The sequence below is a fragment of the Prosopis cineraria genome, unplaced genomic scaffold (genome assembly GCF_029017545.1).
Source record: "Prosopis cineraria cultivar Desert tree isolate PC_DT_omini unplaced genomic scaffold, ASM2901754v1 PC8, whole genome shotgun sequence".
Lineage (NCBI taxonomy): Eukaryota > Viridiplantae > Streptophyta > Magnoliopsida > Fabales > Fabaceae > Prosopis > Prosopis cineraria.
In genome coordinates, this window is record NW_026555339.1 from 17,714,136 (window position 1) to 17,786,224 (window position 72,089).

The following is a 72,089-nucleotide window of genomic DNA, read 5'->3' on the forward strand; positions in this document are numbered from 1 at the left end:
ATACTTGAATTGAGAGGTGATTAGGTGTAAAGAGATAAATGTGAATAGGGGAAATGATAACGAGTAGGTACGTAAATTGCTGTAATTAACACTTTTAGCTAATAAGGTAATTGACTACAGATGCCTCAATTGTGCAGATTCTCGTGTGAGACGTGTTGAAATCATGAGGAGGAGTTGAGTAAGGTTTTGGTACATGGGTTACCTTTTCTTGCAAACAAAAGGTTGAAGTAACCATAGAGTTTGTTATATTTATTAGCTATTATAACTGTGTAAAAGTGATTGTATGATTGTTAAATCATTGTTTTATTAGTTTCTATACATGATTTTGTTTCATTTGATTTTAGCATTAAATGGTTTTATAAAATGAAAGTTCAATGATTATTGGCTTTGACTAATCTAAATATATGTAAGTGTCTGTGTGTGTGTGTGTGTGTGTGTAGGGTAAATTATGGAAAATAGTGATATGTGTGTGAGAAGCATGATCATAGGAGGTGGGAGTTCACCCAGGAAATGTATGGATGTGCGTGTGTGTGTGGAGATGTGAGTGAATAAATTCATATAATTAGGCTGGCTCCATGGGACATCCAGTATAACATTTTAGGGCTAGTACTATAGGTAATCCAATACAGCATTATATTAAGATTATTACCATGGAACACTTGGAAAGTCTAGCAACTCCCTAGTGCTCGTTAGGGTGTGGTTAGGAGTTAACAACACCTTTATCACAAGTATGTGAGATGTGGGAAACCATAATCCATAGGTAGGATAGATTACTTTTAGTTGAGTGTTTCTACCACTGAAAGTGTGCTCAGGTCAATACACCATTGATCCAGTAAAGCCTATGGTTTCGTGTCGAGGAACATTGGAGGCTCGATGGTTAGATGATCAATCTATTGTGGTAACTGTGTAGAAATGCTTTGGAAAGAGGAAATTCTATATGTTTTTAATATATATATATATATATATATTTATATATATAAGCTATTACTTTAGTTTTGTTACTTTGACATAGTTATTTGTGATAATAGACATTCAATGAGCTATATTGGTTAATGAAATTATTATCTCACCCATGGTTATTTATATTTTTCAGGTTCTGACACTAGTAGTGCAAAAGGAAAGGAAACATGTTGAATAAAGATTCCTTTGAAAAATCCATTGTAAATTGATGTAATAAATTTGGATATAAATATATATATATATATATAGTAGTGTTTATATATGTAAGTTGCCATAGAGATGGTTCTATTGTGCATTTACATGTTTAGTTGTAAATGTGATAAGTTTTGATATCCTATCCCATTATGTATATATGTGTGTATGTAGTGAAAATGGTAGTGCAGGCTAGTGGATGTGTTTATGTGTGTGTGAAAAGGCAATACATGTGTTATGTGAACTTTGGCCTGGTATGGTAATGAAAAAAAAAAGAAATGAATTGTGTCAAAATATATGCAATATAGTAGTTTATAGGCCAAATGTGTATGGGTGTGTTATATTGTTTATAAAATTATTCAATCAGGTGTACAATGTCTATTTAGATGCAGTCAAGAATTTAGAAATAGCCAATGACTTGTGGTTTTAAATGGTGATATTCAAGTGGCAAATTTTGACATAAAACATATCAAAATGTACTTGGGTGTTCAATTTTTAAACAAGAAATTAGATTTAAACAAAACCAATGTCATGGGTTAGATTACAAAACAAGCTTGATACTTCTACTATGTAGGGTTTTACAACTTGAGTATTTATGAAATTATTTTAGAAATGTTTTATATTGGGATTCCAATCCTTCAAAGTAAATGATTTTGAATTGATTAGTAGATTGTGTGGAAGGTTGTGTCAGAACTCACAACAAAGCAACATTGACATCCAAAGTCCAAGGGAAATCCATTCATAATTTCTCCCATCTTTGTTAAGTTATCATTATCATCCAGAGCAACTGAGTAACTGAATGCTTCCAATGCACACATCAAGATCTTGGAAGTATTGTTTTCAAAATCGAATCAGACCAGACAATCCAATCGCTACCTGCTAATCAAAATGGCTTGGTCTAACTACCGATATAGAATTTAGACTAGGTTGACTCGACTAGCTTTAAGAGAACTTGATCTGACCTAGAAATCAGAGTGGGTCAACTCAGGTCAAAGCAACAAAAAAAAATTCAGGCTAAGTCGCTCAAATTTATAATTTTTCTTTTCTAATATCTAGTTTTCTTTTGTGTTCTCTTTTCTAACCTTTGATCTTTCTATCCAAGCTCAACCTCTGACCTTTCCTCAAGTCTTTGCTTCCAGCTCTAACAATCTAGCCTTTAGTATTAAGATTGAAAGATTGTGAGTCATGACATGATGGCATGCCTTCAGCTCTAGCATTTTGCTTCAAGATCATGATCTTGTGCTGACATGCATCTGCCTTCAACTCCAAAGGTTTAGGTGTCTAGCATTTAGCATTGAAATCCCAAGTATCATTGATAAATTAATATTTTATTTATATTTTGTATATATAAATATTAATTTTTATTTTACTAGTTCAATCGCTGTTCTAATTAGTTGAATCATGAAAACTACGACCCATTACTCTTTTCAATTTGACTTTTGATCTGAGTTCCAAAACATTGCTTGGAAGCAGAGGATCCATAAAATCAAAATGCACTAAGTTATCTAATACCCAATTTTTTCAAGGTAACAACATTAGTGTTGGCATGACGTGTCTTTAAAATTTCAGGATAGTTTGGGGGCTAAAGTTCATTTTTGAAATTCTTCTTTTATTGTAAAAGTAAAAAAAATGCCAGGTCGAGTTCTTCCAGCACGCCCTGGTCTCTGGTGTGCACGAGCCTTTGATATTGGAGAGAGACTAATAAAGACTTAACGAACTCTAAACCTTTCGCTTAGAAAACCTAGGGTCAGTATCGTACACTGCACCATCAATTATAAAGGAAGTTTATGCTATATTTATCAATAACACCATCTTCCGTCAAGGGGCCTGTAATATTCAAGATTTTATTTTATGGATAATAAGTTAATTATAGATAATTTTGAGGTATAGAAAGGAAATTTCGTGGGATAGAAAATTATTATAAATTTATTAAGTAGCAAGTAATTTAGAAAATAAGTACTCCCTCTATTAAAAAATGTAAAGTATTTTTTGAGGGTTGTATGTTAAAAAAATATAAGATATTTTTAATTTTTTGAGGTGTAATTATTTTCTTTTTTTTTTCAAAAGTACTTCTATTGGTGAATGACTTTTATATTTATTGTAGAGAGCTTAATAAAGGTAAATATAAAAAGATAGGGTTAATTTAAAAATAGACAACTACTTTATTGAGGGGTGAAATTCGATTAAAAATGTAAAATATTTTTAAATGGAGGGAGTAATACACACACTATTATTGTTGTTGTTGAAATTGAATCCTTATAATTTAATCTGTTCTTGGTAAATTTTGTTTCTTAAATTATTTTACTTATTTTCTAAATTTCTTACTCCTGAATAAATTTATAATAATTTTTCTATGTTTCAAAATTACCTATAACTAACGTATTACTTAGATCCTAACCTAACCCGTAGAGTGAATTAAGAAATTACCATGGCATAAACTGTAATACAGCTCCACCAACGTCTTAGCCAAATATTTGATAGTTCCTACTCCTCTTTCATGCAACGTGGCTAAGTAAATTGACACTTGCAACTCTAAAACAATACCCCAAAAAAAATAAAAAACGATATTGCAACTGATCCACGTAATATTGATTTCAGCACATAGGGGCAATCAAATCAATCCGCATAAATCATTGTTGGTTAACCTAAGCTGATTGCCAAACATATATAAACACACTATCATAAATATTGTAACATTGTTAAAACTGTTAATATGGATAACAAAGTATTAGTGATAGTCATGTAGATTAATAAAAAAAAATAATTATTTAGGTAAGAAAAAATGGATTCTGAAATTTTTAAAAATAAAAGAACAAAATATAACATAAGAGACTAATTTGATAAAAATTAAACTAATTTAAAGATTAATTTATTCTCATTTCATTAAATATACATGTCAAGCCGTCAATATACTTTACATATCAAATTAATTTGAGAATCAATTTGTGTTTTAAAATTTAAAAAAACTAACATTGTAATTTTAAAAATGTAAAGAATAAAATTGACAAAAATTAAATTTAAGCTATTAAATTAATAACCGAGACAAATTTTCAAGACTAAAAATTTCATGATCCCAATATTTTGTCATAAAAAAAGATTGTTGCAAATTGTCCTTCTTGTATCCCTTCCTTCATATATTGTCACACCTCAACTTTTAATAATCTATCCTGGCATCGAACTTAATACTTTTTAGCTAGCTGGATCTTATATTGGTCGATTAATTTATACAGGGCATTAAAAATTTTCCTTTGTACTTAATAATGCCTTCTGATGTCCCTTTTAGGCGTATTATGAAAATTTGAGTGAACCTGTCCAGTTAAATCAGAAAACCATTTAATTAACATCTTAATTGGTTTAATAAAATACTTTATTTATAATCAATTTAATCATAATTTGACTACAATTTTAATTGTTAACCCTTAAATCAGTGACTTAATCAGTTCATGACTAGTCTAGTTTTCAACAACTTGCTTCTAAGGTATAGTCTTTTATCTCCCATTAATCAAAAGCTTTTATTTTAAGCATAATCATCAAAGGACTACCCCATTTTCCCGGTAATCCAAATAAGTCTCAAAATAGGCATTAGCTGTAGAGAACTTCAAACCAATATTATCATGGGCATTCATAATAAGAATAAAATATGAATCAAAACTGAATATTCTCAATTACAAAATCAATATCCTATAACAACATAAAAAACAATTTTCTTTTCATACCACATCACTACATTTTCTATCTCATACTTGCTCTATTTAAAAACAAAAAAAAAGACAATTCAACTGTCAAGTCAGGCGGTGGAAGGTAGGTAAAGTTGAACCCAAGCATATTCTTCTTTGTAAGCCACAACGGAGTCACAAGATGCTTCACATGCAAACACGACAATTGAAGCCCAATCCATAGAATCCACCTCATTGTCCACGCCTAAGTAATATAGTAGCTGTGGCAGAACCTAGCGCCAACATTCACAAATTAGTAACCAACAAAGAAACAACCACCCTTATCCCACTGTAGGTGATTATATGAATTGTATGATACTACTATGTTCTATTAGCAACTAAACCTTTGAAAATATTGTTAACCCTAATATTTTGCTCAACTTCCAAAAATGTTTTCTTTAATCTTCTTTTACCTCTCTTAACAGGATTCAATATTATCTATTTCACTCAATCAGAATCTCTCATGATATTTTTTATACATATTCAAACCATCTCAAACGATAGCTTACCATCATCTCAATATGGATTGTATCTTTTCATGTATTCTCATACATCTATCTTAACATTTTTATCTTAGTTATAAATTTTATAACAATATCTCGAACATGAGTAACAAATTGTATATACATTGGGTTTCCATCAACGAATCCTCGAAATCTTACCTGAAACTCACAAGACATAGAACCACCACAGTAACTGCATTTAGGGATGTCAGCTTTAGATGGTCGACCACTTGAAACAGGCCATATGGGTCTTGCATTAGTATTTTTATAATACCTGTTGTTTACAAAATAAGCTATTAAAAATGCAAGAAAAAAAGTATAGTGTACAATGAATAGCGGCAAGACTAGCCAAAATTTCCTCAGACAGGTAAAACTCGTTCATGTTTGTCATCACACCTCTTACTGCCATTAGATCAAAGTATTGGCAAGTGTAGATATTTAAATTGGGTAATCTAAGTTTCTGACATTGTGACTCCAAACATTCACACCAGTTATTGTCAGGTTACATAATGCAGCATAGTCACAACCGTTAATCTGTTCATAATATAAGTATCATAAATGCCATTCTAGACCAGTCGGGAAAAAATCTCTCACTTTCAAGCTTTTTTATCACATCAAGATGCAATGAATTCTGTTCACCAAACATTGCTGGGGTGCTTGAAGCAATTCTCCAACAGAATTTCAGTCAGTTAAGCAATAATCACCTCAATATTTGTTCAGGGGCTGAAGCAATACGCTCCTGGAAGTAGACCCAACTCTTTTTGTCATCATCACCCTGTTCACAGGCCCAAAAAACAAATGACAAAGAATGCAGTTGCATATAAACTATACTATCAATTACAGGTGAATTTGAGGCAATACCTGAAAATTCTCCAATATGGAATTCATTGCGTCATCGATTCTGTTCTTTGAGATCAAAGAACTAGTTAAAGCATTGCTCTCAGAAATGTCTGTGTTATCACTTTCATCTTCAATAATGATCTCAAATTCAGGCCACAGAGTGTTGCTAGCACCTGTATTGCATAAAGAATGACTGTTAAACATGCAAAAATTTAAATATCACAAAATGCCTCTAGACAATAGCTCTCTACAATGAATGTTTCTACGTGACTTTTATTGGACTAATTTATAACGATTTTATGCCTTGGAGTTTAACTAGTTTAACATCATCATTATAACTGGTTTCTTCACATTTGGAGTTTTCAAGGATGTGACCGCAATTTTCATTTCTCAACAACCTTGTATGCCCCTGTAATAGTCTACAAAGCTTTAGACCACCAACCTTTCTTAGACTCGGCTGAAATGGTTCTGCAGTTGTTGGGTCCAGATGTAGCTGTAGGAGAAGAAATTTTCATCTGCGGACAAGCAATTTTATGACCAGAACGCCAATGCCTGACCTGAAAGTTGAATGAGAAAAGGAGTTTTTTACTAATCAAATTTATAATTAGAGAACTAAAACAAATTTAAGAAATAGTTACCTGGTGCTTCTCAGAGCAATACCGCACTTGTCTACAACTACTGCAGAGTTTATCTCCTTTCCATGTACCACACCAATCACATAAAGCAGCTAAAAGTTCAAAGAAGCTGGTCAACACATTGTTCATTTATTCCAATTACTTCTTGAGGCATTAGTAAGAGTTAATCCAATTATAAATATATAGATGAATGTAGGCAATACAGATTGTCATTAAATTTAGTTTAGAAAAATGCAGGTAGAACATGCGTTACAGCACCAAAGAAAGCAAAGTAATGAGCGACTCATTCAGGCTAATAAATTTGACTTAACTGAGGTTGAAATGTAACATTAAGCAGAAAGGCAGATGGCAATTAGCATATGAATCATAAAGTATTTTGAAATCACAATGGATTCTTTGAATGACTCACCCCACTAGCATGCAATCAGGGACAATAATGTTCATAAATCAACATAAACTAAGAAATCCAACAAGTACAGCCCCAAAGCAGCATTCTATCAAACTATACCACAAAACATTATCAATCCAACATAACATGATAGCTCTTCATAGTTAGGAATTCACTCTCTGTCCCCCAAAACATTCATAAATCCATATAAGCACTATCTTGTGTTTTAAAAGGTAGCAAATTTTGCTTCCAAGTGTGCAGAAAAAATAAGTTAAAACTTGCATGAATTCTCGTAATAAAATTTTAAGATTGCTTTGAGAGTTAATGATTCTAGCAAAATGAAATAGATTTTTTGCCCTTCAGGGAGAAAAAAGGAAGCATAATAGAACTGACCTCCACTGCCAACAGGTTTGTCACTCCCATCATATTTAGGACGTTCACTGGAGTAAAAAGGATTATCACGTGGTAACTGGCAACGGAAAACCTTCACACTTCAGAGTGCATAGCATAATTAGAACTATGCAACAGGAAAACGAAGTGAAAGGAAGATTTGTCTCATAGTCATAGCTAATGAAAATTGATCAAAGAACGCAAACAGCAAAGAGATTAAGATTTGTCAGCAATACCTTCTAGATGGCTTCTCTGGATGACGTTTCCATTGCTCATGCTGATCCCTAAGAAGACATTTCATTGAAGGACACACGAAAACAAATAACATCCGGTGAAATGTACTTTCCTCTTCAGTTGGCGCATAAACCTTGTAGTACAAAGGTTAAAGAAAATCATCATCCACCAGCAAAACTCAGCCAAATAGACACGTACTAAAGAAGATGTAACAACAATTTAGAGATAATTTCAAGAGTAAGGATATATTTCATCAAACTTGGTAATAAATATTGGCCATCAAAACTAAAGATTGCTCAAAAAATAAGAAAGTCATAAACTTATAAAAGAGGCATTAGCTTCATAAGGAACCTACCTGGAGAAGAAATTGCAAAGGCTCTCCACATATGTCACATGTACATGACCTTCCAAGCGGTATATTTACTGGGTCAAGCCAAGCCTATTTATAAACAAATAAAACCATCAAGTCATAAATTAGTGTTTCACAAACAAAAAATTTTATTTTTTATTTTTTCAAAATATGCAAGGCTTGAATAGCTTCTTCTTTATCCTTATTCCCATAACACACACACACACACAAATTAACTTCCTCTTCCACCTTCTCACCCTCATTTTCTATTGCAATCAAAAAAGAATTTGATCAAATAATATATTTACCGGGGCACCTCCAGCTTTGCTTGGAAAATATTGCCGTTGAAGAGACCATTTATTTTTAGGTTTCTCAACGAAACCTAAAGTAATAGGGTCTTCCTCCTCCTCATCGTTAGAGTCATATTCTTCATGCTCATCATCAATATGGACCTCTTCATCATCATTATCATCAAGGGATGAGATTTGGACACCCTTAAGCTTCTCTGTGGGATCTGCAATGACATTGACATCCATATTCATCCCAAATAGCAGTTAACTGCCAAGTGTGCTGTGTCTTCCCGATTACTTGATGCAGAGCAAGAGTAGGTAAAAAGCTCAAACTAAATGGTTTGAACCACAACAGCGATCAGAGACCTAAAAGGTTAGGCAGATTAGGGGAAAACAATATAAGGAAAAATTAATCGCACAGTTGTCATCTAGTTAGATTTAAAACCAAATATATGCAGAACTGATCCAGCAAAAAGATCACAGCTGAGCAGCACAAATATATCATCATACCAGTAAAATTGATACGACAGCAAAGAGGGAGGTTGGTTTACTTTCAATTCATTGTCATTTCCTTCTGTAAAGAACACTTTCTTCTCTAACTTATTCAAAGAATGTAAGGACGCTAGGTAATCATCACAAGAGATGACAAAACAGAGGTGAGAACAGAGATAAAAAAATACAGGCAAAACCTGGAAGCACAATAGAGTGTAAGAGTGTGAGCTTTGTGGTGACGGCGAGCTGAGGATGCACAGATAAGTGTGAGACTGAGGGTCAGAGACAAGATGAAAGCATGAAGGGTGAGACGATGAGTGATGTTGAGGCTGGAGACAGGCCCATAGTGGCATGGGAGCACTCAATTAGGTTTTCAAAGTTTACTCAAAGAATGATGACAAAAAGACAAGGTACCTGGTCATTACAATGCGTCAAGGGTCAATGATTCAACCAAGTGTCAACTTACGATTAGACAGGTCATCACTAAAATAATATAATTTAATTAAAATATACAAAAATATTCATATTTGACTATGAAAAAATTAATATTAATATTTAAATAAAAAACCATTAATTCTCAAGTAAATGGAACAATACTACTCACAATAGTATTGGGAGTACGAATGCAAGTATTGGAATTAGGAGTTGGATTATCAGAATTGGGAGTGAGACTCTCATTTCCTTCAAAACTGGGATTACTCGCAATATCCATTTACAGTGACTTGTAGCTGTAACCATAGGCAGACCTATACTACACTCAGTGGGGGCAGTAAAAATCTTTGAAATATTTTTCCCTTTGAATGGAAAACGTGCTATTATAGCTGAAAAACAGATACAAGAGGAAATCAAAAGAGATCTTTCATCAACTACCACCCTAGATGAAGGGTGTTTTTTGATCAAAGATGTGCATGTTGTTTTCTAACTCGTGACATTTTCTAGCTAAGGAGTTGGCTATACAATTAGCCTCCCTAAACATAAAATTAGCGGTTACAGACCAGTCCCTATTCAAAAGTTTTATAATCTCTTCAGTGTTGTCTTGGTAGGGATAAGAGCCATTTTGATCTCTTGTAATTAAATTAAGAGCAGCAGCACAGTCACTGAATAGCTCCACCTTATTTAATCCATGATGCCAGCAGAATTCTAGACCAAGTTTGATTCCAAGAAGTTCAGCAATAGTTGGAGAATAGACACCCAACTTGCAGCAGAAACCAGAGCGCCAATTGTTATGAGAATCTGTAACCACACCTCCACAAGTTGCTAATCCATTTCTCGTAACAATGTCCACTCTCACAAAACCAGGTGAAAGGAGTTGCCAGTATGCTAGTGTTGAAGAATGCCTCTTTTATTACTGTTACCTTTCTCTAGAAGTTGCCTATCTACATAAGCTCTAGTTATACAATTTGTAGCATTTATAACAGGGATATTATCTTCCATTTCAAACAGTCACTTACACCTAAGTATCCTGAGTTCCCAAAAAACATAAGCATATAATTGGAACCAACGAACCTGTTTTGTTGTAGACATCCTGATTTCATGACGGGAAAAATCTTTGAAATATGCAGAGTTGATATAATATCCTTTTAATTTTTGTTCCAAATACATTGACACAATTCCAGCCATGTCATTTACAAGATCATACATCACAAATACCTCGAGAAATTCCAAAATTGATAATATAAAAAGATTAATAAAGAGAATGCCAATACACAACAAATCTAGCATTGCAAAAAAGCAATATCCAAATCATACAAGTCGCTAGTAATCAAAATGAAGAGGGAAGAAGTAATAGCCAATTAGACACCATTCATCCCAAATTCAAAGGCGTCAATATTCAACCATTACACGACCAGATTCGAAGACAAATTAAAATGAAAAATTTAAAACAAAGCAAGAACAGCACGCAGGGAACAGCTGACACGGGGAACAATTTCAAATATAGATTCAAAATCAGATTGAATAAATCATTTTCAGCAGATTTTGGGAGTAGAAAAAGCCCTACGGTTCGAACCTTATTCACTGCTTGCTCGAGAAGAACCACGCAGGGCTGACAACGGTGGACGGGGTCCTACAGGAATGGAGCATGGGATGGTTGTTCGTCGACGAAGAGAACGGTAGCGGCTATCACGAGGAAGGGTTTTATCAGGGGTTATAATTATTAATTTTAGGAAGAATTTGGTGTAGGAACGAAATTAATTATTCAAACTCTTGCCCTTCGTTAAAAAATATAAATTATTTTTTAAAAAATTAAATATTTAAAAATATAAAATATTTTTAACTTTTTAAAATGTAATTATTTTTTTTCTAAAAGTATCCCTATTAATAATAATTTTATATTTATTATAGAGTATTTAATAAAAATAAATATAAAAAAATAAGATTAATTTAAAAGTAGGTAATTACTTTATTGAGGAATAAAATTTAATTAAAAATATCTTATATTTTTAAACGGGAGAGTATTAAATATATTTTAAATTTTAATTTGTTATAGTAACACATAATTTTATATTAACGCAAAATAAATATATGAATAGTGAAGATAATAATTTAAAAATATATAGAAATGTAAAATAATAAAATAATTATTCTCATAAAATAAATAAATAAAATATCTATTATTTTACAAATTTTTTTGCTCAAATTATTTTAAAAATTTCGTTCATACGTAAATATATTAAACATTTACTAGTAATAAAATACAGATTTTGGCAAAACAAATGATAACAAAAATTTTATATTTTACATTGATATTTATTAAACTATATTAAACTAATTTTATATTAAATTAAAATTTATATTACTAGAACCAACTATGTTAGATCTAACGGAAGAAGCTAGTTTCTTATAACATGATAAATTAATATTTAAATCCTCACTTTGAGAGGTGTTCATGCTTAATGCTTAATTGTGTTTCGAATTTCTTTCAACAAGAGGATATATATGAGCAATAAAAAAAATTCATATTAATAGAAATTCTTGATTCTTTTCTATAATTTTTGATGTCATTTTTTTTGTAATTTTCTAGTAAATTATTTGTTAAAGTTAACTTTTATTAATAGTAGATATAACATTATATCGTTTTTAAGAGTTGAAGGGAGATATTATATAAAAAATAAGTTTAAAGTTATAGATATTTTTAGACTTATAATTTAGGAGCTAATTTTCCATTTAACCCTTATTTGTTTATGGACTAATTTGCTATTTAACCTTTATTTTTATTTGATAATTAGTCGGAAAACAATCGCTTACCAACACATGCGCATAATGTAAACTCAAATGTGGTTACCTAAACTCGAGTTTAACACAATAACTCGAGGTTTGATTTCCAAATAGAGCTTCTAAGAACCACCAATCAAACGAAATAGGAGCTCCCTAGTTAGAACTCCTTACAAGTTAGAAGCTACAAAGTTAAATCATGCAATCATGTTAAGATCTAGTTGGGGGAAAAAATCAAGTGGGGGAAAATAACACTAGAACCCTGATTGAATTCCTCTTATTTTCTAAGCCTAATTAACAAGTATTGATAGTGATTTATGAAAGTCTAACTAAATTGTTGTCCCAATCCCTCTCAATAAAGTGCTCAACTAGGCAGAAGTATCTTGAGTATACTTGTAACTGATTATGAAAATGTAAAAACTCAACTATCTTACTTTACTCATCCTAATTAACCTAAATAAATTACCAATTCGCCTCTTCAAGTCTCTACAAAAATGAAATCTTGGTGTTCTAGGAAACCTAACACGACAATTCACTAGTCTAGGTTCAATTAGAGTTTAATCAGCATTAACTATAGTTCCTAGAGTCATAACAACAACCTATTATCAATTCCTAACCAATTTCAACTTCTAAACAATGGAGAATTCAAATTCATAAAGGAGGAACATAAGCAACATGAATTTAGAGGGAAAAGAGAGATTAAAGGTTAGAGAAGGAAGGGAATTGCTTTCAATTCAAAAAACTCACTTAATTTGAACTATGGACACTTAGACAATTATTTTAGGCACTCTCTTAAGCTCTATTTAGTTGGGGGAAAATGGAGGGAAGGGGGGAGGGGCGCCCTTTCCCTTTCCCTCATTTGGTTAAAAAATTTTAGAAGGGAAGGAGCCAAAAATTTCCTTTCGCTGCCCTTATTTTGGCTCCCTTCAAATTAGAGTTTTTTTGAAGGGGAGCTAAATTTGTTGACTAATGTACTCTTATAATTTTTATTATATTCTCGTATTGCCCTTGGAAGAAAATAAGCTCACGGACATAGTTGGAGCAATTTTACATATCCCCGATTTTCCTAAGTAAAGAGAGACTGGAGCATTCTCGTTCTATCACAGATCCTTGTCTTCTTTGATTCTCCAGAGCTCCTACTGTGTGTCTTGTCTAGAGTGTTCAGAGCTCTAGTTGTGAGTCGTCCCATCAAATTCTTCGAAGCTCCCGCCCTATATCATCTCGTTGAATTGTGAGTTCTTCCCTGTTTTGTCGCCCTCTTTCGATCTTTGCTTAGTTATGGATCTGCTATTTCTCCATGCATTTTGTTTGATTTGTTTTGAGATTCATCTTAAGCACATGATCTTTGCTTTTGATTTGTCGCTTCCTCCTGTTCTGATTCACAGCTACTTGCTAATCGAATTCGCAACTTCTCAAGTTCTCTAGGAATTCTGAAGCTTCTACAGCTTTTACTTCCTAGGTGTTCTCCTAGAGTCCTCTTTTTATGCATTTTGCTCTACCAAGGTTTGGCTTCTTCTATTCTTGCTCTTTCTGCTTGATTAATAGGGCATGGGTTGATTCTCCATTTTGATGAATAAAATTTTTGTTCATCAATACATTGAATTAGGCCCTTAATTAAACTGATTTAAGTGTCAAATTTTTGGACTTCCATTTATAGTATCGTGAATATGTGATTATTGTAATCCTGATATTGTTTGAAAGAAATTAATTCAATTGAGCTAAAATCAGAGTGTCTCATTTTCTTTAATCACTTGTTTCCTAGTTTTACTTTGAGGAAAAAGTATAGAAATACTCATAATATGATAAACCAAGGTTTGATTTCACAAGCATGTCTTTAAAATCTCATTCATGAGTGAGTCACATTGAGATCTTACTATTTCTAATTTGAATAATTAAATTCCTACTGTATGTATATATGTATATTTGGATGAGTACATGATAAAGTTTATTCATGTTTTTGTTTTGCTTCATGCCTACTGTTGATCTAGTTTGACTAGTACATTTTTGGTAACCACATTGCCTTTATGATGCTAATAATTTTATTTTGTATGTTTTTGCTAAGGATTTTAACCACAATTATTCATTGTTTTATGTTCATGAAATTGAATCTTCTGCCCTTATTTATGATAATTGTGGCTTGTTTATTGATTTGCATTATGCTTTTGGTTACTTTGTTAGATGAGCAAGGAATCTGAATATCTTTTACTGGCATAACATTGGTTTGAATTGTGTCGAAGAGCACTAGCTCTATTGCTTGTATCCTTGTAAAAGTATATGCAAGTGAGATGTGTTCAAAGAAAATAAGTTACAGTTTAAGTGGTAAGAGAGAAATGATGCGTGATGAAATAATGAGTCGAATTAGTAATTGTCCATCTAGTTGAAATATCATTAGAACGACTCCTAGAACTTTTTTAGAATTGTATGGTATATTAGAAAGAGAGGTTGGCCTGCAACCCACTCAATGGTCAAGTGTGGAAGAAATGGTTGTAAAAACTCTATATATATTGACACACAATGTAAAAAATCATGAAGTGAATTTTTGATTTAGACATTCTGGTGAGACAATTAGTCGCCATTTTCATCAAGTTTTGACAGCTATCAATTAGAAGAAAAATTTCTTGCTTAACCTAATGGCTCAACCATCCCTCTTGAAATTGAAAAAGGTAAGAAATTATTCCCATATTTTAAGGATTGTGTTGGTGCTATTAATAGAACACATATACGAGTTAAAGTGCCTTCTTTAGATGCTCCTAGATACTGTGGTAGGAAGGAACTCTAGACATAGAACATGTTAGTAGCATGTACATTTGATCTAAAGTTCACTCATGTGCTCCCTAGATGGGAAGATACTGCATCTGACTCAAGAATCATTAAAAATACATTAACACGAGAAGATAGGCTTATAATTTTTGAAGGTAAATATTTTACCAATTTTGATAAAGTTTACATTTGTGATTGTAAAATTATTATAGTAATTATTTTCCTTTATGATAGGTAAATATTACCTTATTGATGGTAGATTCATGTTAACAAGAGGACTTATAACACCTTACCGAGAAGTCCACTATCATTTGAAAGAATATTCAAAAGGAAATCTACCCTTGAATTATAAAGAGTTATTTAACCTTTGACATGTAGAGTTATGCAATGCCATTGAACGTGCTTTTGGTGTTTTGAAAAAAAAATTTGCCATTCTATCCAATGCAACTGAACCTACATATGGAATTAAAACTCAAAAAATGATAACATATGTCTGTTGCATTCTTCCTAACTTTCTTGTGAGAATGGACTCTATTAAAGATCTTTTAAAAGAAGTTGATGCTGCCTTGCAAGAGAAAAGTGTTTAAATGATAATAACTGTGTTTAAAGAGGTGACAATAATGAGGCTGCTTGAGGTAAACTTGTTAGAGAAAATATAGCCAATCAGATGTGGGTAAATTATCAAGAACATCTGGATGCTCTTGAGTATGAACTTGATGATTGAAATTTTATTTTCTCAATAAATTAAAAATCTATTGTATTATTATAGACATTGAAATATGTTGTATTATTACATTGACTTATATTAAGTTTAATTGCGGCTTGATTAGACATTGAAATTAGTTGTTTCATTGACTTTATTTTCTTTGTATTATTTGTTTAGTTAGACATTGAAATTTAATTAACTTTTCAGATTGGGATTAGTATTATGTGATTATATTGTTATGAAATAGGATGGCACCAAACAATAATAAAGAGACATTGAGCTGAACAAGATTAATAGATGATGCCCTCGTTGATGCTTTCATGATCGAATATCATAAAGGCCACAATGTTAATGACACTTTTACCACTACAGCTTATGATTATATATGTAAATATTTGAGTGCTTTATTCGGTAAACAAATTGAAAAGGAAAATGTGAAAATCAATGGAAGACTTTAAAGAAAAACTTTTTAGATGTATATGACATTTTTTAAAAGTTTTGAGTGGATTCGCTTGGAATCCAACAACTCAAGTATGGGATGCTGAGGTTGAAGTTTGGGATGCATTAATTGAGGTAAATTTCCTACACATGTATTGATTATCTTATTCTTTTGTAATTTCCTACATATTCATGGCTATACTTGTTTAATGGTCTTTTAAAATGGAAAAGTGTACATTTGCAATTGAATTGCTTTTTACCAAATCAATTCAACATGCTATTTCACTTGTTTTCAGGCTAAACCTAAAGCAGCATTGTGGAGAACTACTCCTTTTCCAAACTATGAAAAAATGATGATATTATATGGAGTAGATATAGCTAATAGAGATGAGGGGGAGACAGCACGTGAGTGAAGAAAGAGACATCGTTCTTGAGAAAAAGTCATTGAAATTGTCAATGATATTAACAACCTTGTCTCACAAAATAGAGCTACAATTAATGTTGAGCTTGATAGACAAGAAAACTCACTGGGACTAAAAAAAATCATTTGACCTATAGCACTCACCTACTATTAATAGTGCATATAGCAAGAAGACAAAGAAGGTGTCTAAAGAGAATGAGGCTAATTTAAATGAGTTAACAAGAGCAGTGTTAGCTATGGCTGAGGTAATTCAATAAGAAAATGTGATCATAGGATAAAGTTTCAAGAAGGTGCCACAATTGTCAGGTGAAGAAATTTGGAAAACGCTTGAAGAGTGTGGGATTGATGTTATAAGATTACCTGACATATATTGGTTTCTTATGGCTGATAATGATAGGCTTAGGACAACAAATCAATATCTAGCATCAGTACGGAAGGAAGTGATAATGATGATGTTTTATGATTCTAATTAGATGATGACTTTTATTGATAACTTTTGTTTATGTTTCTTAGCTAGATACTCAAGATGTGGTTCTTGAGCATTACCAATGATTTTTGAATATTTTGTTAGATGCTCAATATGTTAAGATGCTCTTGATGACAATTATATTTTGTTAGATGCTCAATGTGTTAAATGTTCTTGCTCATTATATTTTGTTATTAATGATGACAATTATTGATCTTAGTATTTATGTAAAAAAAATGATTATGGTGATTTAAAGACTAGCATTGTCTTGTGCAATTATTGGGGGTATAAATATAAGAGGAATGGCTACCCATTATCTTGTGCATTTATTAAAAATTTATTCTTTTTATCCGTGTTATGCTAGCATCATTACCTCCCCTAGTTAAGTTATATATGATCCTTAATATGTGCATTTTTACATACACAAATACAACTATATTCTCAGCTAGACAATCATTGAATGAAATCATTAGTTTTATTGATTTAATATCCATATTAATTTACTAATAAGATTATTTAATAGTATTATTTAATTTACTTATTTGGGAGAAGTAAAAAAAATTGATAAGATTAGGGTGATTTTTAAGAAAAAATTATACAATTTTAGTTTATATGTAAATTGATTTATGTGACAAAAGGTTAAAAAATAAAAATGTTTTTATACAAGGGTATAATGGAAGTTAATTATTACCTCCCCTCCCCGCCTAAACTAATAAAGGATCATTAAAAGCCCCCTCCAATAAAACCAAACAAGGTAACTTAAAAACTCTTCCCTTCCCTTCCCTTCCTTCCCCTCGAACCAAACATAACTTTATTCTAAATAGCCATTTGCATGGGAGGGTTTAGAATGAATTGAAACCTTAGTTTTATGTTTAGGATACTATATGCAGGTTTGGTTTTGTGCATATCTGTTGATGATGGAGACAATGCAATTCTTATCTACTCACAAATAAGCATGAGTTGCTAAGTCAACTCTTCTATCCATATTCACCCACAAGCATGACATAACATGTCATGTTTGCTCACGGACATGAACAAAGAGCTCAAAATCTTTGTTCTATCTCTCTTTGCGAACAGACGTGACTCACACTGTCACGTCCATGAATAGACATCCATAAAATATTGTTTTCTCTTCATAAAACCCTTCTAAGGCATTTTATCCCATTTCAAGGCATTCCTGAGGTTCAAAACAAGTTCTAGAGGACTTTTTTTGGGAGGAGGATGTTACAATGTGCACTTCTGGCCGTAGAGGAATGTTGAAGGCAAGGAATTGCCCTTCATCACATGTCCATTGCCAAACAAAAATTGAACATGCATATCTTTTGCTGAACATGTGCCAATAATAGTTGTGTAAATAGGGCTAGTAAGCCGAAATAGAGAGAGAAAGCAAAAAAAAAAAAGAGTGATCTTAAGCTCCCAAACACTCAGTAAATATCCCTAACCTTAGATTTGGCATCTATTTAGGTAGATCTAAATTTTAAACTTCTCTAATTAAGGCTTTAGGCTTGGTATCTAAACTTTTTGAATCTTTTTGCTAATAAATAGTTACTGTAACGAAGTTATATCTATTTTGAAGTTTTAGAATGATATATATATATATATATATATGAATTATTTATCAGATTTGAGGATTCTTAGAGTAAAGTTTGAGCTCAATTAAGGATTTGAAATGAATATATAATGACCCTAAATTTTACATTGAACAAAATTTTCTTTCAATAGATATTTTATTTAAATAAGATTTATAGCATATAGAAATTGGTAATTTAGAGGAATTTATGTTAGAAACTTTCTTGAGGGTCCAAAGTTTAAATTTTTTTGAGCAAAAGTTTGATTTTAAATTTTAGAAAATTTTTGTGCTCTTTCTTATAATTTTTCTATGCCCTTTCTTGTAATTTTTGCAAATATTTCTTGGATTAGATTTTATCCTTTTGTGAGAAAGAAAAATAGAGCATTTCCTTTTCTTATCTTCATTGACTTAGATCTTTTTTCTCTCATCACTCTCGGTATTTTCTCCTTACCTTCGACTTGTTCTTCTTCTCACTATTGGTCCACACCTCACGTTACTAGTGCGTCTTTGCAGCTAGAAGAGTGGAGTCACTGGAATCTCTTCGTTCTTTGCTGTCATCTCTCGCTTCTCTGTTCAGGTTGGGCTTCCGTATGTGTATGTGTGTGTATTTAGCTTCAATCCTTCTTGCTTCCTAGTTGCTAAATGTTTTGTATATGTGTATACTAAGCCAAATTTCTTTCCTTTCTTGGCTGCAATTTTTGATTTTCTTCTTGCTCATTTGAGCTACAGATTAGAACTCTTCCTTCTTCAATTTCTTCTTTATCAGTATCGACCACCTGCTGGTTATGAGCTATCGCTGCTGCACTTTAGGATGAGGTAAATCGTTGATCCTCTCTTTTCCTTCTTCAATGGAAACAACAACACAACATATTCTCTTCTTCCTTCAGTTAGTTGATGTGGTCCCTGTTCATTATTATTGATGTGCTATTTTTAGTGAGGATTGAAGTGTGATTTTGGTTGGCATTAGAAATTGCTTGATTATGTTGAGTTGAGTATACTTAATGAAAGTAAAAGTTTGGAAGTTGTAGAAATTCTTAGTTACTTATCTTATAATTTTGTCAATTATAAATGCTTGCCCTCAAGATAATTGTAAAAGAAGTATGAAAGAAGAAATTGGTGAATTAAGTGTTGTTAAGTTTTCATGTTATAGTTTGAAGGAGCCTATGTAAATTTTGGCTCAAGTTATTAATTAAAATTTTAAAATATCAAAGTAAGAGAAAGGAATACATAGGATGCTGGTATGATATGTTATTAAATCTAAAGAAAGCATGAGGCAGGTTGATACGAGTTATTATGACATGGGTTGAGAATAGGTTACAATAAGATATGATGATGAATTAAGAGTTGGTAAAGGTTTAACTAATTCAAGAATATCTGAAACATCATTAGTTATAATATTATCTTTAATATTGTTTGGATTGAATTTAAATGCCAACCAAGTACTTGAAAAATTATTTCATGAATGATTTTAGTATTATGATTTATTTGTTAGGAAAGTAAGGGCATCATTAAATTAAAGTGAAAAAGTTAGGAGAAGTACGTTTTAATATTTTTGAAAAATTCTCAAGTGAGTGGGTAGTGTTTTAAATAAAGTGCTAGTAAGGTGTTTATAAAATCCTTTAGTTAAATTTTACTATCATTCCTTTATAAGTTGTACAAATATCATTGTTAATCCTATTTTTTTTAACAATTGTCTAGATAACAAAAATATCTTGATTTTACTAGTGATTATATTGTTGATAAGTAATGGTTGAAATGTACATATGATAAATGATTTATTCTTTAAAAGTAGTTTAATTATAGAATTCTATGTTGATAAAAAATTTTATGCAATGATATATGTATGGAGAAAATAATGATAAATTTAGACAAAGGAAAATGATATTTGAATAATGTTTAAAAAAATTTAAAATTGTTTTCTTGCTCCATACATGCTTGATTTTATTGAGGAGGACTGAGTTTATAACGTTGAATGCTAATGGTAGTCCCGTTAGGCCTTAGCGTGCCATGGTACACCTAGCTAGCAGAGTGCTTTTAGGAGGTATTAGCCCCGTGCGATGGCTAACGCACGTGGAACAGAGGGACAGTTATTAATGAGCATTGCACTCACGCTTGTTTTTCGTGGGCTTCATGCCTGCGCTTGATTCGTGGCTCTTGCCGCTCTTGTTTTGTGATTTTCAGCCACGCTTGATTGATTACTTACCCTTATAGACTATATGTTTACACTTGATTGGTTATTTACTCTCGTGGATTGTATATCCATGCTTGTTATTCGTTCTGATAAAGCCTTCCTAAATTTGAATTTAAATTTTTATTTTTCTATTAATTCTGTAAAAGTATTTTATCGAAATGCACTATTATTGAAAATTTTAATATTTTATGAGCTATTCAGAATTTAAACATTTATATTATTCTAATAGCATTGTTTAATTTCACTGTTATATTATTAGGAAAACTTGTTATCTATCATTAGCTTAGGTATATGTTTCATTATTTTATGAAGTTATTTTGAATTAAATTTATTAGTTACTATCTTTACAATTTTTTTAAGTTATAATTTTTTTATAATTAAAGGGAAAACTTTGCCAAAATTTCTACAAAATAGTGAAAACTTTATAAATTTTAAATTTATATGTAAATTATATTGTTACTTTAAATAAATTTTTGGTAATTTAAGGCTTATAGAATGTGAGTCTATCTCATATTCTGTGCCAGTCACACCTTAAATACTAGGGTGTGACATAATAGATGTTTAAAATCAATGTTTTAGAGTAGTGAAGAGTTTAATAGAGATATAAATAAATATGGAGAGACTAGTTCATATAAAAGATTAAGATGATTGGGGGATCTTTAACTTGAAATTTAGTTTAAATTAATTCTATGAGATCTATGCACATGTCACTTGTACCCTTATGGGTTGCATACATTGACTTTATTGCATTACTGTGGGCAAACGGATACCATAAGTTGTTTTATCTAGATTCTTAGAAAAGAAGTAACTACATTTGTTTACTCATGGTTTGGTCTTCAATCTGGGTTGTCGTAGCATAATCTAGGTGCAACTTTAATGTAAATGACATGATCCTTTTTTTTTCCCGATATAGTAAACCAACTTTTTTTCTGTGTGATATAATAATAACTTAGTGTGATATAATAATTTTTGGTTTAGGCATTCTGGTGAGACAATTAGTCGCCATGTTCATCAAGTTTTGACAGCTACCATTGACTTAGAAGAAAAATTTCTTGCTCAACCTAATGGCTCAACCATCCCTCCTGAAATTGAAAAAAATAAGAAATTCTACCCATATTTTAAGCATTGTGTTGGTGCTATGGGAACACATATATGAGTCAAGGTGCCTTTTTTAGATGCTCCTAGATACCATGGTAGGAAGGAACTCTAGACATAGAACATGTTAATAGCGTGTACATTTGATCTAAAGTTCACTCATGTGCTCCCTAAATGAGAAGGTACTGCATTTGACTCAAAAATCATTAAAAATGCATTAACACGAGAAGATAGGCTTATGATTCCTGAAAGTAAATATTTTACCAATTTTGATAAAGTTTACATTTGTGATTGTAAAATTATTATAGTAATTATTTTCCTTTATGATAGGTAAATATTACCTTGTTGATATTGGATTCATGTTAACAAGAGGACTTATAACACCTTATCGAGGAGTCCGCTATCATTTGAAAGAATATTTAAAATGGAATCCACCCTTAAATTATAAAGAATTATTTAACCTTCGACATGTAGAGTTATGCAATGTCATTGAACATGCTTTTGGTGTTTTTAAAAAAAGATTTGCCATTCTATCTAATGCAATTGAACTTAAATATGGAATCAAAGCATAAAAAATGATAATATATGTATGTTGCATTCTTCATAACTTCCTTATAAGTATGGACCTTATTGAAAATATTTTAAAGGAAGTTGATGCTGCCCTTATAAGAGAAAACCATTCGAATGATAATAACCGTGCTCAAAGAGGTGACAATAATGAGGCTGCTCGAGGTGAGCTGATTAGAGAAAATATAGCAATCAGATGTGGGCAAATTATTAGGAACATTTGGATGCTTTTGAGGATGAACTTGATGATTGAAATTTTATTTCTCAATAAATTAGAATCTGTTGTATTATTATAGACATTAAAATATGTTGTATTATTACATTGACTTTTATTGAGTTTAATTGAGGCTTGATCAGACATTGAAATTAGTTGTTTCATTGACTTTATTTGCCTTGTATTATTTGTTTAGTTAGACATTGAAATTTGATTAGCTTTTCATATTGGGATTGGTATTATGTAATTATGTTGTTATGAGATAGGATGGCGCTAAACAATAATAAGGAGACATTGAATTAGACAAGATTAATGGATGATGCCATTGTTAATGCTTTTATGACTGAATATAATGAAGGCCATAATGTTAATGGCACTTTTACCACTACAACTTATGATAATATATGTAAATATTTCAGTGCTTTATTCGGTAAACAAATTGACAAGGAAAAGGTGAAAAATTAATGGAAGACTTTAAAGAAAAACTTTTCAGATGTACATGACATTTTCAAAAGTTTGAGTAGATTCACTTGGAATCCAACAACTCAAGTATGGGATGCTGAGCCTGAAGTTTGGGATGCATTAATTGAGGTAAATTTGCTACATATGCATTGATTATATTATTCTCTTGTAATTTTCTACATATTCATGGCTATACTTGTTTAATGGTCTTTTAAAATGGGAAAGTGTACATTTGCAATTGAATTACTTTTTACCAAATCAATTCAACATGCTATTTTACTTGTTTCAGGCTAAACCTAAAGCAACGTTGTGGAAAACTACTCTTTTTTCAAACTATGAAAAAATGATGATATTATATGGAGTAGATAGAGCTAATGGAGATGAGGGGGAGACAACATGTGAGTAGGGAAAGAGACGTCATTCTTGAGAAGAAGTCACTGAAACTATCAATGATATTAACAACTTTGTCTCATAAAATAGAGTCACAATTAATGTTGAGCTTAATGAACAAGAAAACTCATTGGGACAAAAAAAAACTCACCTGACTAAGAGCACTCACCCACTATTAATAGTGCATGTAGCAAGAAGACAAAGAGGGTGTCTAAGGAGAAGGAGGCTAATCTAAATGAGTTGACAAGAGTAGTGTTAGCTAGGGCTGTGCAAAAGTCTTCCAGTCCTGTCTGGTCCAGTCCAACTTGAGATGGTCTCAGTTTTGTTCGGTCCGTATAAACACTAGTCCTTCATGACCAAAAAGACTAAAAAGACCAGACTATTTCTTCGGGTTGGACTGGACAAGAGACTAGGCATTCGGACCACTTGATCCAGTCCAGTCCTATTAAATTTTTTATTACAATTATAATTAATTTATTTTTGACAAATGTTTGAAGTGTAATTGATGCCGAGGAGATGATTGTATGAAGATTTGTTAAGTTTATTTTTAAATTATTATTACAATATAGTGTTGTTGAATTTTATTGAGTGCTGTTTTTGTTAAAGTTATAAATTTAAATCATTTGGACTATAACAGAAATATTTTTTTCTTATTGTTGGAAATTATTATGAATTTATTATTATAAGTTTTTTATTATCTTAATTGAGTTTATTATATTAAAATGGATTATTGCCTCTCATAGAATAAAAAAAAAAAGCTAAGTGAGTACTAGACTGACAGGACCAGTCTCCCAGTCCTATGGACCAAGTCCGGATTTGTTAATCTTCAGGTTATTACTGGACAAGACCAGACTATGAGTTGCCTAATCCAGTCCTTTTCATGAAAGAGACTGGACTTCGAGTTAGGGCAAAGTCCAGTGCCGTCCTGGTTTTTGTGCAGCCATAGTGTTAGCTATGGCTGAGGTAATTCAACAAGGAAATGTGATCATGGGATGAAGTTTCAAGAAGGTGCCACAATTGTCAAGTGAAAAAATTTAAAAAATAATTGAAGAGTGTGGGATTGATGCTGTAAGATTACCTGACATATATTGATTTCTTATGGCTGATAATAATATGCTTAAGGCAACAACTCAATGTCCAGCATCAGTATGAAAGGAAGTGATAATGAGAATGTTTTATTTTTCTAATTAGATGATAACTTTTGTATATTTTGTTAGCTAGATGCTCAAAATGTGGTTCTTGAGCATTACTAATGATTTTTAATATTTTGTTAGATGCTCTTGATGACAATTATATTTTGTTAGATGCTCTTGCTCATTATATTTTGTTATTAATGATGACAATTATTGATCTTAGTATTTATGTAAAAAAATGATTATGGTGATTTAAGGACTAGCATTGTCTTGTGCAATTATTGAGGGTATAAATATAAGAGGAACGGCTACCAATTGTCTTGTGCATTTATTAAAAATTTCTTCTTTTTATCCGTGTTATGCTAGCATCATTACCTCCCCTAGTTAAGTTATATATGATCCTCAATGTGTGCATTTTTACATATACAAATACAACTATACTCTTACTAGACAATCATTGAATGAAATCATTAGTTTCATTGATTTAATATCTAGTTTAATTTACTGATAAGATTATTTGATAGTATTATTTAATTTACTTATTTGGGGAGAAGAAGTAAAACAATGATAAGATTAGGGTGATTTTTAAGAAAAAAAATTATACAATTTTAGCTTATATGTAAAATTGATTTGTGTGACAAAAGGTTAAAAAATAAAAATATTTTTATACAAGGGTATAATGGTAATTTAATTATTACCTCCCCTCCCTCCCCTTCTAAACCAAATAAAGGATCATTAAAAATCGTTCCCCTCCCCTCCAACAAAACCAAACAAGGTAACTTAAAAACTCTTCCCTTCCCTTCCCTTCCTTCCCCTCGAACCAAACATAACTTTATTCTAAATAGCCATTTGCATGGGAGGGTTTAGAATGAATTGAAACCTTAGTTTTATGTTTAGGATACTATATGCAGGTTTGGTTTTGTGCATATCTGTTGATGATGGAGACAATGCAATTCTTATCTACTCACAAATAAGCATGAGTTGCTAAGTCAACTCTTCTATCCATATTCACCCACAAGCATGACATAACATGTCATGTTTGCTCACGGACATGAACAAAGAGCTCAAAATCTTTGTTCTATCTCTCTTTGCGAACAGACGTGACTCACACTGTCACGTCCATGAATAGACATCCATAAAATATGTTTTCTCTTCATAAAACCCTTCTAAGGCATTTTATCCCATTTCAAGGCATTCCTGAGGTTCAAAACAAGTTCTAGAGGACTTTTTTGGGAGGAGGATGTTACAATGTGCACTTCTGGCCGTAGAGGAATGTTGAAGGCAAGGAATTGCCCTTCATCACATGTCCATTGCCAAACAAAAATTGAACATGCATATCTTTTGCTGAACATGTGCCAATAATAGTTGTGTAAATAGGGCTAGTAAGCCGAAATAGAGAGAGAAAGCAAAAAAAAAAAAAGAGTGATCTTAAGCTCCCAAACACTCAGTAAATATCCCTAACCTTAGATTTGGCATCTATTTAGGTAGATCTGAATTTTAAACTTCTCTAATTAAGGCTTTAGGCTTGGTATCTAAACTCTTTGAATCTTTTTGCTAATAAATAGTTACTGTAACGAAGTTATATCTATTTTGAAGTTTTAGAATGATATATATATATATATATATGAATTATTTATCAGATTTGAGGATTCTTAGAGTAAAGTTTGAGCTCAATTAAGGATTTGAAATGAATAGATGTTTAAAATCAATGTTTTAGAGTAGTGAAGAGTTTAATAGAGATATAAATAAATATGGAGAGACCAGTTCATATAAAAGATTAAGATGATTGGGGGATCTTTAACTTGAAATTTAGTTTAAATTTGTTCTTTGAGATCTATGTACATGTCACTTGTACCCTTATAGGTTGTGTACATTGACTTTATTGCATTACTGTAGGCACACGGATACCACAAGTTGTTTTATCTGGATTCTTAGAAAAGAAGTAACTACATTTGTTTACTCTCTAGTCTTGATTGAATGGTTGGAGCTTTGATTTACATATGAAAGATTTATTTATTTACAATATATATATATATATATATATAGCTAAGCATGTAACCCACGCTAGTATAATAACTCCTAAATTAAGCGATGTCACCTACGAGTATGAGGAATGTTTTTGGGAACCTAAATAAATTGAATGAAATAAGAGTATGTTTTTGTGTGGAGATAATTAAATCCATGGTTTGGTCTTTAGTTTGGGTTGTCGCAGCATAATCTAGGTGCAACTTCAATGTAAATGACATGATCCTTTTTTCCCGATACAGTAAACCAACTTTTTTTTTCTGTGTGTGATATAATAATAACTTAGTTGATAATATTAAATACTTTTGTAATTATATATATAAACTATAATTATAACAAATGAATTTGTTATTATATATCATCATAAAAAAGAAAAACATATATTTCAAACAAACAAAACACTCTGAGAGTTTGACACTCTTCATTACTGCAATGAAGCCAATATAGTTTTGTTGTTCAAACTTTAAATGGAGATGGAAGCCAATGCATTGGGTCGGTCCTTCGCCTTGATAGCGTCATATTCCTTCAATGTTACAGCATGAAAACGAGAAGGAGAGTGAAAAGGAGAAATAAGAGTTTCATATGAGGGCCTATGAAAAAATGCATAGGAATACCGATTAGCATCCCTACTCACTGTGACACGATGTAGCACTGAAGTGAACCTTCCATTAGATAATATCTCAAGGATGTCACCAACCAGAACCACAAAAGAATCCGGATCCGGGCAAACGGGAACCCACCCGATTCCTTCTTTAAAGAACTGAAGCCCACTTGTTTGGTCTTGAGTTTGGACTTGGCTTCGGGTTTGGGTATAGACTTGGGTTTGGTGGAGGAATGTGATTATTGATGTATCTTTATGTTGTGCTAAACCAATGGCTTCATCTGGGTCTGGATAGCTCGGATACAAGTTCATTCGAAGTGTATGGTTATTGCTCTTAACCCATTTATTCTCTTCATCACGTACCCCTAATAACTCCAATATCACACATGTGACCTTCTCTGCTAATTTCTTCAATTGCTTCTGAATTTCCTCTATTGTTTCACTGCATGTGTCCGCAAAAATATTCAACAACAAAATGATATATAAATGTATCTATAAGTATGTCACACATGCATGTAGATTGTACATAGTCGCCAGGCTGTGTGAAGAAGTTTTAGGGCATAAGATGAAATTATTTAAGAGGCCTATTATACATTCATATATTTTTATATCACTTTTCTATCTTTTTTATCAGAAAAATTAAATAATAAAATTTTGTAATCAAATAATTTTAATATTTTACTTTTAATAAATAGTATAGATGTTCTATTTAATTTATTTTATAACATGATTGATGTTAAATGAGATTTAAGTAATTATAATTTTGAAAAACTCCTTCAGAAGTAACAATAAATTTTTATTGGGAATATATAATTAACATTAATATTTAAAATAATGGTGGGTTATATAGGGTATAACCACCCAACAAATTCTTAATGAAAAAATATAATCAAAATTAAGGAAAAATTAAACATAAGTTTTGTGGAGTAGACTTATTTATAAATAAGTCTCACAAATTCAGAAATCACAAGTAGGTCCCTTGAAACTTGAGTACAATTTGAAATTATGGTAAAAATTATATCAGTCAAATAATTTACAGCTATTTTGTTTGTAATTTATAACCATAATTTTAATTTTTTACAACTATTACTTTAATTTTTTTTAGTTGAAATTATTGATGAAGTAGTTTAACTTTTTTAATAATGTATGATTATTTAACTATTTTCAGCTGTAAAAAGTTAAAATTATAATTATAAATTGCTAATGGAGTAGTTGCAAATTAATTATTTGATTAATGTAATGTATTTTAATAGGGATATTATTTTTTTTGCAACATAATTTTAAATTACACTCAAGTTTTAAGAGACTTCAAAGAATTTATTTGTGAATGAGTTTGTTTTATGGGACCTAAATGTAATTTTTCTAAAATTAATGCTTAGCAGAAAAAATAGTGATTTCCCATATAGGGTATAAGTAAACATTTTCTGAAGCCTAAGAAGACAGCCTTAATAGCCTAATAGCATGCACGACCTTGATAGTAGCTATAAATAATATTATATATATATATATATGTAGACATACATACCAGAAACGTGCATTATCATCATGATCAGGAAAAACTTTTTTAGCATCATCATAGGAAGAACCAACAATGGTGAAGCCTTCATGCCACATGACCTTGGAGAAGAATGGTGAAATGTTAGCTGAACCATACCCAGACTTAGCACCAGGAGACCTTAAGGCTTTTGCCTTTTGCTCAGTTGGGAGGGAAAAGAGGCGTTTGATCTCTTCGTCCACATCATTCAATTGAGATAATGGTATTCCATGGTTCTTTAGTTGAAAAATACCCCTCTCTTCACATGCAAGTCTTATTGCTTCCTTGACATTCGGATCCTTGAGGTCCACAACGGGCATGGAATCTGGTAAGCTCTTTGTTGAAGAAAAGTCCATGGGAATGTTTTTCGATGCTTCAATGGAGAGATCTCCAGCTATTTCAAGGATCTTCAATTTGATTATGTTTTAAGAATATTAAAACAAGTGCAATCAACTGTTGGAATAGTCAAATCACCAGTGGAGTATATATATACATACAAGAAGGATTGGATTCGTCCCTCTATTGATAGCTAATACATGTATATACACACACATTAATTACAATACATGTATCACATAAGTTTCATTAATTACATGCATGCACCACAATATAGTTGGGCTAAGACGAGGCTGACCCAATGAAAATAATAAAAAAAAATAACAGCTAAAAAAAGGAGAATTTGGGCAAATGAAATGATGGGATAAATATAAAAGAAAAATTTTTAAATTTGAACTTTCCAAATCTCATTTGGATGTTGAGCATAATGACTGAATCAGGACACAAACAAAAATTATCAGAGTCTCGTCTAGTCCCATGAACTCCTTTAAAAATGAGTGGGACATGTATGTTTCACAAATGATTTTAATCAGCCTCGACAATAATAGACCAAATTTATAATATGAAGACAATGATTTACATAATTTTGGTTTTATGTATATTTATCTATGAGAATTTTTCAAAATGTATGTTATTCACACAATTAAAATAAATATTAAATATATAAATATATAACCAAATATATATTGCATGTACCAACTGCAATAAAGATGCATCATGCATGTCATTTTAGATAGTGTTGAATTGGATCCTTTCTTGGTACAATAGGAAGAAGATGAATCACATTATTTTAGGTATATTATCAATGAGATTTTTTTTGAAGGTATATAATTCACTCATTTAATAAATATAATCAATAAATAATATACAATGAACAAAATCTTTCGTTATCATTCTTCCATGAGTCATTTCCTAAACCATCTACAATTCTACATATGCATATCACTATTCAAAGAATAATTAGAAGAAACCCAGCGCAAATGCATTGGATACGGTAAGTTTAAAATATTAATATCCTGCAAATCAAGAAAATTCATTGTTATTATTTTTTATGAACATAATTATTGTTATTAATTTGCACGACAATGTATTTAAGGGTCCCTTTGTTCAAAATAAAAAAAAAATGATTATTGCCACGAACGACATCGCCTCGGTGGCATTGTTCTCGGTTAAATTCCATTTCAGAAATACTATACATTCCTTTTATTTATATACATTAAATAATTATTATTGGTATGATTTTTTTTTAATTTTTGTATTTTTCACGTCAATTATATTGTGATTACTGGTTACCGTAGTGTCCAGCTGACCATGACTATTGAAATTTGGAAGTGTCTCGGTGACAAAAGAATGCATGTTTTTGCTTTTCTTTGTTAATGGATAAATCTTAATTGGGTTAAATAACAGTTTTGCCATTAAATTATAAATCTAAGACTGTATCTTCGACCCCAAACCCTTATTTTAATGCAATATTCTCTTTTAATATTTAAAAATTATGCAATGTTGCACATACTAGTAATAAAAATTAATTTTAATTGTTAGTGGACAAAATATATAAAAAAAGATTTCAAAAATTAAAGAAAATAATCAAAAAATTACTAATAAATATCTTATAAGAAAATTAATATAAATTAAGTTTCTTAAATTACAATAAATATTAAGAGACAAATATTATTTTTTATCAAAATACTATTTTAACCAGTTACTTGACAGGCTATCAAGTCTTGTCATCATTACTAACAATAAAACCGATAAATAAAACTATTATATTTATTTTAACAATATCATACTAAAATATTAATAATTTATTGTACATACATATAATAATTGATATATTATTATTATTATTATTATTATTATTATTATAACAACTCGTAACACACAATTTACAAATTAACTTATGATACTTATAATTTCTCCAAAAATTACAATTTAACTAATGTATTCGTGATTAAAAGTAAATGTGATCTTTTACAGATAATAATAATTAATTTTTTTAAAAATCATTCTTCTATAAATTTGAGATATACTAGTTAAACTGTTAATTTTTAAAAGAAGAATTATAAATTTTGGAAAAAATATTTATAAATAATAATAATAATATTTAAAATATATATTTAATGTTTAATACAATATTATTAAAAAAATACATTTTTAATTACTTATTGGTACTAGCATCAACAATGATGATCCAATAATTATCTAGTAGCCTGTTAGAGCCAAAATTAAAACTTAGTCTTTTACATGTAAAGGAAATAGCATTTGTCTTTTGGTATTAATTTTCTATTTGTTTGTAATTTTGAAGTTTTTTCTGTAATATTTTTGGACTTGTTTCTTTTGTGGTAATTTTGAGGATATTTTTTATAATTTTCTAGCTAATTAACGATTTAAATTAACATAAAGGTAGAGGTAATATTACACCTTTTTAAATATTTAAGATATATATTATACTAAAAATAAATTTAGAATCTTAGGTACTTTTGAATTTATAGTTTAAAGAAAATTGCTTTTTAACTCATCTTAATTTAAAGATCATGAGCAATTTTTTTTAGCTTCATCACAGGAAGAGCCAATAAATAATGGTGAACCATTAGTTAAAAAATTAAAATTGTATCTCCTCCCTCAACACAGTTAGATTACAATCTGTTATGGTTAATATCTGAGGCTCAATTAAGTATATAATAATCATATTAACAAAAGACATATTTGGCATAAACGCTAAGGTCATAACTGAAACAAAAAATTCTACACTTAAAAGACCATTTTTTCCTTTAATTTTTTTGAAAAATGATGGGCATTCTATACTAAAAAATGTAACAACGTTCCCACTAAAAGCAAAATCATCATTTCATTAAAAACTCGTCATCTATAAATTAGATCGACAATCAAATGATTAATGTAATAATTAAATAAAAATAATATTTATATACACACGCGTGTACACACATATATATAATATTAAAAATCTTGGTATCATATTAACAAGAGACATATTTGACACATACCGCTAATGCCATAACTAAGAAACAAAAATTTCTACATTTAAAGACCATTTTTTCCTTTGATTTTTTTTTTTTAAAATAACAATGAGCATCCTATACTAAAAGGTGTGACGATATTCCTTCTAAGAACAAAATCATCATTCCATTAGAAACACGTCCCCTACAAGTTAGATTGACAATCAAATGATTGATATAATAATTAAATAAAAATAATATTTATATGTACACGCATGTATATATAATATTAAAAATCTTAGTATCATTTTTAATTCAGAGTTATTCAACCATAACATCTTAGGTTTCAATTTTTTCATTTTTTTTTCGTATGTATACTTTTTTTTAATTTACTTTATTTGTTACAAATAAGTTTTCAATTTTCTCTACAACTTAATTCATTTAATTCCTATAAACAAATCATGCACTTAAAATTTTATTATAACCTGAAAAAAAAAATCAATATTTTGAAATTGAATAAATAATTTTATTACTAAAATAAAAGCAGAAAAAACCACATTAATTCTGATTTTGTCTAAACTGTCACGCTCAAAAATGGTCCAATCGCCAAAACAGGTTATCTAGTCAAACTGAGCCGGTGAAGTTTGATACCATGAAACTGAGTAATTTTCCCTATTCTTTATTCTTTCTTTTTTCTTTTTTCTTTTTTTTTTTGGTGGCGAAATATAAGCTCTTTTGGTTCTCTTTTATCTTTCCGAATATAGTAAAATGTACTCAGGTTTACCATCCTCAAATTTAGAGGATCCAAGTCCAATACAACAAATGACAGCAACTAAATCCTAACACAAATAGCTGATTTAAATCTATCATTCCAACTCTTTATCAGGTCCCAAATACAAAGTACAACATGCAGAAACAATAACAAGTAACAATCCAATAACCTGACTGAAAGATGGAGCCGCTCTTGAAAAAGCAAGCCTCCACAATTGTGATAATTCCACCTGAAATTAAAAGGGATTGCCTGTATCAGTCACCAGAACAGGTTTTCAAGTCTCAAACTAAGGAAAACAACAAGGCGAGCAAAGCAGTTCTTGCTTAGTGACAGATATACATAGCTATTAAGGGGCATATAAAATCTCTCGAATATTATTAATAAAATCAGGAACTCCATCATGAAAGATTGGATTGTTACTTTTAATCAATTTTTTTTTTTTTCATGAAGCAAATAGATGTAAGGATTGGCTTGTTTGCCATGTGCCTCATGACAATCTTGTCACTATGATCTTTCAGAAACTACCATTAGATTGTAGAAGCTTTATATGCTCTAATACGAACTAATTATTACCCCTACACGTTTTTTCCTGCATTGTATTTGAAAAAAAGGACATATAAAATGAAGAGCTAATAAATATAAAGTAATGGGAATTCAAGACAAATGATTGGTCCCGTATGATTTCTTTCTTTCTTTCTTTGTTTTTTAAATGATTGGGGTAAATTTGAGTATTGTTAGGCTCAATTGAAAATAGTTTTCTCGAAGATATTTTCTACATTCACACAAACTTGAGACGTCATGTTTAAGCAGCCACAATTCCTTTCATTTAAGGCCGGCAACTGTTTTTTTTTTAATTATTATTATTTTTATTATTATTATTATAGCAAGCAAGTAGCTTGCTAGAGGGGCCAAACCTGTGATCTACACCACACAGAGTGAGCATAATGCCACAGAGCCACTGAACAAATGATCTGTAAGATTTCTAATATGAAATGCCATGTTGCCTACTTACAAACTCTAGTTTCTAAACAATTTTCACATGATTGATAGAACTTTTTCCCCCAGCATAACATTAGTCCAGATCCTCTATAATAAATAAATTATTGCATGTAGTGCTGAAAAAAGACGTAGCAGAGAGAAAAAATTTGGATGTGTATAAATAAATGAAACGACTCTTATACACTCCCATTTCTTCGTACCACACTCTGTCTTACAACATCACAGTACCATAGCAGAGGGTCAAAACTGTAAAACATTGGTCCATAAGATTGATAGGAAGTGTTTAATAGGATTACGGGTGTTCTTGTTTCCATCATTAACTGTAAGCAACTATATAGGGTTTGGTAAGTTACTTCCTCACTTTTCTGTATTAAGTTGGGTGATGAAATGAAGAGAAAGAACAAATGGAAAGTTTTCTGTTGAAGTAGTTCTATTTTCAAAGTTCAAGCGAATGGAAACACTTCCAAATTATAGCGAAGGAAATAGAAATAAGATAACTGGCAGTATAATTAGCATACCTCCAAGTATAGGAGATTGACAATTTTCCCAATCCTCTCAAGTTGCAGTCCACGTGCTAACAATACCTGCAAGAGATTTATGAACAAATGATTATTCAACAGTGAAGAGCTGATAGTGTTTGAACATGGAGAAAATATGGAATTGGAGGAAAAGAAAGAGAATATGGGCAAAGGAAAGAGAATTGTCCCTTTTTCTTTTTGTTTTTAATAGGCAAAAATTAGGAAAACAAATTAATACAAGAAACTTCTTCAATCTCACAACATAATAAACAATTAATCACCATCAGTTGTTAGTCCATTAGGTCGGGGAATCTAGACTTACAATTCCCATTTTTCATGTGAGACTCCTTGATACAAGACTTATAACAAATAATAATACACCTTCATTTAAAAATCAACATCATTGGTAGACGCACTCCACGACACTTAGTGGCACCTCATTCAATTTCAACATCAGTCAGAACCATCTAACAGTTTGAACCCTCCATAAATAGCCCTCTCCGTAGTATTGGCCTCCCAATGAAAGAACCATTGTTATAAGTACAAGTTTGAAAGGAAAACCATGTCAAAAGACTAGTCCATTGCATAGGAAAAACTCCTAAACTGATAGGTCCCACTTTTCATGCAAGACCCCTAACATGGGATTCATAACATGGCGTAAGCACTAATTGAGCTCCATAAAGAAGCTGAAGTGACATCTCTCATCTCCATTAATAAATAAGCTTCTATTTAAGAACAATCAATATAAAATATAAAATCTATAACAAGTCATATTATTCATAGGGCGTCAAGGACACAACTAACTCTTTAGGTTCTATGCAATGCATAGAGGTTCTACCCATCCTAAATTGATCAAATTCATAAGACGTCAAGGACACATCCTGATTCTTTAGGTACACAAACAGTTCCTTCTCCCATCTCTATTCTCTGTATTTTGATTGCCATCATTTTTTAAGGCATGAAGAATGCAAAATGTGAATCCATGCACTGATGTCTATTTTGACAATCTGTATTCAGCTTCCTTTAACTTTGTATCATGTCAAGAAATGCAGAACTCAAACTGTAGAGAGGTGAGCAGGGAGCGCAAAAAATGTCATGCATGCTGACGTATTCTATTTCATTCCTGGTTCAGGTTGTCTTTTCCGTTATACTCATCACAATTAACACAAACTATGTTTTCATATACAGATTACAGAAAAAGTTCCATCACAAACCTTTCAACAATACAAGTGGAATGGTCAAAATGCTAGCATCCTATTCTGGTGGCTGTTCAACAAGTATCTTTCATTTCCTCCTTTTTATTGGCTAGCTATAACTTAGGGTGCTTTAAATTTAGGTTGTTATTATAGCAGTAGGATGCAGGAGGATTAATTTATACCGTTCATACATGAATATTTTTTGAACATGTACCCTAATCATGCTTGTCTATGAAACACATCAGATGTCGTGTATAAATGGCATGTCATGTTTATAAATGAAAAGTGAAGAAATGTTAAAGTCACTTTAAACGAAGAAATAGCCGGTTACTTATTTCATTGACTTCATGAATCTAATTTCACAGGTAGTTCTCTAAAAAATGTCATAATACAGTGTGAACCAAGAACAATACTGTTGAAGCTGTATTCCACGATGATCAAAAAGTGCAATATATTAGAGTAACACAGTGCAGGATATTCTTTTTGCTTCTAATATCTCACTTCCCCTTAACTGATGATCACCAAAAAAACCAAAAATTCTATGCAGTCCTTAACTAATAAGCATGATGAGCCTGTTATCCAACTCACTGACTGTTTATATCACAATTTTGTTTGAAAAATAAAAGAACAGGATCATAATATAGTCTAGAATAGCACCTCGGCAAAGAAGGCAAGAACACTAAGTACAAGCATGAGTATAATTGATTGAAATCCTGGGAGCACAAAATCCTGCATCAACAAGACAAGGTTTTAATTTGTTGAAATATTAACAAGTTCACAAGAGAGATAACAGAGACTAATATTGACAAGGAATTTTGTGAAGATAAAAATGCTAACAATAACTGGCTTGACCAAACCCCATCTGATGTGTCCTAAAGGTAGGTAGCCATATGTAAATTCTTAGATGTTCATTTCTCACCTATATCCATCTTTTCCTTTCAAATGTGATATAAAATAGATGATGGTACTCAACAAAACTATGGTGCCTTAGAACTTTGACATATAAATTAATTTTTTTTATCTGGGCATCAATCATCTTCTAGGAACTCATACAACCATCTATCTGTCCTCCATGATTCCTAAAATAACTTTTATTCACCCATTTAAGGTATTTAACGAGGAAAATATATTTGATGTAAAACATCATGAAAAATCATATCCTAAAGCAAAAGGTTATAGGATAGATGGTAAAAAAGCTAATAATACTAAATGATGATTTTAAAATGCTGGCATAGTAAGGGAGGAAAAAACATCAGAAATTTCATGGAATTTGCTGCTCTTTTACCCTGTTACCAGACATTTCTGACCAGCGTCCACCTGGAGTAGGTTACCAATGGCTTGGTGGTCGTATAACTAAGCATTTACCCAGAAATAGCAGCTTAAATGCACCATGACTTTACCTCAAAGAAAAATGTACATATGGCCATCACCGGGCTAGCCAGCATGCTAAATGTAAGGACGGTTACCCTGGAAGAAGGCAGAATTTCAGAGGTTACAGGCGTTATAAAAGCTCTCTAAACTATTCCATTAGAAAGAGAAACTCACATGCATATTTTTCCTAATATGCCACGTCCCCTCTAATTTCACTGACTATTAGTGTCTCATGGGTTAGATAAAGCATGTAACAATTTTATAATCAAGCGCGCTTCTACCTACCATACCACAGCAATTGCACTATGCAGCGTGACAAATTTTAATTTGTCAGAGTATCTTGGAACATAATCAGCAACATGCATGTCAAAATCCACCAAACTGGACATTCCATGATGTATATGGTGTGACTCCAAAGTTATCAGATACGTGAATCTTGATATGTTGTTAATATATAGCTAGCTAACTATGATTTATTTTTCAACGTTAAACAAAACACTCCAATTGTTGCTAAGAAAAAAACAGGTCCGTGTTTTTCATTTGAAAAAAAAAAAAAAATCCCGTTTGTCAAGTTTCATTCCCTTTTTTATTGTAACAGAGCAATGGTCATGAACTCTCAACAACTTATTATGACCTTATTTCTCAATTTTTTGCAAAGATTCTATCCAGGCTAACTCCGCCTATGTTTATAGCCGGTCCCAAGCCCGGGTAAAGGAGGAGGGTTGTGTTAGGCCATCAACAGCCAATGTAAAACTTTGTTAAATCTATCATGAACATGGACAATAGACATTATAATGTTAATGCTAGGTCGTTGCCCGTAAGTAACGCGCTGCATGGCTCGAGTACAGTGATAAGTGAGTTAGAGCCGCTGCATCGGCGCCTGGATGTAGTGTTAAATGAGCAAGGACTACCGCGTCATTCTGGACGCACGCGGCTAAAGAAGTTAGTCCATAAGAGCAAAATTAAATTTGGTACTTGGAATGTTAGGACATTAAATTGTAAATCTGTAGAGGTTGTAGGGGTTATGATTCAAAGGAAAATCAATATCCTTTGCCTGCAAGAAACAAAATGGCGTGGAGAAGAAGCTAAGGATATTCAAGGTTTCAAACTTTGGTATACAGGAAAAGTAAGTGCACGCAATGGAGTAGGCATCATTATAGATAAGGAGTGGAAGAAGAGCATTGTAGAAGTTAGCAGAATTGGAGACAGAATTATTTTCTTAAAAATGATAATTGGACGTGAGACTGTTAATATTGTTAGCGCTTATACGCCGCAAGTCGGGACAGAAGCCAATCTTAAGGAATTATTTTGGGAGGATCTGGAGGGGTTGATTCGACACATACCACAGAGTGAAAAGACTTTTATTGGAGGAGACTTTAATGGGCATGTCAAGAGGGAAGCTGGTCAGTATGCGAGGGTGCATGGTGGTTTTGGTTTTGGAGAGCTAAACAATGAAGGACAAACTCTTCTTGATTTCTCATTGGCATATGATTTTAAGATTGCCAACACTTGTTTCAAGAAGAGAGATGAGCATCTCATCACTTACAAAAGTGGAGCCTCAAGGTCACAGATTGATTTTCTTTTGGTTAGGAACACAGATAGAAGACTTTGTAAAAATTATCAGGTGATCCCCGGAGATGCTGTAACGACACAACATAGGGTCCTAGTCCTTGATGTGTGTATTGTGAGTAAAATCTAAAAACGTCGACAAGTAGTAGCACCAAGGATTAGGTGGTGGCAATTAAAAGGTGAGAAGCAAGATATTTTCAAGCGAAATCTTTTGGATAAAGGAATTTGGGAATCTCAGGGAAGTGCTAACATCATATGGGAGGATATGGCTAAAAAGATACGGGAGGTTACAAAAGTAGTTTTGGGAGAATCAAAAGGTTCTGGTCCGAGAGATAAGGAGTCTTGGTAGTGGAATAATAGTGTACAGGACAAAATCAAGTATAAGAAGAACTGTTTTAAAGCCATACATTTGTGTAACAATGAAAAAAATTGGGAGAGGTACCGTATGGCTAAGAAGGAAACTAAGAGAGTTGTGGGTGAAGCTCGTTCTAAAGCTTTTGAAGAATTTTATAAGAGCCTTGAGACAGAGGAAGGAGAGCGAAATATTTATAAAATTGCCAAGAGTAGGGAAAGAAAATCAAGAGATCTAGAACAGGTAAGGTGTATTAAGGATGAAGAGGGAAGAATTTTAGTTATAGACGATGAAATTAAAAATAGATGGGAGACTTACTTTTCTAAACTTTTCAATGATGGAGAGGATTCATCTAGTAACTTGGAGGATTTAGTAACTGGTGAAGGAGAACAAAATTTGTCATTCTATCGAATAATATGTGATAAGGAGGTAAAGGAAGCTCTTAAGAAAATGGCAAATGGTAGAGCCAACGGACCTAATTGTATATCTATCGAAACGTGGAAATGTTTAGGTGAAGAAGGGGTGAGATGGTTAACTAAGTTATTTAATGTGATTTTACGATCCAAGAAAATGCCTGATGAGTGGAGGAGAAGTACATTAATTCCTATTTATAAAAATAAAGGAGATATTCAGAATTGTACTAACTATAGAGGGATTAAACTCATGAGCCACACAATAAAATTGTGGGAGAAAGTAATTGAGCATAGGTTGAGATTGGAGACAAGTATTTCTGAGAATCAATTTGGTTTTATGCCAGGTAGATCAACTACAGAGGCGATTTATCTACTAAGGGGATTAATGGAAAAGTATCGTTGTAAAGATAAAGATCTACACATGGTTTTTATTGATTTAGAAAAAGCTTATGACCGTATGCCAAGAGAAGTGCTTTGGAAAGCGTTGGAAAAAAAGGGAGTACGGATTGCTTATATTAAAGCCATACAAGATATGTATGAGGGGGGAAAAACTAGTATAAGAACGCCTAGTGGTCAAACAAAAGATTTTCTTATAAAGATTGGACTACATCAGGGATCATCTCTGAGTCCTTATTTGTTCAACTTGATCTTAAATGTTTTGACAGAACATATTCAAGGGGAAATTTCGAAATGTATGCTCTTTGCGGATGATATAGTTCTTATGGCAGAGACAAGAGAAGAGGTTAATTGCAAACTTAAGTTATGGAGGAGGACATTGGAGTCGAAAGGTTTTCGTCTGAATAAAAGTAAGACGGAATATTTATATTGTAAATTTGGCAAAGGACTATTGGACAATAATTTGGAAGTGAAATTGGGAGATCAAATTATACCTCAAGTGGAAAAGTTTAGATATTTGGGAGCCATTATTCAAAATGATGGCGAAATCAGTGGAGATATTTCACATAGAATTCAAGCTGGGTGGTTTAATTGGAGAAAAGCTAAAGGAGTTATTTGCGACCGTAAGGTGCTTAATAAACTTAAAGGAAAGTTTTATCGCACTGCTATCAGACCGGCAATGTTATATAGTAGTGAATGCTGGGCTCTAACGGGACAGCAAGAGCATAAAGTTGGAGTAGCAGAAATGAGAATGTTACGATGGATGTGCGGACATACACATAAAGATAAAATTCGAAATGAGCACGCACGCGAAAAAGTTAGGGTGGCACCTATTGAGGAAAAAATGGTAAAAAATCGGTTGAGATAGTTTGGGCATGTACAAAGAAGACCAAGGGAGGCACCAGTGAGAAGAGTGGAACATATAACTTTGAGTCCGATTAAGAGAGGTAGAGGAAGGCCTAAGAGAACACTCTTGGAAGTTGTTGAACGCGATCTCGTAATTAATAATATTCCTAAAAGCTTGATAAATGATAGAGCACAATGGCGTCTTGCAATCCATATAGCCGACCCCACCTAGTAGGATAAAGACTTGTTGTTGTTGTTGTTGTATTCTATCCAGGCTACAACCTCAAAGCCTAAATAATAAGTTAGCCAGTTTTTTCACCATCTCAAGATCATTGCAATTATCTTATAAATAAACCTTTTGTCTCCCATCCATCATTTTAGCAGGTTAGCATTGCCGTTGCTTAACTTGCTCATGAATCTTAACCTTTCCAATTAAGTATATCTTAGTGAAATATAGTTCTTGCAAATTTGCTGTTTAATGTTTTATATTTTTATCTTTGTTATTTCTCTTCTCTGTCTAGATCATTATATTGCCGATTTTTAGGGAATAGATAGTTTCAATGTCTTGCTTTTATTTCCCCCCTGTAATCACGTCATGTGTCTTGGCCTTGGACAGCAGGACTGTTGCTAGCCTAAACCATTAGCAGTATAAGAGAGATTTTCCCCATGCTCTTGTTCAGTATATATACTGAAAGATTCTAAAAGAATTGTAAACTATAAATCAACAACATTTGGAACAAAGTTTTAGGCCACCCTAGGACATTGCCTACCATAATAATGGCAATAAAATAAAACTACAAATGAAGAAAAGTAAGGCATAAAGTTAATAGCTTGGAAATTATTTTTTTATACTTTGACTTCCGGTTGGGCCAAAGGGCTTTGCATTTGATCCTCTTCTAGTCCCCAAAAAGCATGTGAGTCAGAGTATAGACACCCAAGAAAATAATAATGACAAATTATATACCAGCCAAAAACTTTATGATCTTACAGTGGCTGATCAGAAGCTTTTGCTCCAGCCCTTATAAGGCAGTAGCTGGCTCCGCCAGTAATTGATGAAACGAGACCAAGTAATACTGCAAATAGATGACTTCCTTTATAATTTGCATCTCTTTGCTCCTCAGCTTTAACTAGCTGTCCTGAAATTCCAAAAATAGAGAGTAGTTAAGCTGAACATGCGGTTCTTACTGAAAGCATCAAACAATAAAATGCAGACTAGACCTCTCAATTATTAGAAATAAATAAAAAACAAAAAACATTTTATTAGAACTAGATAAACTCATAGACCTCAACATTCTCAAAGTCTAGGACATGCAAGTCCTTTAAAGATGCCCAAAGCTCACTCCTAAAATTTTTATCCAGGGAAGGCTTCTAATATGATGAATTAAAGCATTTACAAAAAATAACAATGAGCAAGATCCCTGAATCTAAAACACAAAAAAATGAATTCAAACTCACCCAGTACATACATAGATTTAAATTGTGCAAGCCAACTACAACATGAAGGAACAAATATTCAAATTCATAAATTATATGAAAAATGATGCATTCACGAGACTTAGAACAGAAATCTACCTTGCGTAGCAAGCATTTCATGGAAAATGAAGAGCACACCAAAGAAACTGCAAGCAAGGCCTGAAATAAAGATGACAATAATAACCAATCATTACTATGTATCTTATTGCTAAACCAAGTGTCTGGCTGTTCTCAGCAGTGACACACTAATTCAGAATTTTTTAGTACAATTTATTCCTCCACAACAATGGCTATGTTTTATATAAAATATCTTATTGTTAGTAAGATAATAGTTACATTTCCTCTTTGCATACAAATACAGAGATCGATAGAAAAGAAACGAACCCCAACCAAAGAGAAAGTGAAGGCTTTCAAGGTTTGAAGCATACAATTTTAGGGTTGTTAATTGGGGTAAGGATTCATGGGCATGGCCTGAAATATCTAATAACAACAAGTCCAAGAATATAGAATGTCAAAAACATGTATGGAAACAAGACCTTGTCAAATGATTATCAACCAAGGAGACGGTTATTCCACCTAAAAATTGCCCAACCAGACTACAATTCTTTGGGTTCTTCACAGAAATATACATATTTAATCGCATTGGATCTTAAGAACTGAATAAAAACACTTTACCTGAAATGTCTGCAATTTTCAACTTCTCATGCAAAAAGATCCTTGCTATAATTGATGCCATAATAGGAGTTGTTAAATTTAATACAATAGCCTGAGAGAAAGGCAACCTCTGAACACTGAAATGAACAGAGTTCTTGTTATCAAAGTAGTTTGCAACTAATTAAATTCTAAAGGAGCATCAAGACAGAATTACATCCTGCATTCAGACCTTTACTACTTCATACTTATGAGTTACAAGAAACATACAAATGCAATGCAACATCCACAAATGCTTTTACTGGATAGTATATAGGGTGGCTGCTAATGCAATTACTGTATTTGTATAGACTCAATAGCTTTTGATGGTATGCCATCAGCCATCTGTGGAACACTCAAAATATTCAAAAAAATCTATGATCCCATAATCCTAAAACTATGATAAATTTTCTTAAAAAAAAAAAAAAGTCCAGTGAAAAAATCTTCAACGAAGAAATTAGGCAATAGTATCAAGAGTGATCTATGAAATGCTTAAAAAAATATTGAGAGAAAAAAATTCATAAAACAAGTAAGCAACTCACCAATATACAAAACTGGACAAAGAAAAACAGCCTACAAGGGCCCTTGAAATCAAAATATTCCTAACATGGGATGTTGCAAAAAGTGGCTGCTCACCCCTTCTCAACCAAATATACGACAGTACCAACATAACTGTACATCTCGTGAATGCAGCCTCAAATAAAGGAATCCCCTGAACTGCCAAATCAAAAATTTAGTTTAAAAATCAAAATAATGAACAGACAAGAAAAGTGATTATATGAAGATAATGGTAAATCTTGAAGTTGGAAAAGCATGTAAAATATATATATATATATATATATATCTGAACAACCACAAAGCGTGAAAAGTTTACTGGACAGGACTGTAAATCTAGCATGAGTAGATTACAGTGACTTTACTTGAGGCTTGCTAAAACTACTTGCATCTACCCTCCTGGTTTAAAATGTGCACCAACCAACCCTATTTAAATTACATACAGGACAATTTAGAGATATGACCTTGTATAAATTTTATGTAGACACATATACTCCCTACTACTGCCTTCCTTACAGGTGAAATGTCAAAGAAGAAAAGACCAGTGTAGTTTCTTATTAAAAGGGCAAGGATCCGTAACCTTGCCAACCCTCAGTAAATGTCAGTGTAATTTACCGAATCAGCATAGCTATCTGATGAAGACTCTTCAAGGATAACTACACTTCCAATAATGAAGATAAGATATTCCTTCTGTTCACTCCACCAACCCATCTGAAGAAGGTATATGATAATCCCTTTTTTGGCAAATAGAAAACATGGAGGGGGAGGAGGGGGATATAGTAAAAGGCTGTTGCTATAAGGATTTAAAAGAAGCCAACCTAGATTTTTAAGGATAGATGCAGTATGATAGAGAAATACAGAAAAACAATATCAGGAAATTTCAAATATATGTTTATTTAATTGACTGAATACTATAGGGCTGGGCAACAGCAAATGAAATAATCATTAAAGGTCTCGGTGTATCCTTTTTTTTCCTAAACAGAATTGCACACATGTTTCATCAGCACAGTTATGATAGTGCAACCAAAATAGCTATATTCATCTAAACTCCTTTTTTGTTGCTTAATTAATTCTGCAGACACTAATATCTTGCAGAGTAAAATACAGTGCAGAACTGAAGAACTTACCAGAAAAAAAGTAGGAAAGAACTTCCATAAGAAAGTAGGTAGCAGATGAAAGGACCATACAAAGTAAACTAGAGTATCTGGATTCGCTCCATACCCGCAACATGAAATGAGTCAAAGGAGAAGGCTCTGACTCAAGTAATCTTGTTACTTCATCCTGCGACAATATTGATTCCAGAAATCTGCTTCACTTTCTTCTCTCTCAAATTTGATCGACAATATTAAAAACAAATATTTTCTTCTAACTGTACGACAAAGCTAAGTCATTGTTATTAATTGTCATATCGGATTTGACAGGATTCAGGGTTATAAAAGTTAGTTAAACGTTAGTTACTAGCCGCTAGGTAGGGGAGTGAACAGGAAGCTATAAATAGATGTTCCCTGCTTGTAAATTCTGACTATGACATGAACAAGAATCCTCAGTGCACTATTCAGTTTGAATCCTCCTCTGTTCTTCCCTTGTCTAATCTCTTCTAACCTCTCGACCTCTCTTCTTTCCCTCTCTTATCTCTCTTTCCAAATTACAAATATCTATCATTCATCTAAAGCAAAAGGTTGTCCAACGAGAATATACTCCAAAATCTTAAATGAAAAATTCCCCCGTTTTGTATTTGTTGTTATATTTTGTAGCTTGTAACTGTATTTCAACAGGTAAATAACTATGTGGCCAAGAAAAAGAAAAAAATGAAAAACGAAAAGAAAAAGAAGAAGAAGAAGAAGGCAATCAATAAGATAAGTTTGATTTTTGTCCTTATCATAGGCAATTTGAAGGACAGACCCACGCAAGGAAGAAAGATACTAGTTTTGTAATCCGTTTGGCACTTGCCAGACATTAATTACTCCTGTGACTCATTTGTGGCAAACACACATTCTGGAAGCCCCTTTCACTCAATCTTTTCAATTTGTTAATCATCCTATAAAGAATTCTTCCTGCTGTTGAAGACAGAAATATACCTCACAAATAAAAGATGTGCTGATAAACTTCCCTCTCCTTAAAAATTTCAAAATGAACACCTCTAAATTTTTAAATTCGTGCAGATAAATCCCCACTACCAAAACAATCTATTATTCTATTATTTTATTAATTATTAATAGAGCGTGAGAAGAGATCATCTGCGCTGGACTTTTAAGTTAATAGAGATTATCTACGCACAAACCAAAATTTTAAACTATTATCTTCGCAAAAACTGATGCGTCATAATACAATAACAGACTAATTAACCACAAAGAATTATTTGGCGAAAAATTGAAATTTTAATAAATTGTTTTTTCTTTTCCAGTTTTAAAGTCACATTCAGAGAGTTCCGAGTAATTCACCTTTCTTAACTAAAATCTGGAAGACTTGATGACAAGCAGAAAAAGACAAACTAAAAATTACTCTGTATTTTCTTCGGGGATAAGAGATGCTGAAGATGTTGATCCTGGGTCTTTCGGGCTGCGTGAGCAGAGGGCCAAAGTCCTCCGAAACTGCAACAGCATCAGCATCAGCATCGCCTGCCGAAGCTGAGGCATCACGCACGATTAGCTCTACGATACGATCTTCATCGTTGGGCTCGAGAGACGCCATACACGTTAGGCTTGGCACACTCGCATCCCACGTTCCTCTTCCTTGGACAGTTGACTCCTCATTTCCTGATTAACTTGATAGATTTATTCCCCATGCGGAGGATATTTTACTATTTAAAATTAAAATTTAAAATTTAAAGGTAAAAATAAAATGAAAATAAAAAATAATTTATTTGAGTCTACTTAAAATTAGAATTTGTTATTTAAATTAAATCTAAACAGTATTTTATTTTATTTTAAATTTTATTTTGCATATACATATTAAATAGGGTTAATGAGTAAATAATACCCTGAACTATTACTAAAAAATATCCTAAATCATGAACTCTTAAAATATGCAAAATAAAAAAAATCTTTAACAGTATCAGTGTTAAAAAATTTAACGGTCAGAGTTTATTTTGCTATGAATTTAAAAGTTTAAAATTTATTTTATATATTTTAAGAGTTTAAGGTCTAGGATGATTTTTGAACAAGAGTTCAAGGTCCTATTTACTTATTAATCCTATTAAATATATAAATAATAAATTATTTTATTTTAAATGTATTCCCCTATAATGAACATAATGGTCTTTCATACTTGTGCTCTTCTTTTAATCAATATGAGGAAAATTTTAAAATTAAATTTAAAAATAATTTCACTATTAAGCTATGCCTAGTATAATGAAGTTTTTTGGCCAATCTTGAAGAATATAATTTATCCTCCATCAAATATTAGGGACTTTTACACATATAGTCATATCATAAAATTAAATAAAAACATAGCCTATCCTTTCTTAAATTTTAAAAATGACTTTTTTAATATTTAGTTAATATTTAATTTACAAAACTACCTTTTTTAATATATGCTTTCTACAAATAATAGAAGGAACTCAAAACGCAAGAAATCAGGTGAATAAGGGAGATAAACGTAAGAGAGAAGATGGAACTTGATGCGAGAGAGACAACTATGAGAAAGCAGAGCAGTGTGAATGAGCCACTGTTATGACAATGAGAGATAAACAAGCGATGAGAGACATTGATAGTACTCAACGGAATCTAGTATATGGATGATTTTTTTATTTTATTAGTTCAGGTATTTGATCTTTCATGATAAGCTAAGAGTTTAGAATTTCTCATGGACTGTGTTTGATTTATTTTGAATAAATGATTATGTGTTTTTTGTGTTACTAATCTACAAGACTATATTATCTATATACGGCTGTATATCAATATAAATAAATTTGTATCTAATTGTCTGGTTATGTTATTCTGTGAAAGTATATAAGTGATATACTATTGTATATCACTGATATATAAGCCATATTAGTGAAAACTTACCAACACTATTTTACTATAAAAATAATAAAATAGTTTAGATATATCATGTTAAAAAGTTTAGATATTTGCTGAAGGGAGTTTTTGTTGGGCAAAGAAAAAATATCACATTCTAACTAAATTTGTGAAGGGCCATGCTCCAAATTTTTGTAAACCCTGTCTAGAATTTTTGAAACTCGTATATTTTATGGCCACTATGCTAATTTTTTGCAAATAAATATTATTACATCTATCCATTATTGCTCTTACAAATTAATATGTGAGTAAGAACTTTTGGTTATTATGTATTACTTTCATCCATAACGAAAAATATAAACATTTTTTAAATTTCTCACCTCTTTCAAATTAAAATAAAATTAACTTAATCTCTTTTAAAATATGTTGGCTCATTCCTCACCCAAGAAAAAAAAATGAAAAATGTTCTATAATAAACCACATACAATAATTTATGTCATAATAATATCTATAAATCATAATTATAAACAAAATTTAAAAATAAATATTTTATAATTAGCCATAAGTATTAACTTATTTTACCTAAATACAACTTATTTTATGATATTTTCTTGTAAATATAACAAATATAAGCAACAAGTTGCTTGATTGTATTATTCTCACACAAATTAAAATTTTAAAAATAACTTGTTTTATTTTATAATTTTTTCCATGTATATGTTGATAGCATAAATAACATACATACTCGTGTAACTTAAAAATCTATATATAAAATATTTGTTTCCCAATTCATATTAAAAATATAAAGAATACTTTTTATTATTCCATTTAATTTATAAAATAAATTAATTTATTTTATAAATTTTTATGTATATATTGAAAACATAAATAACACATAAACTTTGTGTATATTAAAATTCTATACATAAAAAATTCATTACCAAAACAAAATATTTTAGACATCAAAACTAAATTTTTTTATTTTATAAATTTTTTATGGATCCCACACCTTTTTTTTTTAATTTTTGTTATGAGTCCCATATGAACTCTTAATATACAAATATTGAATTGAAAAAATATATTTACCAAAAAGATTTAAAAAAAAAAGAAAAAACCTGTTCATCTGACTATAGATAGACCGTACCATGATATGCATTTTACTAGATTTTAGATCTGTGTGATGCATGAAAGCATGAATCCACATTGTTTAAGAGAAATGGAATAAAAAAGAGTGAAAGTTAAATTTTATTAATTTTTTTAACAGACAAGACAAAATAACTATATATTTTAATTTCTTTAGTAACTTCTATTAATTATATTTTTTATTCCTACTATAATATAATAATTTTTTTAGTTATTAGAATATATAAATATAAATATTTTATTTATTTTCACACAATTTATTTCAGAATATACAAGAAATATTACTAGTATTTTATTTAAAAAATAAAAGATATTTTTAAATAAATATTTCCCATAATAAAGTAGTCAAATATTCTCAAATTAACATCATCTTTTCATAATTAACCTTGTCTAATAGGATATTTTATTAAAAAAATAAAATAATGTCTGAAGGAGAACGGGAGAAAAAGTAACTTTTAAATGTTTTATTTTCATCTATTATAAAAATTAAAAAACTAGAACATCCTTTAATAGTTTATTATTTTTTATTCTATGAAAATAGAGGAAAAAATACATCATTTCTTTCATAAATAATAGATTTATTAAATTGTTACTAATACTAAAGTGCATCCTTCTTTCATTTTTTTTAATAAAATCACTCTTTCATTCTTCATTCACTACTCTTGGATGTATTTTTATTAAATCACTTTGTTTTGATGATAATAAAAGCAGTACAAAGATTGTTTTGCAGGGATTATTACAATATTGTTCAACAAAACGATCAAGTTGAAGAGATATAAGAGAAGACTTAAATCTTTAGCATTTGACTTTTTTTGAGTCGTAATTTTTCTTTTCTTTTCTTTTCTTTTCTTTTTTGAAGCAAAGCAAATAGAAAATTATATTACAATAACAAAAATTGTAGTGCAAGATGCAGAGTCCAAGGAGAAAACTGAAAACTGAAAAGAAAAGATCGACATCAATAAGCTTAATACTAAAATGTGAGAGGGGATATAGTAGAGAAAGAGCATCCTTAGAAACAAGATGCGTAGAGGCCCAATAAAGCAAATCATGAGTGATGTAGAACTAATTGATACAATTCAGTCGCAAGGAAGTGAAGCCTATATGATGGCTGCTGCAAAAGTTCTTAATCCACCAAAGCAAAGCTCCAACTGAAGTAGGATTGGACAATGTATAACATTTTTTTTTTTTGGAGCTTCTTTACCCAAATTGACCAACCATAAAGGCATTCCACGGGGGTGTTAATCATGCATGATTCATGATGTAAGTGAGTTGAAGGAGTCAAATTCCATTGACACACATTTTTTAAGAGAAAACGATGACCATGGAATTGTTGAATCAGTTGATGTTGAACAATAAGGTTTCCACAATGGTTGGCACTTTTTCTTGACCACCAGAGCAAATTTATCAGAATGATAATGGAACAAATGTCATCAATAAGGCCTTCTTGATGCAACTGACTAAAGATGGCAGGTTGCCATTCCACAATACTTGAAGTATTAAAAGAAAGACATGTAAACTAGAGTGAATGAGGAAAGGGGCATTGCACAAAAATATGATCCAAAGATTCAGCTTCATCCCAACCAAAAAGGCATTAAGGTGTGTAAGGTAAATGATGTCTTCGCAAAACATCTCTCACAGGTAGGGTTTGATGAAAAAGCTTCCAAATAAGGATGCACTTCAAAGGGAACTTTAATTTCCATAAAACAAACTAGGGGTGTTAAGTTTGAACCTATTCTGATTGGCCTGGTATCGTCCCGATCATATTGGAATGAGTCTTGTCCCGGCCTAAAAATAATCAGGGTGGGACTTTATGAGATGGGATAGGAAAGGGGTTCAGGACGGGATAAGACACGGGATTACCATTGGGACATCCCGTCCCATCCCAAATATTATATATATATATATATATTATTTTTTATTTTAAATATATTAATTATATTAATATAATTTATATTTATATTAATTATATTAATTATAATTTCAATAATTACAATTCTTATTTAAAACTAAAGTTTTTTTATATTGATAATTTTAATGACATGGAGTAAACATGGCGATATCTTTCTTTATAATATATTAATTATATTAATATAATTTATTCTTATATCTATTTATTTAATAACTTTTATTTATAACGTATTTCTTGCTTTATTTTCAGAAGAGTAATTAGCTTAGTACATCTCCACTAAAATAGAAGAATAATGATTTGATGTTGTGCTTGACTTGCCTGATGTTGCTACTCTTATAGCATAAAGATTGCTTGTATTTGCTATTATACTATGTAGTTATGATTAATATAATTCAATAATTGACTTTAAATTATTGTGATTTATGTACTTGTATTGTTTTGATTTTAAACTTAATAAATTATATAATTTTAAATTTTAATGAACGTTATTATTCAAATTTTTTCTAATATTATCCCATTTATCGGAACTGTGGAACGTCCCGATCTTGTTTTGGTCCCTTCCCGACTCTTAATAGGATGGGATGACTTTTAAGACGGGATGGAACACGAGACCAAAATTTAATCTCTATCTTTTTTTCAAGACGGGACACAGGATGGGGATGTTCCGATCCTGTCCCGTCTCGTGAACACCTTACAAAAAAACCAAAAAACTCAAAATTCTGTGTAACAGAGGATGGTGAAAACTGGATTGGTTAATGAGTTGACGAAAACCATCCTTTGCTGTATAGATCCCAAAAGTAGAGTCTGACCAAGATAATGAGTCTCTCTGCTCAAAAAAGGACAATGGGTAGTTAACAATGGTGGAACCAACCTGGTTAGTGTAAAGAGAACGAATACGAGGCTTGTTCCATGAATTAGCATACCAGCAAGTGACATTTTGAATAGTGAAGTCTCTAATAGTGGAGACATCATGATCTTGAGGTGAGAGACCACCACGAGTGTAAAACCAAACTGAGTGATTAATTGGGATATCAGAGCCACTCCTAATTTTCCATTTCAAACTAGAGATAATTAATTCAGCACAAGAGAAAGTACCTTCCAAAACCATGACGAGCTGCATGGTTCTTTCACTATATGGAGGCAGAATTAACGTTGATATATGTTTACCCTCAAAGTTCTAAACAACAAAGAATGAGGATCAACATTGGTAATTCTCCAAAGTTTTTTAGCAATTGAAGATTTATTAATTAGTGTTGCTGGATGGATAAGAAGCCCACTTTGAGCAGTTGGAGCAAAAAGAACATTTTTGCGCTTCAGATGCATATTCTTCTTTTCATTAGAACTACCCCAAAAAACGTCAATACAATCTGAGTCTATGGCATTGCAAATAGAATTGGGTAGCTTGACATGACATAATATAAACATCGGAGGCAGAGAAAACTGACTTAATGAGAATTAATCTGGAAGCTTGATAAAAGTTTCCCACTCCATGAATTTATTCTACTCTGGATAGAGTTTAAAACCTGAGAATATATAACTGATTTTGTTTCTTTTAATATCCATCCAAGTTCCAGATAGTTTCCAAGTTCCACAGAGATATGAATTCCAAAGAAATTAGATAAATCTTCTCCATCTACCTTTGTAATGTTTGGACTACAAACCAAAGATGATTTGTGATTATTGACTTCTTGACCAGACCACTGACAATATGTATCCAAAACTTCTTTAACTCCTGGGAATGATTGCTTCTCAGGGAAAAAAATGATATCATCAGCATGTAAAAAATGTAAAATTGGATCAGCAGCTTGACATACCTTAAACCCTTTCCATTTGCCTTCAATTTCATATTTTTTGGTCAAACAGGGTAAAACATTGGAAGCAAGAATATATAGGTATGGGGAAAGAGGATCGCCTTGTCGAATCCCTCCAATTGGATTGAATGTAGCAGATAAGGTGCTATTAAACCTTACTCGATATTGCACTGTGGAGATACACTGTAAGATCAACTGAATCCATTTTCTTGGGAAATTCATCCTAGTCATCACAGCTTCAAGAAAACTCCAAGAAATCCTACAAAGGCCTTGGAAAAGTCAATCTTTAAAGCCACCTGTTTTTCCTCCTAGCTTTAGACGAATGAACCTGATTCATTAAATCAGCTACAAGAAGAATATTATCCAAGACCAATCTATTAGGAAGGTAAGCACTCTTGTGAAGAGAAATCAGATCCGTGAAAAGAAATAAGATCATAAAGGACACCTTTCAACATGTTGTAGATAACTTTAGAAATGATTTTATAAACCATATTACATAGACTTATTGGCCTCAAGTCCTTCATGGTATTTACATGGAGGCTTTTTGGAATAAGAATATGAGTTTTGTTTAATTGCTTTAACAAAAGCTCATTCCTCCAAAAATGCAAGACAAAAGCTAGCAAATCGTCTTTGATCAAATCACAATGATTTTGGAAGAACCGGGCATGATAACATTCAAGACCTAGTGCACTATCCCTTGGCAAGTCAAAGACTTCCTTTTTAAGTTCATCAAAGGAGGGTTCAAGAGATAAGCAATCCGCTTGGGAGTTTGAGGAGTTGGCATCTTAAGTTGATGTAATTGCACAAGGATATCACTAGTGCTCATGTCAGGTTGAATGCAAATAAAGATCAGAGAAGTATGACAAAACAATTTGTTGTATTTCCCATTGGTTATGAGCCAAGCGTAATCAGCACGCTTGAGACTCCTAATTTGATTCCTAGATTGTTTCTTTGAAACCACAGTGTGGAAGTACCTGGTATTTCTTTCCCCTTCAGTCTTCCATTTAATCTTGGCCCTTTGCCCTTAAAAACTATTTTGGCAATCATAAAGGAATTCAAGCTGATGTTTCATGCTGAGGAACACTACATCGGCATCAATTTTGTCAAGACCCAAGCTGTTGGATAAAAGAAGGAGCTTCTTTTCCAAGACATTAATCTGCACTTGAAAATTGCCAATTTTTGATTTACCCTAGTTGTCCGAAGTTAGCAAGGTCCTATTGAGCTTGCTGCAGAATTGAAAAGCAGGGGACCCGAAACATAATCTCTCCAACAAGATTCAATGATAGAATTGCAATCCTCAAAGTGGTATCAGAAATTTTCAAATCTCCTAAACCTTTTCTTATTCATCAAAGAGGGATGAGATGAGAAAAGGATGAGACTATGATTATAAGTAGCATGCTGAAGTTACTGACATAAGAAGTCAGAAACAAATTCAACCATTCTACGTTACACAATGCCTTTTCAAGTTTTTTCAATCCCAAGTCATTTCCCTGTCTATTGTTTTACCAGGTAAAATTTGGGCATGCTAAACAATCTTAGTCAAACATGCATTGTGCAGGCATTCATTAAAATTGTGACTGCTACTAGTACTCATATTAGCCAACCTCACTTATATGTGGCTATGCCACTGGTTTCAGCCTATTAATTTATTAATTATAAATTTAAATAAAGTGATATTTACAGTTTTAAAAGTGTTTTGGTGGTTTAAACAAAAAAAAAAAAAAAGATCATAGTCATTAAAAAAATTAAAACATACAATATAGATACATTATTATGAAAAATATTTTTCTGAAACAGCAATGAATGCATGCCATTAGAAGCCTTGTTAACGAGTTAAGTGTACCAATGAATGCAACCTCCATATTTAATGTAAACCCGAAGCATTAAAAAATAAGACTACACTTAACTCGTCTAAAAAAAAAAATACTTTTTTATAATAACATATCTATATTGACTGTTCTAACTTTTTTAATGGATATGATCTTTTTTCCTCACCAAAAAAATTCTAAAATCACTTTATTTAAATTGATAATTAATGAATTAATGAGCTGAAACCAATAGTGAAGCCAAGTAAGGGTAGGCACCTGCTCCCTTCACTTGAAAAAATTACATATAATGCGTATGGAATTTTAAATTTTGAACCCTCTTTCCTTTATATATATTTTGTACTACATCTTTTTAATATTTTAAATATTAAATCCATTTGATTCTTTCTCTAAACTCGAATCGAAATTTTTTAACTTTTTGTACACAAAGTCCAATAATATAATAAATCTACATACTGTATTTTTTAATTATTAAATTATTTTTAAAATTATTAATTTTTAACCCAAGGTATTAGCTGCACCAGGCTGAAACATCTTGAATTTAATTTATGCTTTAATTACTCTATAAAAAGCTCTCTATATTCCATTTTGCACTTCAAAATCAGTATTCACACCCGCACTTGTAAAAATTATATATATATATATATATAATGTGTATGGAATTTAAATTTTCTACTCTTTTCCTTATATTTTGTACCTTTTTTTAAAAAAAATATTTTAAAGATTTTTCTCAACAGGTTTTCAAAAAAAAAAAAAAAAAGGAAGCGAACTTCACAAGTTAGGTAAGAGGTGTTAACACGTTAGGTAAAAGCTTGCACAAAGCATAATATAATAATGAAGTTTGTTAACCCATTAAGAAGAAAAGATTAATACATTAATGGTGTGATTGAATTAACAAGGATTTGAATTTGGATCAAAATATTTCATTTTGTAATACATTTATGGATTTGAATCAAATGTATTTCTTATTATATTTCCTTTGTACTTTTAACTACATCCTAATCATTTAAAATTTTAATGAATTCAAATTTTTCATTATCTTCTTATTTTCATTATTGATATCTCTATGATTCTTGTTTCTTTTTTTTAATCTCTCATTCTCATCTATTATCAATTAAAAAATAGAAGCAAACTCATTATTTTTAATTTTTTTTTGGTTTCAAATCTTAGCTCATCCCCAAAATTTTTTTGGTCAGTTTCTATCATTTTTTGGATATTGTCTATAATTTTTGGATCCTTTATTACATTTTTTATTTTCTTTAATTTTTGAGACCCTTCTCTATTATTTTCTGATAAATTAATAGTTAAAGTTAATTTTTGTTAATAATAAGGGCTATATTATATTATTTTTAAAAGTTGATGGAATAATTTTCATGTCTATATTGCTATTGGACATATAGCTCAAGGATAGTTTGCTAATTTACCATTTTATTTTTAAAGTATATTATATTTAACTATTGTAAATTACATTCAGTTATGAGCAACTATTATCATAGACCATCACTAACCACTCCTATCAACCACTTTTTAATTATAAAATAGTTTTAAAAAATTAACATAATCAAATATATTTTCAATTTGTTTTGCTTTAGAAAAAAAAATTTAAAAGAGAAAAACTTAGGCGCTTAGCATTATATACTTCATCTAAACACACCATTAATGTATTAATCTTTTCTTCTTAATTGGTTAACAACCTTCATATGTTCTATCATGCTTTGTGCAAACTTCTACTTAACATGTCAACACCTCTTGCCTAACGTGTGAAGTACACTTCCATTTTTTGAAAACCTCTTGAGAAAAATCTATAAAATATTAAAAAAGTGAGGTGCAAAATACACTTCCATAAATTGAATGCAAGATCTTTCATCCTGGTGGACCAAGACCCTGAGTTAGGCCTTTAAAAAATTAATAATTTTTTTAAAAAATTAATAATTAAAAATAAATTATATAGATTTATTATATTATATTATTATACTTTGAGTACAAAAAGTTGAAGTATATTCAAGTTTAATGAAGGAACCAAATGGATTTAATATTTAAAATATTTAAAAAATGGGATGCAAAATATACATACATACATATATATATATATATATATATATAAAGAGGATACAAAATTTAAAATTCTATACCCATTATATGTATTTTTTTTAAAAGTGAAGGGAGCATGTGCCCAGTGCCCACCCTCACTTGTATGTAGCTTCGCCACTGGTTTTAACTTATTAAGTCATTACTTGTCAATTTAAATAATGTGATATTTGTAGTTTTAGAAGTGTCTTGGTGGTTAAAAAAATATCATAGTAATTAAGAAAATTAGAACATAATATAGATACATTATTATGAAAAAAATATCTTTCTAAAATAGCAATAAATGCATGTCATCAGAAGCCTTGCTAACAAGTTAAGTGTAGTTAATACGTTAAGTGCAGTCATATCATTTAGTGCCTGGAGTTTACATTGCTAACCCCACATTTAATGTAAACTCGAGGTATTAAAGAACATGACTACACTTAACGTATTAACTAAACTCATTTTAGAAAAAATATTTTTTCATAATAATGAATCTATATTAGGTGTTCTAATTTTATTAATGACTATGATCTTCTTTTTTTTTTTTACCCGTCAAAACACTTCAAAACTATAAACAGAACTTTATTTAAATTAATAATTAATGAATTAATGAGCTGAAACTAGTGACCAAGCCACATATAAGTAAGCGTGGGCACATGCTCCCTTCACTTGGAAAAATTACATATAATGGATATGGAATTTTAAATTTTACACCCCATTTTTTTAATATTTTAAATATTAAATCCATTTGATTCTTTCTCTAAACTAGAGTCTAAATTTTTCAACTTTTTGTACTCAAAGTCAAATAATATAATAAATCTATATAATTTATTTTTTTAATTATTAAATTATTTTTAAAATTATTAGTTTTTTTTTTAAAGCGCCCTCTAACTCAAAGTCTTGGCTTTATTAGGTTGAAATATCTTGCACTCAATTTATGCTTGAGTTGCTCTTGAAAAAGCTCCCCATACCCCATTTTGGGCTTCAAAATCAGCTATCCATCCAAAAGTTCAAGACGGTTCATTTACTTTTCAGCTGTCCATCCTTCTCTTCCACCACCAATCCCACCACAAAACACTATTGATGCAAGTCCCCCCAACGTCTCCCATTGCTTTCCCAAGCCCCTTTGATATGAACCCGCCTATTATAGAAAACACAGAAATCATTCTACCAAATTCTCAAGATCCCATCAATCTCAACGTACTTGGAATCAATGTGCAAGAGCATCATGCTCAAGTCACTGGACTGGACAAGTCCATCATACATAGCCCAACACAGGCGCCTGCTTCAACTCTTGCTCAAGGCTTTCCACCAAACTTGAAGAAAAGAGAGCTGGATGTTACTATGACTCTAGACAAAGTGAAGGAGCAGCAGAAGAAATTTGCTGACTCCTCAAAATCCAAAATGGCTAGGTAAGCGGCCATCAAAAAGTTTCCCTTAAAGCCATGAGAATATTAAGTTGGAACTACCGTGGGTTGAGGAAAGCCACGGCAGTTCAACGTCTTAAGCAGCTACTTTGGTCAACTTAATCCTGATTTTGTATTCCTATCTGAAACAAAGATCAAGTTAAATGCTACCGGTTCCGTTCTTTCCTCTTTCAGTTTCAATAATACAGTTGGCTGTGATGCAGTCAAGGGGAGCAGGTAACATTTCAGGATGGACTTCTTCTTTTAGTGTCTCTATTTTGGATTGCTCCCCTGTGGTGATTCATTGTAATATCTTTACCCCCAGTGATTTGAATGGAATAGTTGCATCTTTTGTTTATGGACCGCCTGTGACTTCTAATCGTTATGTTCTATGGTCCTGGATGTGAAGCTCATCTTCACTGATTAGAGAGCCATGGATAATAATTGGTGACTTCAATCAAATCCTTTACCCTTCGCATAAATTAAGCTCCAATCCCACCTCTAGTGGAGCTTATCTTTTTCAGGATTGTATTTTCAAAAACGATTTACAAGTTATACATCAATCTGGCCTTATGTTTACCTGGTCCAACAATATAAGAGGCGATGCTAATGTTAGGGAAAGAATTGACATGGCCCTCGGTAATCAGCTGTAGATGAACTCTTTCCCTTTTTCTAACGTTCAAACATTTAGTATAGCTGCTTCAGACCATGCACCAATTTTTCTTTCCTCTACCAACCCCTGCAAGGAGACAAAAATTCAAAAGATTTGAACCTATGTGGTACAATTTCAAGGATTGTAAAAGTATAATCAATCAATGTTGGTCCACTCAAGGTTCTGGATCTGCCTCATTTGATGTCGTTAGGAAGTTTAAATGTACTCTCTCTACTCTCTCCAACCGGAGTAAGAATAATATAGGATTTATTCCAGAGAGAATCAAAACCCTGGAAAAGTAGATCATGCAACTCTCTAAAGACATTCGCAATAATGAGGATCATTCTCTCACTGACAAACTTCTGGAGAAACAGCACCTTTTTGAATTCCTCTACGATTGTCAATTCAACTATTGGAAGCAGAGGGTTTGAGTCAAATGGCCAGTAGAAGGAGAAAATAATACAAATTTTTTCAGTCTCTTCACACCGAAGGGAAAGTAAAGTATTTCATTAGCTCTGTCAAAAGAGAAGTATCAATATAAGAGGAAGTATCCTACAATAAGGATAAGAGGAAATACTTCCCATGTATTATTAAGTCCTTTTCTTTATTAATTACCTTCAAGAAGATACATTTTGCCTTGACTTAATGTCATGCATTATCCATATTATATAAGAAGAATGATAGAGAAGTCTTAAAAGGATCAATTAATTTAAGTTAGGTCTTAAGTACTAAATTTTAGGAATTTGCAACTTAATCTCTCAATTTTGCAACGTTATTATGATAAATTTAAAACTTATATTTCAAATTTTAACAGGAAAAACAAATTATTTTATTCTTCAACAATGTTAAAATTTGAAAAATAAGTTACAAATTTATCACAACACAATTGCAAAATTAAGAGATAGACTTGCAAATTTTTAAAATTTGACACTTGGGACCTAACTTAAATTAATTAATCCTTTTAGGATTCTTTATCATTCTCCCCATTGTATATAATAGAATAAGTGATTATAACCAAACAAAGAATCCAGCGATTATTTGTTGGTTAGACGTTAGAGGCATTGTGTGCGAAGGCCAGGTTACTAAAAACTGGATCGGTGATACTAATTAAGGTATTAGTTTTAAGATTAATTAATCAAATCATGATAAAAAATCCAATCATAAATAAAATATTTTATTAAACCTCTTATGATGCTAATTTAATAATCTAACGGTTCAATTAAAATAGGTTGATCCAGATTTTCATAGTATGAAGAAAGCAACACAACAAAGGGCTCTAAATCATTTTCGTGAGACAAAGGGTGACGAGGACAATTTGTACATGTAAAATTAACGCAAATGCAGCCATTGCCTGGGCAATCTTGGTCATAAACGGGGTGGCAGCCTAAGTGCATGTTTAGATAAAAAAACTGCAACTGATGTTAGAACTCAACTAAGATTAACAAATTGAAATTAGGAAAAATGTCAGTGAGTTTAACGTGATTTATTTTTGAATACTATTTTTTTAAAAGTTAATTAGATAAATTAAAATTTGTTTGGATGATTTGATTTAAAAGTAGTTTAAATGTATAATGATAAAAAAAAAGACATGAATTTTATTATATATTTTTGTGACTAATTTGGTTTTTTTTTAATATTAAACTTTGTGATTACCTTGACATTTTGTTTAAGGAAATTAAACTTTAAATTATAATTTTATTTAAAAAAGAGAGTAAAAAAATATAAAATAAATTAATATATATTAAACAAAAGAATTAAATAGAGATTCTTATCCAACGTCGCTCCTACTTTTGTTCGTAAAAAATTAAAAAAAAAACCTCTCCCTCTCACACAAGCACATCTTTGCTTTTGTGATTGTGCAAGAAGAAAGGCACCTTGTCATCATCCCACTCCGATCTCCATTCCACTTGGTCTTTCTGCCATAGAGGAGATCGAAAAGGCCACCAGCAACTTCTTGCCAGACCTCATCATCAAATGGGGTAGCTTTGGCGTCGTCTACAAGGTGCACCTCTCCAATGGATTTGCTGTGGCCATCAAGAAACTGTCATTCGACTCCCTTGTTATGAAAAGGAGGGAGTCCAAAAAACATATTATAGGCGACGACAGACAAGTGAAGAGAGGAAAAGAAGGGAAGGATGAGGGAGAGTGAGAGGGAGAGCTCACGTGTCAAGGAGAGAGGGTGAGGGTAATCTGGAAATTCACTGCAAAATTTCATTCAACACAGCTAACCTGGATAGATTGTGTGTTTAAAATCCTTCTCTAGGCAGCTTCCACTAAAACGCTTGTTGAAGCCCCGCTGCTCATTCAGTGTTTTTTTCAATCCGAACGTGTTTTTTTTTTTTTTAATTATTCTCAACTAGTTTTTGACATTCCAACTAAGGTTTTGGACACCCAAACATCAATTAGGATGTTTATCCAAATACACACTAAAATTGTCAGCTTCATACTCCAAAGCTGCAAATATGAGATTTACTTTTATCAGCATTTATATATTTGTTAAGGATATTTTTTTTTCTTTTCATTGTTTGTTCAAATATTTCATTGGGCTCAATGTAATTTTTTTTTTTCCGGTAATTATCTACAAATCAATAAAATTAATATAAACTATTTGTCACACCCTAGTTCTAAGGGTGTGATTGGACACAAAATATGAAATAAACTCACGTTTTATAAGTGTTAGTTAACTAGAGATTATGCCAAAAAAAATCAATTAATGATATATATATATATATAATTATAAAGTTTGTGAATTCTTAAATATTTTGCAAAAATTTTGGCAACCCTCTGTAATTTGGACCATCCAAAATTTCTACAATAACACAACTTGTCAATCAATCCGGCAAAGCAACTAGCTTCATAACAGCAAATTACATATCGGCAAAAAAATACTAGGACCTAACTATGGCATGGGTGAAGCGCTAAACTAAAATTTCATAATACAAAATATATTTACATCAAAAGCAATTAACATATGCTTCCACTGTTTTAAAAAGCAATAGAGCCCCTCAAAGCTCAGCAGGAGGTGCAGGATCAACTATAATATTCAATACCAAAGATTTTTTTTTTTGTGAGTAACATCCCAATTTATAATTGAAGGAAACAATGGAAAGCAAATCAATGAATCAATTATAAACTTATTAAAATAATTAATTGAAAATATTACTATAAACACATGCCACATAAATATCAACATCAATAATTAAGTAAATGCATAAACCATGAACATAGAACTCCAAATAAAAGATATTAAAAGTTCAAATTTCCTTTCCTTCTACCCCTTTATTTTGTAATTTCTACACATACTTAAACTTCTTGGGATATATATATATATATCTATCTATCATTCAATATAAATCCCCACACACACACACACATATAGTAAAAATAGCCATTTGCTTTTTGAGATCAAATTTAAAGAAAATAAGTTCAAAATTCCTTCCTTAACGAGACTTAATTAGAACAATTAATAAGTGTGGACACATAATCTATAAGGGTAAATAACCAACAAGCATGAATACATAGTCCATGAGAGTAAGTCACCAACAAGTGCAGCTTAAAGTCACAAAATAATTAAGCACGCATCCTGTTAAATAGGTGTACCATGACGTGTTAAGGGCTAACGAAATTGTTGTTGGCATCTAGTATTTTAAACTTAATTAGTCCCCCTAGTTAAAATTAAGTGTGTTTAGAATTGAAAAAAAAAACAACTTCAAAATTTTCATTTTCAAAATATACAATTGAGTTGCCATCTTTCATTTACATATTCATTTTCATTTCTCCATACATGAGTTGCTGTATTAAAAGTTTGCATATCAACATAATGTTAAGTAATTAGGTTGTTTTTGAAAAGCAACACCATATGTTGTATATTAACTTCAAACATTACATATCAATAACATAAATCATTAATAAAATTAAGATATCATCATTAATAAAATAATTAGTATAAAAATGTTATAAAAAACTTAGAACTAACAAGAGTATTTATATAACTTATAAATGAATACTATTATTAAAATTTAAATAAAAAAATTTTATAAACACTTTATAAAAAATTTACTTAGAAAGCTACCCACTCACCTTACACATTTTCAAGTATCTTTATAACTTGCTCCTTTCAAGCTTCTAACTTACCTCAATATTGCTGTTAATTACCTAATCAAGCAAACCAACAAGCTAATAATACCAAACTTTTCATGTTGCAACACCATCTACTTATACTTCATTGAAATATCTACCGGACTTTCAAAAAACTTATTTGTTCATTTTTAATTCAACTATCTCAAACTATGCTTCTTCCAAAATTCTTTAAGTTCAATAACAATCACTCCAATAGTTCACTGGTTATGTAATTCTGAATTAGTTTTGTAAAATATAAAAGGGTCTTGATTTTAAAGACATAGTAATTAATTATCCATACATCAACTAAGTCAGGCTAACTATTTTCAATGACTCGTCACTCTAACTTAGAAGAGAAATCTCAAACAATAATTATAACCTCTATAATTCTCTTTAACATCAAATATAATAGGCCAAGTTAAACTCATGTTCTCTTAAAACTTCATAACGTGCTACAACTCACAAGTTCCTTTAATCTTTTCCTTTTCAAATATTTCAACAAACATCTTGAGTGTATCAAGGTTCAATTTACAACAAGCATCCCAAAAGGTCTTTAATACTTTCCCAGTCTAATTTCAATCCTTTCTTGAAAATTTTAGTAAGCACTTTATGCACGTTCCAAGTTAAATTAAGGAACTAGCATCATGATTTAAAATAGAAACTACACTTTCATATCCAAATATAAATTATTAATATTTTCTCATTATTACAATAATTTTTAAACCAAAATATAAATTTCCTCCCTCTCTGACAATGAATTTCAAATTTAGTTATATTAATCTGTTGACATCTTACTCTTCTCTCAACCATTTAAACAAACATTCTGAGAGCATTCACACATGTTCACTATAAACTCAAATTCCATTAGTACCTCCTCTTCATTTAATTCATAAGTCAAACTCCCCTACACTACTCAAACATCATCCATAATACAAGACATACTAAAATAAATCCCAATCAAGCCTTTGAATCAACTTTGGCAAGAAACTAAAATTAACAATAAAAAATCTTGAGATATCCCGATAGGTATTATATTTATACGTGTTCCGCCAAGATAAACATGAGCATTTAGCAATATTTATTCACTAAATTCTTCTCTCAAACATTTTTACAAACAACTTGAAGACATTGATTATTAACTCAGTCATGAATCAACCTTCAAACGTTTCAGCATAAAATTCTACAATCAAGATTCAGTTCATCATCAAAATAAAGTAATAGCCAGCATAAACCAAATAACACCTCAATTTCCTCAAAATCAACACAGTAGAAATTCTATAAAACAGAGCAAAGTGCGTCGGCTAGTGCAAAAAAAAAAAAAAAAAACTGAGCCTACCATACACACTTACACGCTACGGCCAGCAACTAAAGAGGGAGAAGAGAGGAAGACCAAGCACCGAACACGCACCACACGTCGACACAGGACCGACAAGAAACAAAGAACAGTGACTGAAAAATATGATGCCTTCAGCTCTCCCGACGGCGGAGATGCGACGGCGAGGAGAAGCGCAGGCTGATGATGAGCAGCTGAATCCGATGAGGGGAGCTGAAGAATGGATCGACGGTGAACAACAGAGGAGTACATTAGCGGTGGAGAGAAAGGAGAAAAAAAGAAGATGGCATGATCTGTTCTGAAGTTAGAATCGTAGAGGAGAATAAAAATTTGATTCAAAAAGAGAATTGAGAAAATTATAAGAAACGGCACAAGGAAAATTACAAGAAATAGCACAAAATTTTTTATAGTTAAAAATAAAATAAAAACCAAATATTTGCTCAGCAGAGTTTAAACTATGGATCTTAAAAAAAATTAATAGCATAAGTTTCACTAAATTATCACAAAAAAAATTATTTAATTTAAAAATCTGGGGTTGTTACACCATTACTACTCCTTCCATAATAACCCATAACACTTGAACCCAATCAATTCAATCCAACGGCAATGTGGGGTGACCAATCTAGCATGGAGATAATCATTCCAAAGGAAATAAACCACCGGGCTAGACAGAGTTCAGCTTTGGTGATCATCAAGGATGAGCTTTAATGTGTGTTTGATTTTCAATTTAACAAAAGTTCATTTATTGAAAATTCAGCAAAAATTAATTTATAAAAGTTAGTTGTTGTAATAAAATTTATATTTTAATATATTTTTTTTAAAGTTAGTTTAGTAAACTAACAGTTATTTGAATTAATGATGATTTGTATTTTTAAAATGTACCTTTGAATATACAGTAACCAAAAAAGATATTAACCTATGATAATTTATAATTTTTGTTATACAAATGCAATATATTAAAAATGTTTAAGAAAATGTGAAAAAAAATTAAAAATGTCATGGGGCCCTTCATCACAGAATATGAAGACAAAATTATCAAGGAGCTTTGGGATGAAGAGACTTGTGGTTTGCATTGCACTGAAGATAGCATGGTCAATGATAAGGTGAGTTTCAATATTTTTTCAAAGCGCTTTTCAAAAACTCCCAAATTTCATGTTGCCAAATTCATGTTCATTATCTTTTTCAAAGTCCTTTTAAAAAATTCATTTATACCTATTATAATTATCCAAACAACATCTAACATTTGAAAAGTGAGGAAGGACTTTTGAAAAGTGAAATATAACAAAACCAAATGGGTCCTTAATCTATTTGACAGTCCAGACTTAAAATTTATATTTTATATTTAAAAAAATTGTAAAAATTATAAAAAAATTAATAATCCTTCTCATCACCAATCTAGACAATACAAATTTAATATAGAAGGTCTAATTTAATATTAAAAATTTTATAAGTTTTACAAATTAATTATTCAAATGTACTTTTGATTAAAAAATTTATAATTTTTGTGAATTGACTATCGAGGGTGATGAGTACTAAGGCAGACTTTGCTAGACTAGATTTAAAACTTCCCCTCATGATTGATGAAATGGTTTGGTCTAGCTTGTTTTATTTTCAATAAATTCCATTTTTCCCTTAAATGGACATTATGTATTGAAGAACAGGGCAAAATATATCCCTTAAACAATTTTTTTTTATAAGCAAAATCACTCTTCTATCAAGGACTCATTATCTTCTCTATTATCTACTGTTGTGGAAAAATTGTGGGGCTTACACATAGTGATAACAAAGCATTTTGACCATCTAATAAAAGGGCTAGAAGTCACAGTGGTAGGAATTGGGGTTATTTCTAACAGCAAAACAATAACAAAATGGGTCAAAATACCTTGCTATCATTGTGTGTGGATCTTACAATTAGTCCACATCAACAAATAATGAAGAAGATGATAGGTCTCTAACATAAGAAAGATTTTACTCTTGAAAAGAAAAGTATATATCACTCTCACCTTTCAGTACAGTGCTCAACGCTCTTTGATAAAAATTTAGGGAAAAATGATTTTTAACCATATTCTTTATAATATATCGATATTTATTAAAAAATCCTAATGAATGTAATTTTGCACAAATAAAGAAGGTCTCGCTTTGATAAAGCTGCAGTCTTCACCGTTGACATCCGAAAAACATATTGAGCACATCAACAGCGTTGATTATGCACGTAATTTGTTCATTGCCTTGAGTTTTAGATCTGACCGTTCTTACTCAGGATGCTTTCGAGTTCCTGGTTTTGATTCCCACATGAAAGGAACTCTGACGAAAGCTTCTCCATAGTACAGTACTCTTAAAGAAAAGTTAGCCATGGAAGCTTCCTTTGCCACAAGCCTCGGGAAGAACCCTCCGTCCTCCTTGATTCTAAAAGACTTCTCAGCCGAGCCATCAGTACTTAGCATCTTCATCTTCAATATTCTCTCTGCAGATCTCAAGATCCCTAAATGGACCTCAAACACAAATGCTTGGGAGAATCAAGCATTCACTCTTGTTCTTGTCTAAAACCTTCATCGTTCTTCACTGGTCCATTTTGGTATTTTTTATTATCTCCTCCACCTTTTCCACAATGTCCCCCAACTTCGCTGTCAACGTCACCCGATTTGCCCCACACATATCTCATAAATCATTGAATCTCCTATACCTAGACGCCATCCACTGTGAATCTGGGAAGGCTTCTTGACGATCATTTGTCGATGCCTTCTTTGAACTCCCAATCTATTTGTTTTGGAAAGGTTCTTTTGAATAATGGAGTGAAAATGGATCGGAGTGACCTTTTTTTTTTTTGCTTACCATTTCGTAGTAATGGGAAATTATGCAACACCTTTGAATTTGAGAAATTGTAATTCGACCATTTTGAAATGATCCTTGGAGAAATTATTGGATAATGATTGGATTTTGTTTTGCCTTCAATTCTGGGTTGAATGATGTTTTTTTCCCTCAGATGGTGGTTCTTGTTTTCGTCAGCGATGGTTCATTGTCGTGAATGTTTTAAATGATGGATTTTTTTTTTTATGTTTTAAAAAAATTCCAAATGGCTGCCACATGATAAAGAAAGTCAACAAATGATCATACTAATAGTAGGGCAAAATTGCTTTCTTTTTTAAAGTTTTATGGCAAAATTGCTTTAAAAAAAGTTTAGAATATCAAGCATTTTTGAAGAAAAAATTTCAGAATATTTTTATCCATTAACCTTTTTTTACCCGTTCATTCCAATATTTTAGATCTTTGACTTAAACTACCTACCAAGGTGAAGCCAAAACAAATTAGACATTTGCAACCACAATACAATCATAAATCCTTAGTGATTTATAATAATGACATGATGCCCAAATTTAAAAACTTGCTAAGTCTTGATACAAGAATGATAATCATTACCAACATGTTTGGGGGAAGGAATGACATCGTCAGATGCTATACATTATATATATAATCGCAATATAGGAAAAATAATTTACAAGAAACTTCCATTGTATGAATAAGTCTTTTTTCTTATTAATTTCATACTTTAATGTCATGCATTATCCATATTATACATAATAAGATAAGAGATTATTCAACAAAGAGTAGCGATTATTTGTTGTTTAGACTTTAGAGGCATTGTGTGTGAAAACCAAGGTATAAAAAATTAGATTGGTAATAGAATCAGTTAAAGTATTGATTTAAGGTTATTTAATGGTCAAAATTGTAATCAAATCATGATAAAAAATTCATAATAAACAAAACATTTTATTAAACTAATCATGATAGTAGTTTAATGATTTATAGGCTCAACCAAGATAGGTTAGACTTAGATTTTCATCGTATGGCGGAGGCAACACAACATTGGGCTCTGAATCATTGTCGTCAAATTGTCACAACTCAAAATCTGAATGTAACCAGGACATAGGCTAAGCTAGTTTACTTCCATTTATCCTAGCATCCCTGAATTCAACATATACCTCTGACACAAAATATCTCAATAAATTTACAACTTTCTTTACACAACATTTCACCGTTCATGACCAATTAAAACCTCAAAATGAGTCATCAACTCATTACTATTTCATTGTCAATATCAATTATTTGACTCTAATACCCTCATAATAGTCATGACAACACAGGATCCCATAAGATTTATTGACTCTTCACCGAATACTTCATATGCCTATGAAGTATGGCTAGCTACCACAAGTGCTTTCAACAATTGTCTCAATATAAGAAGAAGAGTGACTTTATCACCGACTCAGTGAGTACATAAATAAAAAAGTGTGTGAAAGGGAAGCAAGTGCACAAAAGGATTTTTAAAAAATAGATTTCAATGAGATACATAAAGGCTAACATGTTCAAATAATCATAACTTTTTTTTTTCATGATAAGGAGGAGGAAACAAAATTCGTCAATACTTCATTTGAATGAATCAGAAAATCATAAAATATAATCGTCATCAACAACTAATCTTTCACGTTAAAACATTACTTCATAACATTAAATCATGCCAGACAATCATAACACTCAATCACAATAGTCATTCCAATCAACAACCGCCACCAACCTTGATGAGGAATAACTGTTTCACCTATAATATAATATATGCATATACTTTTCATATACAATGGTGAGGAATAATCATCTCACCCTTATAATATATAATATACCATATGATGTATAATTTATAGTGAGGAATAACCATCTCACTTACATAATATATAATATACAATATGTCATATTTAGTTCATGGTGAGGGATAAACGTCTCACCTAATATCACACACACTTGTACACAACATGATCAAATGAATGACAAATTGAAAAGAAAGAGAAATTCAATAAAGACCCATAGATACTTGTAACAAAAAGAAAGTTTCCATTTATTAAAAATGAATCAATTTAATATTTTTGCAATTGTGAATTTTAAATCAAAATTTATTATAAAAAGGGGAGGAGAAAGAAATATAAAAGAATATAAAAAGTATCACATAGATTGAAGCATCAATACTCATAATCATCATCACACACACAGTTTAAATTCAATAAATTATAAATTAAAAAATAAAAAATATTAACCAAGAGATAAAACATTTGACACAAATTCCTATGATTTAGGAACATCGAACATTGAAAAAAAAATCTGGAATTGCTTCCCAAATGAAGAAGGAACAAAAAGGAATTTGACAATTAAGGCTAGAAAGCATAGTAAAGTTGAAAACGAAAGGTGTCCTCTTGCTATTTATATACTCACCTATTGGGTCCATTAGTAGAGATCCTTGTTTAATCACCCTAGCGCAGAACTCAACATAGACCGAAGGATCTCGTGAACAACACATACACTCTGTTAAAACAGAAATGTAATTACAATCTAAAAAAGATAACTTCCATCATGGACCAATATATCCACGATCTCAAGGGCCTAATTATCATTTGTCATCAGCTTCCCAATGTCATTGCTAGTTTAAGGCTATGCTCCCAATTAATAGAAATTCCCGATTATTAGCTGAGTAAGAGAATTATTATATAAAGTAACGGATTAAAGTTAAAGGATTAGATGGGTCAATTTAAATATTAGTAAGGGAAAATTACATATAGATCCTGTAAAGAAGACTTATTTACCAACAAGTCTTGTGAAATTTGAAAACTACAGCCAGGTTCATTGGGACATGAGTGTAATTTGAAATTAGACTGCAAAGATAATAATACTCTTATTAAACATATATTATATCAATCAAATAATTAATTTACAACTACTCCATTAGCAATTTACAATTATAATTTTAATTTTTTACAACTGTAATTTTATATATCCAATAGTTAAACAATCATGTGTTATTAACAAAATTTAACGTAAAATATTTACAACTACTTTATCAATAATTTACAATTATAACTTTAACTTTTTGCGACTATAACTTCACATATTCAATAGTTAAATTGATTAATTTAATTATTGAATATATAAAGTTACAGTTGTATAAAATTAAAGTTATAGTTTTAAAATACTAATGAAATAGTTGTAACATATATATGTTAATAGGGGTATTGTTATCTTTTTATCCCAATTTTAAATTACACTTAGGTCCTAGGGAATCTAGCCATGATTTTTGAATTTTGTGGGATTTATTTATAAATAAGTTTGATCCATGGGACCCATATGTAATTTTCCCTATTATTAAATCAATCTTGAGAGGATAAATGTATAAATTCTACATGCACGCTTGCAAAAAATATGAGTTAACATTAGAAAATATTTATTATGGTATATATAATTAAGATGAGGAAAAGGTCAATACAACTAAATGATGAAACAATACTTAAGAACGTTTGAGAGATTGGAAGAAGAATTAGGGGGGAACTAGCCTTTGCGCACACCAACACAAATAGGAAACAAGAAAGCAATAGAATATGTTCACATTACTTAATATATATCTGTGTTGGTGGTGCATGATTGTTACGCGGCTATCTCTGAATACGGAAGAAGATGAAAAGGAGTCGACTACACACAGAGAGAAGGGAAGATCACCACAGTGTGATTAAGGGATGAACGGAGAAAGCATGATAGAAAGCCTAGGGAGAATCAAGAAAAGAAAGGTCCATCGGAAGAGGTTTGTGGCGGCTTATGAGAATGTTTGCCTAGTGTGAGTGGAAGATAAAGTAGGTTTTTTTTTTTTTTACTAAATAAAGTTTAGGCTCAAAACCGTTGCTTTCCTTTTTTTAAAAAAAAAATACAAAGAATCTTATCAATATGATAAAGGTATCTAGAAAACTCTAAAAAAATAATTCTTAATACTTTAAAATTTAATAAGATTATCAAATTATCACGGTCATTCCTTATATTTACTTAATTTTTGTGTTTTACCTTATCTTCCATCATAAGGATATAATTTATATTATCTAATAACTATATGCGGTTATTATTGTTATCCTTTTTAATTTATTTTAAATCTCTTGTTGATTTCTTCTATCTCTAATTAATTTGATAGGAAAATTTCTAATATTGGTAATAGGTTATGACACAAATTTTCAAGCTGATTGTTTTTACATTTCTTGCTTATAAAATCACATTAACTTGCTCATAAATTTATACTAGATATAAATTCAATTAAACTCACAAGTTGACTCTTCAAGTTTACTATTTATACATTTTTAACTTACAAAATTGCATCAACTTGTACATAAATTTATATTAGATGCAAACTTGATTATTAAACTATTTATTTTTTGCTATGTGGAGCGAGTTAAATATATACTGTATCGAACTCGGTCATAGAAGAGGTAGAATCAACTTCAAAGAAAAAGTAAAAACTCAAAAAGCAAACTAATATTAATAAAAAGAACAAGAAATACCAAAAATAAGTTATCCTATTTTAAAATTTTTACATTGAATATGGTAATTTGTTTATGTAGATGAGTTTAATTTCAATAATTTATATTTAAATCAAATTATGATCATACTTTTTTATTTTTATTGTTTAGTCATATACTTTTAATAACTATTTATTAATAAAGGTAAACTTTTATGAGTTTAGAGTTTATAACTGACAATTTAAGTTTACATCTCATTATAAGTTTATTTAAATTTACGAATTTGATGACCTTCCTCTGAATCATTTTCGTGGGATGGAGGGTGACATTCACATTTACGATTAACGCAATCACAGCGTTTGTCCATGCAATCTTCCTTGTAAACACATCGCAGCGTTAAATTGATTTCTGCATCTTCGGTTTTGTTGTATGGAGAAAGCAACGCAGTATTGGGTTCTGAATCATTTTCGTGAGACGGAGGGTGACGGTGACAATTTGTACATTCACGATTAACGCAAATACAGCCATTGCCAAGGCAATCTTGGTCATATGTGCATCCCAACCGAAAATTGATTCCTGCATCTTCAGTTTCGTACTCCAAAGCTGCAAATATGAGATTTACTTTTTTCAGTATTTATATATTTGTATAAAACGTGTTACAATGTAATTATCCATATAACATCCCCCTCTCTTCTCATTTTCACTATTAATACATCGATAGATCTTGTATCTTTTCTCATATTTTATTGATTAAAAAATAAAAATAAACTTATTATTTTCAATTTTTTATTTTTTTAATATCAATTCATCGTTTTTCTTCATTTAAAATAATTTAAATAATTTAAATAAAATATTTTTTAAATAAATAATTTTTAAATGTGAGATTTAAAATATAAAATTTAGAATTTAAATTTATCAATTCAAAGCTGTTTTAATGTTTCTAGCAAAGAATTGCTAATCTGTGAACTATTTATATACACCGTGTTTGGATAAAGACTGCTCGTAATAACCTGGAAGTGATTGAATTTAATTTAAATTTATTTTTAATCTGGTCTAAATTTAATTTTAATATAGATCTGAACTGTAGAAACTATAAGGTACATCTAGATAGTCAGTATATAGTAATTATAAAAATTCTAATATTAAATTGAACCCTCCAAAATAAATTTAGACCAGATTAAAAATAAAAAATTATTAAATTTTTTTTATGATTTTCATAAAATTTTATTTTAATAAATATAAAATAAAAATATTTTAAATTTAAACTATTCAAATTAAAATTTAAATGGTTCAGATCTTATTACACTGATGAGTTCTTGAGCCAGAT

The 72,089-nt window shown here is 31.1% G+C and overlaps 3 protein-coding genes across 7 annotated transcripts; all 3 read right to left on the reverse strand.

The window, feature by feature from the left end:
* Nucleotides 1–4,741: 4,741 nt before the first annotated feature.
* Nucleotides 4,742–11,127, reverse strand: LOC129317680 (uncharacterized). Of its 3 annotated transcripts, XM_054962031.1 has the most exons (12): nt 10,998–11,117; nt 9,187–9,403; nt 8,516–8,863; nt 8,214–8,297; nt 7,861–7,991; nt 7,628–7,725; nt 6,850–6,938; nt 6,654–6,768; nt 6,233–6,384; nt 6,076–6,146; nt 5,531–5,645; nt 4,742–5,101 (listed from the first exon to the last, which is right to left on the reverse strand). In XM_054962031.1, the coding sequence occupies exons 3-12, from the start codon at nt 8,747–8,749 to the stop codon at nt 4,940–4,942; spliced, it is 1,251 nt and encodes a 416-aa protein (XP_054818006.1). In that variant the 5' UTR covers nt 8,750–8,863; nt 9,187–9,403; nt 10,998–11,117; the 3' UTR covers nt 4,742–4,939. The 3 variants fall into 3 exon arrangements, with proteins under 3 accessions (XP_054818006.1, XP_054818007.1, XP_054818005.1); XM_054962032.1 differs by lacking the exon at nt 9,187–9,403 and having other exon boundaries at nt 4,742–5,089; nt 10,998–11,127; XM_054962030.1 differs by lacking the exon at nt 9,187–9,403 and having other exon boundaries at nt 10,998–11,127.
* Nucleotides 11,128–27,103: 15,976 nt separating this feature from the next.
* LOC129317411 (gibberellin 3-beta-dioxygenase 1-like) lies at nt 27,104–29,131 on the reverse strand. The gene is made up of 2 exons (XM_054961741.1): nt 28,767–29,131; nt 27,104–27,683 (listed from the first exon to the last, which is right to left on the reverse strand). Exons 1-2 carry the CDS (start codon nt 29,129–29,131, stop codon nt 27,104–27,106), a joined length of 945 nt encoding a protein of 314 aa, XP_054817716.1.
* A 3,676-nt stretch (nt 29,132–32,807) lies between these two features.
* On the reverse strand, nt 32,808–45,963 carry LOC129318244 (uncharacterized). 3 transcript variants are annotated; one of them, XM_054962911.1, is made up of 10 exons: nt 45,721–45,963; nt 44,440–44,499; nt 43,206–43,375; nt 42,649–42,764; nt 42,073–42,132; nt 41,489–41,636; nt 36,954–37,020; nt 36,211–36,282; nt 34,358–34,423; nt 32,808–33,069 (listed from the first exon to the last, which is right to left on the reverse strand). In XM_054962911.1, exons 1-10 carry the CDS (start codon nt 45,907–45,909, stop codon nt 32,935–32,937), a joined length of 1,083 nt encoding a protein of 360 aa, XP_054818886.1. In that variant the 5' UTR covers nt 45,910–45,963; the 3' UTR covers nt 32,808–32,934. The 3 variants fall into 3 exon arrangements, with proteins under 3 accessions (XP_054818886.1, XP_054818885.1, XP_054818887.1); XM_054962910.1 differs by having other exon boundaries at nt 43,206–43,380; nt 44,346–44,499; XM_054962912.1 differs by having other exon boundaries at nt 43,206–43,380; nt 44,346–44,587; nt 45,721–45,828.
* Between the last annotated feature and the right edge of the window lie 26,126 nt (nt 45,964–72,089).

Bases quoted from the DNA above. Each gene is read 5' to 3' on its own strand.
- LOC129317411 (XM_054961741.1), bottom strand. From the start codon at position 29,131: ATGGACTTTTCTTCAACAAAGAGCTTACCAGATTCCATGCCCGTTGTG. The intron at 27,684-28,766 runs GTATGTATGTCT...GGACACATGCAG, and splicing joins GATGATAATGCACGTTTCTG to TGAAACAATAGAGGAAATTC.
- LOC129318244 (XM_054962910.1), bottom strand. From the start codon at position 45,909: ATGGCGTCTCTCGAGCCCAACGATGAAGATCGTATCGTAGAGCTAATC. The intron at 36,283-36,953 runs GTAAAGTCATGG...TTGTTGATGCAG, and splicing joins TATGTACATTTTTCTTTGAG to GATTTTGTGCTCCCAGGATT. The intron at 34,424-36,210 runs GTGCTATTCTAG...AATCTCTTGCAG, and splicing joins TTCTTGCCTTCTTTGCCGAG to GTATTGTTAGCACGTGGACT.
- LOC129317680 (XM_054962030.1), bottom strand. From the start codon at position 8,749: ATGAATATGGATGTCAATGTCATTGCAGATCCCACAGAGAAGCTTAAG. The intron at 8,298-8,515 runs GTAAATATATTA...GTTTATAAATAG, and splicing joins GCAAAGCTGGAGGTGCCCCG to GCTTGGCTTGACCCAGTAAA. The intron at 6,385-6,653 runs GTTGGTGGTCTA...TATGCAATACAG, and splicing joins TTCAGCCGAGTCTAAGAAAG to GTGCTAGCAACACTCTGTGG.